Source organism: Phalacrocorax aristotelis, chromosome 1, assembly GCF_949628215.1.
Source record: "Phalacrocorax aristotelis chromosome 1, bGulAri2.1, whole genome shotgun sequence".
Lineage (NCBI taxonomy): Eukaryota > Metazoa > Chordata > Aves > Suliformes > Phalacrocoracidae > Phalacrocorax > Phalacrocorax aristotelis.
Window position 1 is genome coordinate 203,816,604 of NC_134276.1, and position 60,905 is coordinate 203,877,508.

At 40.7% G+C, this 60,905-nt stretch overlaps 3 protein-coding genes across 7 annotated transcripts; 1 reads left to right on the top strand and 2 right to left on the bottom strand.

The window, feature by feature from the left end:
• Window positions 1-4,502: 4,502 nt before the first annotated feature.
• Window positions 4,503-6,212, top strand: EFCAB10 (EF-hand calcium binding domain 10). The gene is made up of 4 exons (XM_075081395.1): window positions 4,503-4,671; window positions 4,814-4,978; window positions 5,229-5,313; window positions 5,816-6,212. The coding sequence occupies exons 1-4, from the start codon at window positions 4,572-4,574 to the stop codon at window positions 5,850-5,852; spliced, it is 387 nt and encodes a 128-aa protein (XP_074937496.1). The 5' UTR covers window positions 4,503-4,571; the 3' UTR covers window positions 5,853-6,212.
• Window positions 6,213-6,365: 153 nt separating this feature from the next.
• RINT1 (RAD50 interactor 1) lies at window positions 6,366-18,655 on the bottom strand. Of its 2 annotated transcripts, none has more exons than XR_012658646.1 (14): window positions 18,324-18,655; window positions 17,011-17,206; window positions 16,608-16,849; window positions 16,270-16,443; window positions 16,038-16,187; window positions 14,397-14,553; window positions 12,927-13,037; window positions 12,540-12,765; window positions 11,809-11,946; window positions 10,873-11,072; window positions 9,423-9,637; window positions 8,577-8,757; window positions 8,369-8,512; window positions 6,366-7,155 (listed from the first exon to the last, which is right to left on the bottom strand). XR_012658646.1 is itself a non-coding variant. In XM_075081390.1 (14 exons), exons 2-14 carry the CDS (start codon window positions 17,185-17,187, stop codon window positions 6,942-6,944), a joined length of 2,304 nt encoding a protein of 767 aa, XP_074937491.1. In that variant the 5' UTR covers window positions 17,188-17,206; window positions 18,324-18,655; the 3' UTR covers window positions 6,366-6,941. The 2 variants fall into 2 exon arrangements, 1 of the variants encoding a protein (XP_074937491.1); XM_075081390.1 differs by having other exon boundaries at window positions 8,369-8,487.
• Window positions 18,656-19,077: 422 nt separating this feature from the next.
• On the bottom strand, window positions 19,078-43,012 carry PUS7 (pseudouridine synthase 7). 4 transcript variants are annotated; one of them, XM_075081391.1, is made up of 18 exons: window positions 42,883-43,012; window positions 41,591-41,752; window positions 39,938-40,016; window positions 38,887-39,365; window positions 36,910-37,006; window positions 36,700-36,801; window positions 35,693-35,837; window positions 31,247-31,358; window positions 29,849-29,926; window positions 28,039-28,167; window positions 27,685-27,810; window positions 27,288-27,349; window positions 26,703-26,863; window positions 25,766-25,892; window positions 24,922-25,023; window positions 21,713-21,842; window positions 20,517-20,608; window positions 19,078-19,839 (listed from the first exon to the last, which is right to left on the bottom strand). In XM_075081391.1, exons 4-18 carry the CDS (start codon window positions 39,249-39,251, stop codon window positions 19,703-19,705), a joined length of 1,965 nt encoding a protein of 654 aa, XP_074937492.1. In that variant the 5' UTR covers window positions 39,252-39,365; window positions 39,938-40,016; window positions 41,591-41,752; window positions 42,883-43,012; the 3' UTR covers window positions 19,078-19,702. The 4 variants fall into 4 exon arrangements, with proteins under 4 accessions (XP_074937492.1, XP_074937495.1, XP_074937494.1 ...); XM_075081394.1 differs by having other exon boundaries at window positions 36,922-37,006; window positions 38,887-39,280; window positions 42,883-42,986; XM_075081393.1 differs by having other exon boundaries at window positions 36,922-37,006; window positions 42,883-42,984.
• Between the last annotated feature and the right edge of the window lie 17,893 nt (window positions 43,013-60,905).

Sequence of the window (60,905 nt, forward strand, 5' to 3'; positions counted from 1 at the left end):
GGCTATGCCAGACATGCTACTCGCACATAAGGAAGGGCTGGCTGGGAACATTGACATTGGTGGCAGCCTTGGCAGCAGCGACTATGAGACAGCAAAGCTTAAGATTCCGAGGGAAGTGAGGAAGATAAATAGTTGAACTGCAACCCTGGAATTCAGGAGAGCAGACTTCGTCTCCTGCAGACATTTTGTTGGCAGAATCCCACAGAATACAGCCCTGAAGGGCCCAGGGGAGCTAACTGAGGCACAACAGTCCATTCTGACATGCAGGAAGTAGAGCAGACATGGGAGAAGGCCAGAGTGGCTGAATGGGGGACTCCTGACCTGGAGGAATACAGAAACACTGCCTAGGCATGCTGAAGCAGAACTAGGCAAGCCAAAGCTCAGCTGGAGTTGGAATTAGTGAGAGATGTGAAGGGCCCTTTTTGTATATTAACTTGGAAGGAAGGCTAAGGAAAGTGTGGGGTGGGTAACTCATGACAAAGGACATGGAAATGGCTGAAGTATGCTCGGTGCTGTCTTTGCTTAACTGCAGAACTCTGTGCTCAGATCTTTGGGCAGAGTCTGGGGAGTGAGGTACTACCTACATAAGGGGAAGCCTGAGTTAAGGACTACTTATGCTGGATCCATACCAGTCTTTGGGGAAAGCTGGGCAGGATTCAAGGATGCAGGTTGATATCATTACAAGGCTGTCATCATCCTTGAAATAGAACAGTGAACAGGGTACTGGGTTTCTAAGGACTGGAAAAAGACAAATGCAATGCCCATACTCAAGAAAGACCTAGGGAACTACAGGCTGCTCAGCTCAACCTTCATCCCAGGCAGATTATGAACAAACACTCCTGGAAGCCAGACACCATGGATTTACCAAAGGGCAACCATGCCTGACCAACCTGCTTGCCTTCTGTGAGGAAATAACTGCCTCCAGGTACTGATCAGAGAGCAGAGTGTTGTTTACTTTGACCTTAGTAAGGTTTTTGACACCATCTGCTTTTATATTCTTACAATAAATTGGAGACATGGATTTAAGGAGTGGAGTGTGAGGTGGGTGGAAAGCATCTCAACAGCAGGGCTCAGAGGGCTGAGGTCAGCCATTTGAAGTCCGGTTGGTTGGTTGTTACTAGTAACTGCCTTGGGGGTTAATACTGAGCCAAATAATGCTGAAGGGTCTCAGGACCATCCTGGATATTGGGATGGGTTGCAAATTCATGGATAACAACAAACTGGTCCTAGGGAGGCGATTGATACAGTAGGGGCAGGGCTGTCCTTCAGAGGGACCTCAACAGGCTAGAAAATTGGGCTGACAGGAACCCCTTTAGTTTCGACAAAGGCAAACACAGAGTCCTACCCCTGGGAGGGAGGCATAACCCCATGTCACTGAACAAGTTGGGTGCTGACTGGCAAGAAGAAAGCAACTTTGCAGGAAAAGGGGCCAGTGGACAATCTGAACGTGAATCAGTGATGGGCCCCTGGGGTGCTGAGAGCCAACCACAGCCTGAGCGGCAGCAGTGAGGTCAGGGAAACTGGTTGGCACTATCTGTTTTGGCACTTGTGAGACTGCTTCTGCAGAACTGTGTCCAGTTTGGGCCTCCACCGTACAAGGCACAGCATGCATACTGAAGTGAGTTCAGTGGAGCAGTACCAAGCTGGTGAGTAGCTGAAGCATATGATGAATAAGGATATGCTAAAAATAAGTTTTGTTCAGTTTTAGGACAAGAAGATTAAGGGGCAGGGAGAGGGGTCTGAGCACTGTCTTCAGCTAGAAGATGGGTGATTGTAGAAAAGATGGAGGCAGACTCTTCCTGATGGTGCACAACAAAATGCAAGAAGCAATAGGCAAGGTACAGTAAGGGGAATTCTGATCAGACACAAGGCAAAAATTCTTTGCAATGTAGTTGAGCACTGGAACAGGGACCAAGCAATTTTGTGGAATCTCCATCTTGGAGATAGTAAAAACTGGACTGGACAAGGCTGTGAATGATCTGATCTCAGCTCTGAAGGGGCGGGGGGGAGGAGATGGGGTGGAGGTGACCACATGATCTCCAGATGTCCATTCCAATCTACAGCGTTCTGCAGTTCTATACAGTAAGGAAAAAAAAAAAAAAAAAAAAAGAGACAGTGTTCTGGCTGTTGAGATAATTAATACCCAGAAGCTTAATAGTTCTGCTGTTAAGCACGTTCCCTTATAGCTGTATAGTGTAAAGTCCCCTGGTGAGGAACTTGCATGTACCTTGGAAGTCCCTGAGGACAAGGGAAGGGTGCAGTGGAGCTCTTCCAAAGCAGCTACAGAAATGGCAGGGCCCAAGCACTACAGCTCCACCCTGCGCTCCCCAACACAGAGTCCTTTCAGATGTCCAGGTTGAGGAGGCGCTGAGGCGGGTAAAGCATTAAAAGACCTGCTACATACAGTAAGAGTATGGCAGACCCAGGCATCTTTCCCAGCCCTTACTGCTCCTGCCTTCCCACAGCCCTTGGCTTCAGTTCTCTACACTCCCATTTGGAAGGAAGTGTCCATCCGCCTGTTTTCGTCAGCAAGACAAATGCTTGTTCTGCAACCAGCTCCATGTCTGACCTGCAGTCCCTGTTCCTCTTCATTACAACCCTTAAGACTCCTGGTAGTTTATTTAGTCCTATGTAATTAGGTAAAAGGCTTACGTTATTAATGATATTCTGCAAAAGGCTCTGCTTCTGTCAAAAGAGGTGTTAAGTCTTCAACCAACTTAAATTTCAAGTAACCAGGACACTTTAAACACATGAAAAATAGATTTGATCCTTTAGTTCTTGATAAAAACTCAATTAGCAGCATCTCTGTAACAGAAGCAGAAAACTTTCAGATGTTGGTCAAATCCTGGTTTTCTCGGTCACCAGTAGTTCAATTTCTCTTACAATAGTCCATGTGAGCTTCTCACAAATTGTCCTAAACTATCATACTTTTAGGACTCATTTATATATATCTGATGTATCATTGTACGAACTGAAGATAAATTCCGTGCATGATGCATTATCAGAGCAATTTTTTCAAGGAAATAAGTTGTGCTTTCTTAAAAGTGAAATGAAATAAATAAAATCCTAGTTGTAAATCAAATTGGGGTTTGCTCTGCTTAGTGATTTTTGAACCATTCCTCAGAGAAACACACTTCAACCTGTAATTCTTGTGTTTATTCTTAAAATTTCAGCCCTCTACAAATGTGTTTCATACCAGTTATCTTTGTTTCCAAGTAAAGGAGAAAATTTCTTTACTAAATGCTGTTTTCCCTGCCCCAAATACTGGCTTACCTACCTTTCTCTCTAGTCTTTCATTTCTCCTTTCTTTCCAGTCAATCTTCCTGCCCTTAGGTTCTCATTTTCACAAAAATATTTCCCATGTCTTTATTTCTCTTCTGCTGGCCAGCTCAGTGTCTTGTTTGTACCTCTCCACACTTGAGTCTACGCTTTCTCCCATCATGCTTCTTTAGGAAAAAAACCCTTTGCTACCACTTCACAAACTCCATTAAAAGACATAGAAAAGTCAAACACAGGAATGGGTTCAGTAACTATGAATTGTATTCCTTAGGAAAAGGAGACTTCCATCACTTCCCGGTAGCAGCAAGGTTACAAACCTACAATTCCTCTAGCCCTCATTAAGACTTAAGGCAGCTAGCATAATCAGTTTAAAATACTAAATAATACAAAGAGAGCATGGCTGTACAATCTCTGCAGTTTTGGATGCTGTCTTTCTCCCCCTCTAAGAAAAAAAACAAAACGTAAATTCTATTAATGTCTTGTGGTTTGGGGTTTTTTTTGGCAAATAGTTTAATATAGATAGTGCTAGACTTTTTACAGGAATACGATTATTTCTTTACTATATGGTCATTTATCATTGTCTATTTTTGTTTGCTGGCAGATGGTTATGTCTTTGTAGATTTGTTTGAATTTTTTTAGTGGGATGCTTTACTTGATTACCTTTCTCCTACTCATATCGGGTAGTACAACAAAAAGGTTCTTTGACGGCTCTTCTCTGCTTGCACAGGCTATGCCGCAAACTTCAGTAACGAATTAAAATGTAACCGTTCTTACTCTTGGTTGCTAATCATTGATTTTGCTTATCATACCTGTACTGAGCACGCGTTACCCCGCTCCACTAGGTGGCATCTGGACATCTTGCTATCCTCCCGCGTTTACTAGGATTAACCAAGACCACGGTTAGCGAGGGAGTCCAGCTAGTGGACAGTGTATGGGAGAAAGCAAAAGGTGTAGACGGCATTACCGCATGTAGCAGGAAACGTGGCTGAAACTGTGAAGACTTGTGTGAATGTTAAAAACAACAGGGTGACATTTGCGTTCCCCGTGAATTAATGCAACTGCGGCACAAACTAGTAACTTGGCTGGAAGCAATGATTCTTCTGTTCTCCTAACGCGATGACATCTAGGCAAACTGATCCTCCTCCTCGGGTTACGACCAGCCCCCCTCCCCTCACATCCTCCAGCCCCCGCCGCTCTCCCCACCTCGCCTCATGGCGGGCCGGTGACGGTTAACGGACGGCGCGCGCGCGTGCTGCGGAGGCGGAGCGCGCGCCGTCTCCCGGCAACGCGGAATGGCGGCGGGCGAGCAGCAAAGCCGCGAGTACCTGCAGCGGCACCGGCTCCCCGAGCTGCTACACCGCCTCGGCGCCCTGCTGCTCTACCACCGCCCCGGTGCGGCACCGCGCCCCGGCGGGCTCTGGGCGGGACCCCGCGCCCCCCGGAAAGCGGGGTGGGGGGGAGAAGGGGGGGGTGCGCGGCCAGCGGTCAACCAGCTGAGTGTCCTGTGTCTGTGGGCGCCTTTACTTCGTTGCAGAAAAACCACGCGAGTTCCTGATCCAGGCGCTGGAAAGGGTGAAGGCTGGAAAGCGCGCCGAGGGGGAGTACCCTTACCTCATGGACGAGGCCAACCTGGCCGCCATGTTCGAGCTGCTGGACGTGGTAGGCCAAGGCCACATAACGCCGGCGCAGTGCAGGGAAGGTGCGGCTCACCTGGGCAGCGGGCCAGGCTGAAGTGCTTGTATTTGTTTACACAGAATTATTAAAACCGTTTCAAAGCTACGCATATGTGCACTTTGAAAGTATCCGCACATCTGCCAGTACACAATCTGGAAAGTTAAAGGCGTTGACTTAAAGATTTAAGTTATGTGTGTTTACCTTTTATTATGTCTAGGCCGCTTTAAGATGTTACTCCAGGACTTGCATAGAAAATTCTCTTCCCTTAACTTTAGCTCTTAAAACCTTGGGACTGAGCACTGAAGATCTGCAGTTTGGAGCTGACACAAAGATCACACAGGATGTATTCAAGGAAGAAGTGTAAGTTTAACTGGAAGGGTTGGGGGGGGCAGGATATGCACAGGAGATATTTTACTGAGATTTATTTTTTTATTTACAAAACTATATAAATTAAAGGACTTGCTGGTTTAAGCTTAACCCCTTTACCCTGCACTGCAAGATTTACAAAGGCCAGTTACTGCCCGCTCTTGCTTGGCTTGCTGTAACCTGAACCAAACTGGGCGTTTTCCTCCACCATCCTCCCAAAGCAGACCTCGGGATCATCTGCCCCTCAGATCAGACAGACCAGGTAGCCCAGGGGTCCGAACACTGATCTAAAAACGTGAAATAGCGAAGCAGTGGGGTTTTCTTTGCCAGAGGTGGTAACGCAGCTGTAGCTGAAACAAGCTCAGAGTTATACTTTCTCATGGTTGCGGTATGGTTCTAGGGACAATTTTTTGGTAACTGTTGCAGTCACTGCAGGGTAACTGGAGCTAATTATCCTCATTGTTACCTAACTTTAATTCTTTTTTTTCTGTCTTAGGAAGAAAAAGATGCTGGAGAGCTGGGCTGTGTATTAAGTTTGAGCACTGGTTGCTATATATATTAAAAATAGGCACCATGCTCAATTCCTCTTGTTTTGTTAGCTGTGGAGAGCTGATTTTAAGCAGTACTCTCTTCTCGTTCTCCCCAGCCCCGTTTGAGCAATCAGCTGAAAAGCACCAATGCCAAGAACATGTTAATGCTTAACAGCACTGGAGGGGTATCGTCCAAGAATTGCTTTTCGTAATACAATTAGATGGTTAAAAAAAAAGGTAGAGATCTCTTTTACACAGTTAAAATAGTGTTTTGGAGTTTCCTCCTTCATTTTGGAGCTTAGAGTAAGGGGTTGTTTGTTGTTGGCTCATTACCAGTGAATAAAATTAACTTTAGGAGTTGGATTGTTTCTTAAGTTGTGTTTTAGGCTTGTGTGGTATTGGTTTGGGTTGTGTTTTTTTTTTAAGGAAAGACCATTTTCAGCAAGTCATGACAACCATCCACAGTTAAAGAAAAGTATCACTTCCAAGTGCTATTTTCAAATGTAAAACACAGTATTTATGCAACTTTTAAGGAGAATCTTTTATTAAAAAAAAAACAAACCTCTTGTACTGCAAAGAAAATAGTTTTAGTCATATTACTAAAAGAGAACAAAGTGACATACTCCTTCATTCCTTCTGTGTTCTGTGTACACACGTTCTAATACAGAACATCAATACCTGGGATTTACAGATATTTTTACATCATCTGTGTTACGTGAAGGCAGATCAGTGCATAAGGAAGAGCTGTCCATGCTGTACGCAGGTGTATTTACACTGTAAATGCTCTGTGTTCCTTAGACTGGTGTTACAGCACAGACAAGGCAGGCATAGGCATTAGAGATGAAAGCAGTTTTAGCTTCTAACTGCGATGGCCAGGCAGCTGTGGGAAGGAAGACTGGCGCAGTTTGAAAGCAAGGCAGTAGCGTTTTGAAATTTTTAAAACTGTATACAATAAGGTGTAAGATTAGATTAAACCAGTTTTTCCACATACAGCATTGAAAAAAAAATAACCCAAGTATATTACGACATACTTGCTTTGCTTTGTTTGAAATGAGCAATCTAGACCAAGTTATTAACCATTTCTGAAGTCTTTTATTTTCCTGTACTGGGCCAACTAGCTCTCAAATTGAGAAGTATCTCAACATCCTTTTGAGCTAATTTATAAACTCCAAGTTCATTTAGTGCTGCTGTTGCAGATGGCTGGTTTGGCTTTAATGTTTCATTTTCTGAAGCCGACTGTAGCACATCCTTCAGAAGCAAGGCAGAGCCAATATTCAGGTTCAGGATAATGCAGGCTTCTTTTATGCTAGAAGAAAAAATTATATGGATTAATATGAGAAGCACCCATCAGAGACGCTTAATTTTGTGCACACAGTGACTAACAAAAAACCTTCATGGACTTCTGGAAAGGCTCAGATGTACTGAACTGCTTAGATCAAGGCAAATGGTATACTTGTTTACTGCCTAAGCCTTTTCCATTGTGTGCGTGCATTTCATAAGCATCAATATTTTGCCTCCCAGTGCTTGGCATGGCTTTTGCTTCTTTTTCCACCAGTATTAAAAATACAGAATAGAATTTACCACTTTTTCTAGCTTTAACTACATTTTCCCCCAAAATAATTAGAAACTTCTTATTCTTATTTTAAGAGCAGTTTAACAAACAGAATCTGAACTGATTACAAGAATCTGAACATTTTCCCTAATTAATATCATTAGGGAGCAAACAGGTACCCTGTCTTTGTCACATTTTTTCTACTCTAAGTATGACAGATAGCCATGTACTTATTATGCATTATTTTTTATGGTTCCTTTGTGTGCCTATGTCCCCTTATGCTGGTAATAATATGTATGTATCAGTTACTTTTATGAAGGTGACGTGCTCAAAAAAAAACCCTTAAACCTGAAGATGTTACATGAATATTCCAATTTAAAAAATGTTAATATATAATCTTTGTCTTCAAGTGTTCACAACTGAATGCCATGCTCCATAATGATTCAAAAATATTAAGATTTCTGCCCCAATGAGCCTAGTTTAGCACTGGACTCTTTAAATAGCCCCCAGTCTTCTAAAAAAGATGAGCCACAAAGAATGTAGCTTCTTCTCATCAATGAAAGCAACTAGATTGCTACACAAGGCAATCCTGAGCAGGAACATAGTTTAAAGTAGTCTTTCTTCTAACAATAAAGGAAGGTTATTGTGTTGTAACTGTATCTTTGAGTGGTTTCTTTGGCCCCAGTTTTGGAAGTCTGTGCTACTTATTTTCCTTCCATAAGTTAAATTCTTCTAGAAATCCTGAGTGCACAAAATACTCCAGAACACACACCACAGTCTGTTGCTGTCTGCCACAGGCTGCAGAATCAAAACCTTCCTAGTTGTAAACACTGGAAGCACAAATGATCCACATACTTTGAGCAGGCATCAAAACTGACTGAAAACATCTTGGTGATATGTGAATCACGTGTATTCATCTGGACATTCCCTTTGGAAATACCAATAGATCAGAGGTTTGCCTACTTACTGCTTAAAGTAGTTTTCTGGCCTCTTGCAGTAGTGTGAAAATAAAGGGAAGAGATTTCTACTCATGTCAAACTGGAGTTGTGCTGCTCCTCCTTCATTGAAATGATTTGCCATAATTATCTACAAACATAAAGAGGTGCATCCACTATTCAGGTCAGTCAGTGAACACCTACCCTGAACTGCAGAGGTCACATCTGGCTGATACCTACTTCCTGGTATATGTATATATCCACTTTCTCTGCAAGCATTTGCCAGAAAATTTTGAACAGTGAGTGACAGAGCTGCTGTTCTAGTTGTAGCAAGCGGTCTCGCAGGGTCAACAACATTGGGCAAGCTGTGCTCGATAAAGACATTACTGCTTGCTCTGCTTGAGATGGTAAAGATAACCACCTGAAAGAAATTATTGCACTTAAGTAATTATAATGAAATTATTCATATTAAAACAACTGAAGTTAAAATTGTCCTTTAAAAAAAAAATCTTACTCATTTCCAATGGTTTAGAGAGAGTTCTCCTTTCCCATTTCAAATCTAAAAGTAATCGCAGTCTAATATTAAATGAAATTTAAATATAGCATTAAACTCATGCTTTAGTTATAAATCTCTGAATGTGCCATTCAAAGAAACTCCATCTAATCTAAAAAAATTCATGGAGGAGTTGTATTACTTTCATGAAGTACTTCAGAAATTCTACTAAGCAGCAAACATTCAAGAAGCCCTATGAGTCTGTGAAGACAGCACAGTCATTACAGGCCATTTCGTAGTAACCCTTTAAAATTACTATAAAGAAAATAATTCTTGCCCAAACTAGAGTGACCCAGAATTCTTCCTAGGGTTTTTAACATAATGTGCCCAGTAATTGTGGAACTACTTTAGAAAGCACAGCATTAAAACAGTCTTGAAGTGAGTGTTAAGAATTTTCCAAAACTTGCTGTCCTGCACCATTCCTACTCAGGAAAATAATTTTGCCTATGAGCTATTCCTGCCTTTGTTTACCTCAATATTTTTAACAGGAAATAATACTGTAATATGGGAGGAGGCTAAACACACAGAATCACCTCTCCTTTTTGTACAGCTTTGCAGCATCTTTGACCTCTCTGAAGACATGATCTACTTGGCGAGTCAGCATGTCGTGTTTCAGGCGTTCCAGGAGGTTGATCATTTCATCGAAGACAGAACTCTCCATCGAAGCCAGCTGCCCCAGCTGTAGTTTACTGACAGCATTACTTTCTGCACGAACCTCCAGTTCAGCCTGCTGTAGCTGCAGGAAGAACTAGAGAAACAAAACCAGATATGAAGACTACAAAAAATAATCTTAACATCTGAACTTTCTGTTGGTACTTTAATAGGCACTGTTCTAGAAAACACACTCCTAATACATTTATAAACTTAAAATTTTAATATTTTAAAATTACTTTATCTTTCCCCATGGTCCTAATTTAGTGAAAAAAAAACCCAAAATTTGGTGGTTTAATCCTAGCGACGGAACTGATATGGTTTCAGATACAACAGCAAGCGGGAAGAGATCTAAATAAATACTAAAAAGATATTTTCAGATTGACAGCAGAATGCTTAAAAAAGCCCAATTTTGACCTTTTTAATGTTTGCAAAACTAAACTACAATCTTTAATTCTAATTTGTTTTAGAAATAATAATTCATTAAATCATAAATTTGCTGGGCTGACAACAGCAAGAAAACGGATTGAGTTTAATGTGACATAGTGGTAACAACTTGTTGGTTTTGCTTTCAAGCAGATGAAGACACTTAGGTAGACGCAGCCGTACAACACGAAGGCCGCTGTCCTATTGAGTCAAGATTATCCTCTGCTAGAGCCACAGTTTCCTGTGAAGACAAAAAGAGTTTGGGGGCTGCCTATCTTACACAAAATACCTATTATTTCTACATACTTTACATTTAACAGTTTTTTTGACCTTTTGTACCAATAACCATAGAAAAGCTGAAATGCTACAGAACAGCCGTGCTGCCACCAGGCTATTTTATAGCAAAATAATTAATTCCCAATTCCCAGTTATCAACGAGAGGTTTTCTAAGCAACACCTAAACCGCATTGCAACGCAGATACCCATGCTGAATCCATTTCAGCCAACCCACCATGGGAGTAGTTCGAGCACCGCACGTAGGCTACTGCACACACTTCAACATTAACGCTGTTAATACTTGTTCAGAGAGCTCCACAATCAACAAATTTTTTATAATACAAAGCATGTAAAATGAGACTACTTCTTCTGTCTGTTCAGATTATTCAATTCCCCCAGGCTCTCTTCATTTCCCTAGGAAATTTATCATTAATACAGCTTAGATCTCAAACAATAATCTGCCCTTATTTATAATCTTTTAATAAATCTTAATTTACATCTCATTCTATTTTTTCAGTGATTAGCTCTTCTGAATACACTTAAACAGTGCTGAAAAGAAAATATTTGTTATGAAACGAACATCCAAAGTCTGCTTTTTAATTTCTTTTTTTAAGTAAAATAATTACTTACTACATTGTCAGCCCAGTCTGCCAACACTGTTGCTATATAGTTAACAGCATTAAGGATTGCACAGTATCGGAAGCCTAAGGAAGCTCTAGTCTCCTCCTTCATTACTTGAGTTAATCGTATCCTGAAATCATCAACTAACTCCTTCTGTAGGCCCAGGAACTGTAGTTTTCTGGAAGCTGTTGGAAGATTCTTATACCTATCTGGAAAGTTGTGAATAAAATATTTTTAGGTTTTCGAACACTGAATAAAAGCTTTTCAAAGGGAAACAGTACAGTCATCTTACTACACAACTTTACGCCTGTGAGAACATCATATAGCATTTACAACATCTGACATTTTAACCATTTCAGAGAAACTACTCAACGAAAAAGCTAAACATGTAAAGAAATGACATTCCTCCCCCTCCTGATTCCACTAGCATTTTGTATTCTAATACTTTAAGCAATATGTGATTATACCACACCATCCAGTGTGGCCCTTAAAGCACACTCACAGACAGTAAGATAAAGCCATTGAATATGTGGTTGTCTCCTGACAAGTAACTTGCTTTTACATTCTACTCCAAGAAAGCAGATGTTACTTAACAGCTTCCAAATTGTCACAGTCAAAAGGAATAGTAGGGTATTTTATTACTGCATCATAACAGATTATATTCTCTCAAGTATGAGCAAGTTTTAATATGCTAAATACCAAATTATTTTTTAAATTATTATTTTGTAAACATGTTGCTAGCTCAATATTATTCATGCTTGAGTTAGTGTCCAAGATACAAAATTAATAGGAAAGCTTTTTTAAAACTGCATACATCACAACTTTGCAACATTATTTGGTGACTACTGTTGACACTGGATATTTAGTAAATAAATCCGTTAGCTGAATTTTTTTTTATTTGCTATTCATTACAAACCAGAGAAATGCCCATAGATAAATAATTACCTGTTATAACTAACAACAGAGTCATAAAAGTTTCAGCACAGTCAGGGACTTTCATTTCATCCACATCAGTGATATCTTTGTATTGCGATATCCACGCAGCCTCTGATGAAAGCATAGAGTCCATTTTCTGAAGAGCAACTAAGATGCATGAAACTTGTAAATCACTTAAGTTTTTAATAAAAAAATTCTAACAAAATCACTCCAAAATATATAAATGCAAAAGCCTTATCTCTAGGAAGTTAAATTTTATATTTTCAGGTTATAAAAACTATTGATGTCTGGCTTCATACAAAACCAGCTTTGCTATATCTGCATTTGCAATGCTGTTAACAGCTCTGTCAGAGTTGATTGGGGGCTTGTTTTGCCTTTTTTGTTTAGTTGGCTTGCTCCTTTCCAATATATTTTCTCTTAATTTCTTAAAAGTTAATACATTTCCTTTAAATTTAAAGTTCATCCTTGTCTGCACACATATAAATACAACAGTTGCCTAAAAATAATCCTACTGATTCCAAACAGCTTAGGTGCATGAGTCCTACAAACTAGAGAGGCACCATTAGAGTCTAACCAATTTTTAGTCAAAATAATCGCAGGGTATAAAAATATGTATGTCTCATGTAGCAGCCCCAAACAAGTGACTTATTTTATTTGAGAGGGCTATTCGTGTAAGTAGACACATACTTTCTTTCTGATTGTGCAATATAAAGGCCAACAAAATCCATTGGAAGTCTTACATTTTTTTTCCACTGTTAGCCACCTTTGGAAGCAGGATTCTTCTGACAGAATATGCATGCAACTGGGAAAGCTGCTGAGATACCCATGAACGCTGTATAACTCTCTCTCAAACAGAAGTACCTCATCCACAAGGTGACAGAAGAGTGTATCGTCATACAACAGGCATGGAATATCAGCAGCCAGCTTCTCCAAAATCAGCATCACTAGAGCACGCGAGAATTCAAGCTTTTAAAAGAAAAAAGTGAATAAGATGTCAGAGATAGGAAAACTGCTACTAGACCAAGTTAAGTCTCACCATATACTTAATCAGTGGAAGCGGGCTTGTACAAACATCTATCAGAAGTTGACTTACATATTCATACACACCAAACCATGACAGCACTTACCCCAGCATTCACTGAAGATCCTGCCTTGTCCAGTATTGGCTGAATTTTCTCATCAAGGAACTTTGTGTGATTTCCAATCCACATAAGCACTTGTGTTAAATACCACTCAGGCTTATTTAAAAAGAAATGAAAATATTAAATGCATCCAAACAACATTTATTCAAGTGCTACTAATATTTTAAGACAAACTTCAAAAAATATCACTCTCTTCCCCTGCCTTCTCTTGATCTCAGGTCACACCAGTCTCACTGCATTTTACTTAGCTTTGGTTCTCATTAAAGCAAAATTAGAGAAGTATTTCTGGATTTGAATTGTCTTAAATGCACCAATTGAGCAAAAGCTCAATTTTTTAATCTCCCCCTTCTCTACTGCTTTCTCACCCATAAGGTCCTCTTTTCTGCTTCACATATTTCCTGCTGTTCTCCTGTATGGTCTTTATTTCTTGGTACAGCAAAAAGGATGCACTCCTGAGAAAACTCTTCCCAGCAGCTCCGTTCTTACTGTCATTGTGCCCAGTCTCAACCCACACAGGAACTGGGGAATCTATCACCTTCTCAGTTCACATTATAATGCCTTTAAGCTCTTTCAGTTTCCACACCTAAATATATGGGCTGTAGCTTTTGATGAAATATTCTTTCAATGTTAGTGCAAATGGAAGCAATTCGTGTCCTCATCACTCCCAAGAGCCAAAGAATAGTCTGTTGAACTGCACTCTGATTCTTCACATTTTGTGTCCATTTCTCATTTCTGTATTAATTTTCACTTGTCTACTGGTTTTGGGGGTTTTTTTTGACACTCCCTCCCCAGCTTACCAAGATCATTGTGAACTCTGAGCCTGCCCTCTGAAATACTTGTAATCCCTTCCAGGTTGATGTCTTTAAAATATTTTACATGGGTATTTTCTTTATTCCATTATCCAAGTTATTACAAACCAAACCAAGCCAAAAACCCAATGCAAAATTGAGCAAAGCCCTGTTGGAATACCTTTCTAATCTGACACTGGATTATTATTATATAGCAGTGTCTTTAGACTAATTACATTTTATATACTACCAGCAGAATCCAACATTTTCAGTTACATGATGGCAGCAAAAGACAACGCCAAAAGTCACAGCTTTGTACAGCCTTTGAACTCAAGCAATGAGGAACATTGCGAAGCCATTTGCAAAGGGACAGAGGAAATGAATCAAAGTTTCTGAAATGATGGCAGTCAGTCTAAGATTGTAGTAACACTTTCTAAAGGATTGGGCAAGGGAGAAATATTGCCTGGCCCAGAGATAATGCCTGTGCCTCTGAAAGGTCTCCAAGCACTATCTTGATATCTGTCCACACTTAGGCAGATACAAGAACTGCACACTTTTGAAGAACCTTAATTTCAGAAGGGAAAATGTTAAAGCTATACAATTTAAATAAAGCAATCTATCTGTTGCTTAAAGAAAAAAAAAAAAATCAAACTGCTTTCTCCCATACCTTGTTTAAAACATTGGTTTGTTTATTTCCAGTGAAATGATACTTGAATCTTTTTTGAAGAGGATTCAGCATTATCTGTATTGGAAGGATAATGGGCGGTGATGGGGGTAAAGAGTACTTTTCTGGAAATTGTTTAGGTTTGGTTAACAGTGCATCTCTAAGTTTGACAGTCAAGGACGATTCTGAGTTGAATTCTTCTGATGACTTAATTTGAAAAAAATGGGTTTATAAAAATGAAAACTTCATAGTTCTACCTCAGTGGTTGAAGGCAGTATTATGCAATCAATACAATCCCTCAAATATGAAGGATAGTCAAAATACTTCAGTTGATATAATATTTAATACAAATCAGGTTGCTAAGGATTATTTATTCAATAGCAATACAAGTCACTTAAGTCAGTTTGATTTAGAAAACTCACATTATTAAAAAAAAAAGAACACAGAAAACCACCATTATCAGTACCAGACACAGGCTGTCCAAGAGACAAGCTTATTTCATCAATACCTATAAATATCTAAAGGGTGGGTGTCAGGATGATGCAACTAGACTCTTTTTAGTGGTGCCTGATGACAGGACAAGGGGCAATGGGCACAAAGTGAAACACGGGAAGTTCCACCTGAACAGGAGGAAAAACTTCTTTCCTGTGCGGGTGCCAGAGCAGTGGCACAGGCTGCCCAGGGAGGTTGTGGAGTCGCCTTCCCTGGAGACATTCAAAACCTACCTGGACGCATTCCTGTGCCCCCGCTCTGGGTGTCCCTGCTCAGGCAGGGGGGGTTGGACAAGATGATCTCCAGAGGTCCCTTCCAACCCCGACCACTCTGTGATTTCTCAAAGCAGGATGAAAGACTCGAGATTAATAAATGCAATACATGATATCCCATTTTCACATAACTGATTTAAGTGACCCAGTCTGCCAGACCAAAACTGTCACCAGCTCAGGGTTGTATAGAATGGCCTTGTATCTTCCCACTCCATGATTGAAGGGATATTTAAAAAAAAAAAAGCAACCACCACCACTCCAGGAAAAATTGCATGGTTGCATTTTAGCTGTGCTTTGTTTAATTCACACACACACACAAAAAAAAACCAGGATGAGCAGCAGTGCCTTCTGATTAATCTCAAAGGCAGACTACTATTGCTGCACGACAAATCCTTCTGCAGCCTCCCTTTTTGCACAGTCTCCTTCTGAGACATGTATCTTTAGCTTTTCCTCTTTTTTTTTCCAGGATGGGACATATTAAAGTGATTAAAGCTGATTTCAAACAAGGTGTTTTTCAAAGGACAAGCATTAACTGTGTAAAATAAAATACACATCACCTTTTTTTTCATTAACATGGGTAATCTTGCTGAAGCATATAAAGCCTGATCCTCCTGAGCTGTCAGTTACCATGAGATCACTAGCTGGGATGACTTGGAGTTACAATGTTGCTACTGCCAAAAAGGACAACTCTGACACCCGGCTTTGGCGCCGTTTGTTTTCTAAACAAAAAACCCTACATTCTAATGTTAATACAAAGTAACATAAACTAAAATTATCTTCTGTCTTTAGGGAGGACAAAATTTTAAACAATTCTCAAGAATGTGCATCTCTGACATTTATTGTTTTTACTAAAATACACCACTACTATTTAAAAGGATACGAGGTCTGCAGTTTCAGAAGCTGACAAAACAACATCTCCAAATTGTTGTATACGTCAGGAGCACTGGCTGGTGCAGCAAGGCCAAATGCCTGAGACTGTGGTGGCCCCACAAATGGCCAGCGGAGCTGGGTTAGCACCTCCTCAAAGTCACTGCAAGGCAAAACGAGCACTTCAACATGAACCTTTGCATTTGTACAATGCAAAGATGAGGGAGTGACAGTACATCTGTTACCTTGACAACTTGTCCTTAAGAATTTTATGCCAGAATTTAACAGTGGACCTCACAAAAGCAAGAAGATGAGAACAAGATGACTCCTGAAGTTTAATATCCAGTTCTGCCATGAATGCTAGAGTACTTGCTGCCTCTGGAACGTTGTTGGTCATCAAATATTGCTGAATGCTATCACTACAAAATACAAGAAAATTCAAGACCAAAAATTCATTAAAGATAACAGAAAGGAACCATTTGTGTATTGAAAAATTAAGATTAAACTTTCTCAAATCTAAAACATTCTAATAATGGGACATACTAGGTTACCATAGAACATACACACAGTACTCAAACTTTACCTTAACTCTTCTATTCGTGAAATCCATTTCAGATAGGACAGGTATCGTTCAATCTCTTCTACCTGACTAATCAGTATATCAAGATCCTCCATCCATGGCTGAGCTTTTAGTAAGTGGCTATTGATTGAACCGGATAGGATAGTTTCTTCCTCTAGAAGCCGACTCAGAGACTTTTTAGAATCTTCTGCATTCTTTAAGGCATTCTGAATTTTTTTAGGGACTTCTGATGACACTGTAAGAACCTACATTCACAGAGAAGTAGTAAGTCTGACATAAAAACACTGCACTACGTAGAGTAGTACAATTTGAGATATTAATGCATTGCTTTAATTTAGTTAAATATACTTAATCAGTCATACAGCATATTCAGAAGAGGGGGAAAAACAAAAAAAAAGATGCTTACCTGTTCTTCTAACTGCTTCTTATTTTCAGACAGCTTATCGATAAGGTTGTCTAGTTTCCTCAGAGAATCATAGTCATTTCCAACTTCTCTTTCCACAAATTCAGAAACATAGTACGGGATATCACAATGATCTAGATCTCTAGTGACTTCTTTCTTTCTAACAGCAGTGGTTGCCATATTTTCTTTCTCTGCAATACTGATTATATGATTTCTAATTAGTCACCACCAAGACAGCACAACTACCGATCTACTGAGGACACAAAACTCCATGAAAAGATGGACAGTTCAATTTAAACTGAAACTTAAATAAGATATTCAGTAAATGTACTGCTTTAAGTGAGACAGTTTGCTGGCATAAGCCTTAGCTGAGATATGATAAAATCTTGCTTACACATCCAACAGGTGATTTATCATACACTAATTACTGAAGAGAAATATGCCTGTTAATTTCTTCCTTACCCAAAAGCATCAATTTTATTAAAAATAATTCAATATATATGTAGTTTCTAGATATGTAATATGGTGAACTTAATAAAAAATACTAGAAAAATATATCTTTGTAAAATACAAAGGAAGATAACAACATTCTGCTTTATCTTTTCATACTGTTTAGTGTGTTCCAGAGATATCAGCTGATGACTGACATATTACTAGCAAACATCCACTCAGGTCTTGCAATAATTTGTAAAGTAAAAGCATCACTGAAATATTTCTAAGAAAACCCACACAGTATACCAGAAATGGCACTTGCTGATCCATGTGTTTGGCAGCAAGTGGACAAAACCAGACTTGAAATCAAGAGGATAATCGTATACAGTGAAACAAAAAAAGGCAATAATGACGAGTGTTTGGCTAGTTCCATTCTCAATTTTTTAATAGCACTTTCAAAACAGTCTTTAAAAATTAAATTTATACACTTGCGCTTTATCTGCTATAAGCTTTAATTAAGAAAAAAATCTCTATTAACAGACAACAGGAAAGAGTGAGAAAATGGTGCAACTGATGAGCCAAAGTTGGAGAAGCAAGAGAGAGCACCAGGACAAACAAACTGGGAGGCCAAGTGTTGCTGCGGGAGAAGCAGATAAAGAAAACAGGGTAGTAAAAAGCACCGTGCTGTTTCCAGCAATGAAAACAAATAAGACCGCAGAAGACTAGTAGCCAAGTAGCGCTCTTCTCTTACTAGAGGAAAGGAGACCTCTAGCCAAGTAGTGCTCTCTCCTTACTAGAAGGGATCGCGATACAGGAGGGAGGCGCCGGACACCGGGGGCATCCCCCGACTCCCTCCCGGCTCAAGCGCGCCGCTCTGCACCCACCTTCACCAGGGGGCCGCGCCTTCTCCAGGAGCGTTAAGGCGGGTCTGCGGGCCCCGGGGAGGCTCCGGGAGAAGCCCCCCTGCCGCCTGCGGCCCAGGCCAGGCAACCGACCAGCCTCTTCTCCCGCTGCGGGCTCTGCCCCCGCGGCGGCGCCTTCCCTCGGCGGCCGGCCGGCGCCCAGCAGCGGAGCTCGCACAGGCCCGCCGAAGCCAAGGCCGCCCCCCGCCGCGGCCGGCCGGTACCCGCTGCGCCTCCGGCCGCCGGGCCGGGTCCCCTCAGAACCCCGGGACTCCCCCCGCCCCTCCGATAGGACGGCACCCCCCTCGCGCGCCGCAGCCCCGCCCCCGCCGCGTCAGCAGCCTGCGGGCGGCTGGTCACGTGCGCCCAGCTGCAGATGCGGCTACGCGCATGCGCCACACGGGCCGCCCCCAGCGCCGTCCCCGCCCCTCCCAGCGCGGCGGGCTCAGCCGATTTTGTTCCCGCGCGGAAGGCGCAGCCTCGCTCCCTCAGGCGCCTGCAGCGCTCGGCGCTGCCCGAGCCACACCCCTCGCCTGAGGCGCTCCCGGGCGGGAAGGGGCTTCCAGCCGCCACGGCGCGCAGAGGCGGCGACCTTCTTCTATCCACGTGATTATAGCAATACAAGCTTTTTTTTTTTTTTACTTTTGGAAAGGCATTGTCTTCTTAGAACAGTTTTATATTTTTTTCCGAGCAGACGGACGGCTCATCCCCTGCCAGCAATGCACAGACAACACACTTTAACCGAAATGGCTTATTTATTTTCAGGACCTGTTCATTAGTACAGGTATTAATAAAGCTGGAAAATACGCACAAGTATTTTCTCCATTAAAAGATCAACTAATTAAAACAGCTGTACAGCTTTACAGCACACAAAAAGCCTCGCTAACAGAATCCTCTACTGCATCAGCACAAATGGTACCAGCAAGAACTCCTGTGATCCAAGTATTCATCGATACCTTTATTTTGTTGTAACTCATTTTTCTATGCTGTAATTTAATGTATTTGAAGAGAATACGTGTGCTGAACTCTTAAAAACATTCAGTGCTTGCCAAAAAAAAAACAACACAAAAGGCAAGCCAAACATTCTTCCAGAGCTGAAGCTATCTTAAGCCCATTTCTTAAAGATGCACCCATGTTACAGCTCAAGCAACTTATTCATTCATTAAAAAGTACCAGCTGCTACGGTCTGTATTGTATTACAACCACCATCTTGCAAATGACTACTGAAGTTAAACGCTAGCGCTAATAAAAACTTTTAAAAATACAAATCTCTTACTACCAGTCTTTAAAGATTTGTACAGAACATGTAAATAGGAAAACACTTTACGTATGTTAAAAACTAGGTTATTTTTGCAGTTCAATCAGCGTAACCAGGTAGTATTCAGTTGTGTCTGGTTTTTTATGCTTGTGTCCATTTTCAGAACTTCTCGAATCGCCATGGTAGCGTAAGTGGATGGGGGAAGGGAGAACTCCATCTTCAGGGCCCTGAATTTACCATCTATCATAAGGACACAAAGCAAGAAAAAGTTGTTAAGGGCATAAGTAATGCTTGCCCTAGAATGCCACCTAAATTGGCTTAAAATTTTCCATGACCCACCCTCCCAACTCATAAAACAAAACCACAACCACCACCCTCCAGTTTACAATACACAGTGGAATTTCACAAAGCAACCTCTTTTTAATATTATTCTCTCAGCAGGAAGTGATGTTTTGGAGGTTTTCTTCTTTTAAAAGCAAAACAAACTTTTGTTCTTTCAAAACAGAATTCCTAGTCTCTCTTTACTTTTTCTGGAAGGTCATGTCAAACAAACTTGTGTCCAGTTATATAACAAAAATTTCCATTGAGTTCTGTTAAGTATGCTCAAGCGTATAGACAATTTGTGGCTTAATTGCACCTTCATGCATTTCACAGACATTTATTGCTAAGCATTTACTTGACTTTACACGTGTCTGTAAGAAAATGGAACAGTCAATAGAGGCTGGAAGAACTGCTCGCACTCTTGAGGAATAAGGGTCCTTATTTAGACACCTAACTTTGGGTATCTTTTATACCACAGCCTAACAGTCTAGTTAAACAAAAGCTCTTCCTTAGAAGACCTTTCAATAGGTAGCAGTTCAAAGCAACAGCCAGATCAAACTTCTATTTTGCAAACATCAGCAGAAAAATCAACTTACCTGTAGGAAGAACTGGTGATGGTTTTCCTTCCAGCTTATCCAAATCCGTAGTAAATAATGGGATTCTGGGATCATCATATGCAACGACCTCCCTTTATCATATACATAAGATGTTTAATTTATTATTTTGACATTCTTTAGAATGAAATTATGTAATTATATAAATTTATATATTTATAATAGTATTATTTATTATTCACATTTGGAAATTAAAACTGAAAGGGAATTTCTAATAAATAAGGCAAGGTGGCATTTATGGTGCAATAACTGATAAAGCTCTATGTCAAAGACTTGCCTGTATTTGATGAAGATTATAAAAAAAAAATTAGTGAGAAGTTTCTTTGCATAACTCATCTGTTTTCCCTCATGGGCTGTCAGGATTTCCAGCTATGCAAGAAGTATAGTTTACAAAATTATTGAAAGAACGGTGCCAACTCTAAGAATACTTGAGGGGGAGCATTCATCTTTAAAAACGCCATCTAAACTTCTTTGGAAGGGCTTAAATACATATTCTACTCTTTTCTGCCATTCATTTAAAAGAAATTATTCCATACATAATGATGAGGTGGAAAAAAGTAACTGGGAGGTAGATAACCTCTTAAACATCCACTCTAATTAAAATAAAGTGCAAACATTTGTATTTTTTGTCTCCCTCCTAAACCCTCTACATTTTTTCTATGCATCAGTGATCAAGTCTCTCTGCATATTTGTCCAGTCACCTTTTTAAAAGGTTATTTATCCAGTTGCCATGACAACTAGGTTGTATAACAGTGATTTAGTAGGTTTAAGTGATACAAATCTTTCTGACTGACAGATAGGTAATTGAAGACCAACTTTCTCATAGCAAGACTACCAAAAAAAAAAACAAAAACAAACCCACAACCCTGTTTTGACTATCTATCATGGTTTCAGCATAAACAATTACGTATGAAGTGTTCAGGCAAGCCCTTGCAAGGAGCATAACAACTAGGTAGATGTCTTGACGCTCATGCATCACAGAACCAGAGGACTAAGGAAGAAATAAGGCTGTGGTTCAATTTCAACTGCTTAAAAAACCACGAGGGAAATGCAGAGGGATGCCTCCCTACCTATGCTTCATTCTACACATATGTCCCCTGTGTGTTCCTGTACTTAGTCATCCCACATATACCCTATGCTGTCAATTCAAGTGTAACTTGCTTTATCCTCCTACTTACCAACTGACATTCTGAGGTCGAATGATAATCTTTCTGTATGCCCCAGAAAGTGAATAATCTCTGATTTTATGCCTCATGTTGTTGATATCAAGATTGTCAGCTACTAGCATTTCCTTGTAGGCCTCACCAACTGCAAGAGAGGAAAATATTTAGTAGGAGAGAGCAGAGTGTGGCCCATTGAAACAGCCCTTTTTCATGCAGCGTTTCTTCCCTTGTATTTAGTAGTTTTCAGCATATATAGGATAAATGTTGCACAGAAGTTTAAGATTACTTATTGCAAATCTTACTACATACAATGTTTACTTAGTAGAGGCAGTAACTGAGAAAGAGTCTGAGCAAAACAAAATTTCAGCTGAAAACAAAATTTATGAAGTATTTTATTGACATCTCATACATGCTTTCCAATCGAAACTTCGCAAGACTAATCTCAGGTATATGGAGGGAAAAAAACTGGGCCAGACTACCCATTGCTGAAAAAGCAGCAGAGTGAAATAAGTTAAGCGAGCCCTCTGAAGAAATTAGCTGATAGGGACCTTTACGTACACTGCAAACAGGAGGAGTAATTCTATGACGGGCTTGTATCCCTAGGTAAGGGTGTGTGCATGCACATCTGGGGACGACAGGGAAGGTGATGGAAATATGAGAACACACTGCAGCTAAAATGTCATCTGGTGCCTTTGATTTGCAGTGCAATTTCCAGCATTAATTACTTCATATGATTGGGAATTTTAAACAGGGATAAGTTAAGCTTACTGTGGGCAAATCGCAGTATAAATATATTGAATGTAAAAAATTGCAGTTTTTCCTTCCAGTCTTTTAACTCAACATGGTTCAGTGCCGCACCTCATCACAAATGGATCTTTTCCTTCCAAGTGTTTCAGAGATGGGTGATAAATGGGATCCTAGCTCTGGGACTTCTTTTGACAGGCAGAGTCTCAAGAGACCTGACTGGTCTTTTAAGAACAACCAAGTACAAGAACAGTTTAACCAAACGTTGAGGAAAACAAGCATATGTACTGGGAGACTGGTTTGGCCAAGCAGGGAACTCATGACTCTGTTCATATGTAAGGACACATACAGTAGGTGAAAGCTAGGGCCAGCTATGAAGAAGGAATATACAAACATTGTCCAGGCATGTAGGGACGGTGTTAGGAAAGCCAAAGCTCAGCTGGAGTTGAAATCGGCAACAGACTTCAAGAGCAACAAGAGTTACGCTGCGATATCAGGAATTAAAGAATACAACAAGGAAAATGTTGGCCTGCTCCTAAATGGGCCAGGTGGTCTAGTGACAGACATAAGGCTGATGGTCTCAGCACCTCCTTTGCCTTAGTCTTGACTAGCAAGGTCTCCCAGGCCTCGATTCCTAGAGGCAAGGTTCAGGAAAGAGAGGGACTACCAGTAGTGGAAGAAGATACAGGCTGAGAGAGCAGGCTCATGTCAGGTTAAACCTTTTCTCTATCATCTCTGAAAGATCATGGAGATCTGGGGAGGTCCCAGGTGACTGCAGAAAACCAAGTGTTGCACCCATCTTCAGAAAGGGCAAGAAGGATCATCTAGGGAATTGAACCAGTCAGATTCACTTCGGTCCCTGGGAAAAGTAATGGAGCTAATCCTCTTGGAACATGTTCCTGGGCACACAATGAGAATAACAGTGAGCATGGTTTTACCAATGGGGGGAAAAGGAAAACTAAAAACAAAAACCCCACCAACCTTACTGCCTTCTATGATGAAATTATTATATCTGTGGATGAGGGGAGAGCATTGACTGTTGCCTACCTTGCCTTTAGCAAGGCTGTTGACATGTGCCCACAGCATCCTTGTATCCAAGGTTAGAACATTAGAGTGGGTGGACTGCTAGATGGGTAAAGAACTGTCTGGCCATCATCTCAAAGGATAGTCACTACTGGTTTCAGCTCCACCTAGAAGCTCCTCTACAAGCAAAGTTCCTCTAGGAACTGGGATGTGTCCTATTAAATACCTTTATCAGCATACGTGAAGGAGCTGGAATTCACCCCAAGTTTGCAGACAGAAAAATCAAGCTGGGGTGTCAGCCAATACACCCGAGGGCAGGACTGCAATTCAGAGGGACCTAGGCAGGCTAGGGGAATGGACCAAGATGAACCTCATGAAATTCAGCAAGGACAAAAGTCCTACACCTGAGAGCAATTAACTCCTTGCTATGGTACAGGCCAGGGAGCAACTCTGCCAACAGTCACCTGGGACTCCCAGTGGAAAGGAAACTCAGAACGCCCTGGCAGCAATGAAAGCCAATAGCAACAGGAGCTCAGCCAGTAGCTACACCAAGAAAAACAATTACTGCCCTTTACTGGGCACTCACGAGACTGCACTTGGAACAGTGTGTCCAATACAAAGTAGATGCCGATAAAATTTAATGAGTCTGACAGAGAACAACCCCAGTGGCCAGGGGTTGTAGCCATGCCCGTGAGAAGAGTCTAATAGAACTGGGTTTCTTTAGCTTCGAGTCGAGAAGACTTGGAGTATAACTTCGAGACTATTTGCTCTTGAAAGTTTCAGACAAAGCCCTGAGCAAGCTGGCCCAAATACAGCACTAACCATGCTCTGACCAAAAGGCCTCCCAAGGTCCCTTACAACCAAAAGGATTTTACAGCTCTATCCCTTAATAACAACATCATGTTCCATGCAGATAATTATAGATCACTCAACCTATTCCATTAAAAACAATTTAGATCCAATACACTGGATATACAGGAGACAAAAGATATTATTTTTTAATTTTTTTTTTTTTTTTTCAAGATTCATATTGGTTAATATTTAAACGAACAGATCTGGCTCTTTTTCCTAACCTCAAGTGTGTGCTTGTGTTACAAATCCTAGAAGTTTGCTTTGCTTTCTAATTAAAAAAAAAAAAAAAATCACCTTTCAATTAACATGTCACCATTTTTCCCCCCTTGTGCTGAGATAAATAATTTTGCCTCAAAAAATTTCTTTCTTTGGAAAAGCTATAGCTAAAAAGAAACATGAAACAGATTTCTGTTAAATGAAACAAGTTACAATGCAGACTCTTATTATCACAATGGGAAAGGCTGACAGTAATGCATCAGAGGTCTGAAATAGTGTATTGTTTTAATGGTCACCAAGGTTGCCTATATCTTATCTTCTTTTTAAGAAAAATCTTAAAGCTGACTTACATTTTCAGAGTAAGTACATAAGTTAACAGCCAGACTTACTTTTATGCTTTGGATAAATAACATCAAATCCAGGCAATGGCATCACTACATCATGGATAGTGTAGTTATCAATGTCTCCTTCTTCGATATGAACAGCTGTGGCTACAATCAGGACAGGAAAATGCAGAGTTACCAGTATGGATGCCTGTGACAGTTAACACTAGCTAAATTTAGCTGATGAACCACTTGATGGAAACAAGCCTAACCTGAGAGTGATAACTACTGTGTTTTATCTCCACTTAATAGACAACATTTCCAAGGAAAGAAGTAACAGTCTTCAAGGCTGTTACAGTTACCAGCAGAATCGCAGCCTGGTTTCCAGAGACTTTTAAAGTTGAAGGAAATAAGGACTACTAGATGAACAGTCCTCTTCCCAGGCGTCAGGCATGCCTGAGGGAGAAATACTGTGGATATTCTCACTCCAGGGAAATGCCAGAGCAAATCCAAGTGAAGAAAGTTTTAACTGAGTGGAGCCTCTGCTTTTACAAGATACTAATGCAAACAAAAACTTCTGTGGTTAATTCATAACATCCTTCCATGGTTCTCCTCAGCTCAACTAGGTTTGAGTTAACTCTTGAGAACATCAGTCCTTCATAGTCTCTCTTCCCTATTCAGCTATTTGGAAAAACAAGCAAACCAACAGCTCACAGACATGTAATACCTAACTTCTGATTCCTTGCAAAATTTGCCTAAAACTGGCCGATGGATTCAGCAATCACTGGACCAAAATAGGTGAGAGGGAAAAGAAAATATGTAAGCAGTATCACATAAACAGATATGTGCCTTGTTTTCCTAGGAATTTGAACTACACAACATCACTGGCTTTTTGTTTGTCTGATTTTACCTCCTTTAAGCGTGAGATCTCCTGGTACAGCTCTAAGCCCATATTCTTCTATTCTCTTGCTCACCATATTATTCCACACATAACTCTGGTAGCTATGAATATACATTAAACGATTATTTCTTGGTATCTAGAGGTAAAGAAAAAGTGAAACATCAAAGAATGTATTTTTCGTTTTTTTCTCTCAATCATAAGCAAAAAAGCATATGTGTGAAATGTTACCTCCTCCAGCAACAAGACAATTTCTTAGTAAACAGATTTGATTCATTATTTGGGAAAAGGGTATGTGAAGAAATAATGCTTTTATAGATTTGAAATTCACACAAAAAAATCCCTGTGCTTAAATTAAAATAAAAAGTTTAATTTTTGTGTTATTCAACAGTTCAGACACATGGGGCTATTATAAAACACTGAATTCATACTCATCCTCCTGAAATCTTAAGTAAACTCTGCAGATGTGAAAGCAGTGTTATTCTAATTATCATCTTCATAAACAAGAAATTACTCCTCAGCTCCTACTATGGGCACAGTAGTTTGCTGGTGATGAGGTATTTTCTCCAAAGACTTGATCTTGATTACAGCACTGGAAAATGACAGTGAATCTACCACCTCTATGCCAAGCTGATTCTTTAGCACGCTATCAGTCCGATGTATACTTTTAAAGCACCAGAGGAACTCTGATACTGAACTTTGCACAGTTCTCAGGTCTGTGTTATACATGGTTACTAAGTATAACTGTATTCCTTCCAATGTACCAGACAGATTGTTGTATAAATCAGAAAGCTCATTATGCAAACATTAATTACAGATGCTGTCAGTTGCCATGTGGCTAAGTTACACTTAAACTGCTCATCAAGCATCTATGAGACTATTTCAAATTCATGATACCATCAAAAGAGCATTTATTCAAATAAATACCCCACAGCACTTTTACACTCACTATGCCAAATGCAGAGATTATGTTCTTCATTCCATACTTTAAGAGTCCACGTAGAAGCTGTCCTTCCACGCACCTTTTTACAGGTAGTTTCTTGAGGGCTGCTGCTGGATCTTTAGTCTTTGCCCATTCTTCCCTGCATTTTACTAAGTATCCCTTTTCAGCTAGAATGAGGATGTAAAATAAAAATATTTTAACTACACACAAAAAGCATCCATTTCACCTTTGATTAAAATAGTTGAAAAATTAAAGCTTCAGTCACGGTAATTAGACAGGTTAACAGAATCACAGAATAGTTGAGGTTGGAAGGCTTCATGTGGAGTATGAGCAGACTCTGGGTATAAGTATTCAGGTCCCTTTTCACCCCCCACTGCAAGAAACTGCACAGCAAGGAAAGAGAAGCAGAAAGGCAGAGAGTCTGAGATTACTTCTCCATTGCTAAACTGGCTGAAGTTTAGCATGTGGAAAGCTGTCCTCACAAATGTCCTTTCAAATTAAAAGAACCAAAATCTAAAAGCGTTTTTCCTGAACATACAATTCTTGGAGGAGGAGAGGCAGAAACAACTCGTATCGTTTTTCAGTTCTTACCTCCTGGTCGTGGTTTTAATATCAAATCCATTACTTCATTCCAATTGTTCTGTAGAATAGCTCTAAGATTCAAACAGTAAAGTTCATTAAGAACTGACTAAATAGATTTTAAGGAGATTTAGCCAACTTATCAAAAAAAAAAAAAAAAAAAAGAAGTAGCAGCGTTTAGATTTATGCCATATTAAAAGAAGTGGTATTATGCAAGATCCTGCTGAAGCAAGTTCAGAAACAAGTTCTTTCTTGAATCTAAGATTAAAACTGGCACATGCAATATGCCAGAAAAACATTCCCAAAAAATAGATTAGCAGTTACACAGGGATAGAAATAAGGGGGGGGGGGGAAGGGGAAGGGGAAAAGGGGGTGTGTGTGGAATGAAAACAACACATACCACACATACCTGCCAATTTGATATGTAGGAACAGCTGTGGTTCCAAATCTTTGCATTCCATAGTAATTAATGAATCCAATTTCCCTGAGAGAGTGCATTGCTTGCTCTATCTGCTCATCAGTTCCTGTTATGTTTCTAGCATTTAAAAGAAAAGTTCGAGATTATTAAGGGCTTACACTGTTCTGTGATCCCCATAATATTAAGCTCAACATCAGCATTATATAGCTTTTATCAAGGTCAACAGACTCCTGCCAGTAGAAGGACTTCTCTTTTTTTGTAACACAAGACACACTGATATCCCTCACCTATTTAAAGAAAAACAAAATTCCAACAGAACAGTCTACATACATCCTAACATATTACCTGAGAACAACAGTGAAATGGTTCCCTTGCAGTTCTCCTAATTTCAGTGGATAGTTCTTGTAACTGAAATTTCCTAATTTGAAGTTCATCAAACATTTATTCAAATGAGCAAGTCTTTGTGCAGTGATTCTAAAAGCAAACAGACAACAGTGACCAACCTATGCTTAGAAAAGCAGGCAGTTAAATAACTATAGAAATGCCAGCATTTCAAAACAAAAAGCAGTGAGTCCAGTTTCCCCAATTTTCTATTGTTGCCTTTCCGATTGTTGCCTTTTGATTACATATCTAAAATAACACATAACTCAAGGCTACTTATACAAAAGAAAAGGTATACCATGACAAAGACTGTTAGAACTGTCTTTTCACATATTACAGTATGTGCTCAACAAGAGGTATGTTGCAATATTGATGTAGACTGTACCCCACAAGCTGAACTCTGCTTAAGTATTTGAGTAACTACACCATGAATACACTCCAGTTAGCACAGTCATAAACACAGAGTTAAGTAATTAGCCACTGTGTAAGCCTAGCACAGATGAAGGAGTATGAAATCCAATCTGTCACTGAGATCTGTCATTTCTGTTTCTAGTACTTTCGGAAACATACCCTGTTCTTTGCACCACCCAGCTGCTCTTTGACACTTCTGCTAAAACTTATACGGATAGACAAATCTGCCAATTAGCATGGCCAGCGTACTGAGCTCAGAGTGGGCTGATAAACAGTAATGTCTCCTCTCCTGTGCCATCCTCCTCCAAGGCTGCGCAGGAGAGTTGGGTACTGTGGCACCACCAGACACCACCAACCAGTACGCTCCCCCTCCCCAGTCAATGCTTGCAACACACTGAAGCTCTTGGACACAACATTAAATGTGATCATGTTAAAAGTAAATGGAACAGCACCTGAGGTGGCTACACCGCAAGTTTGATTATTTGTCATCACTTTGCAAACTTGCCTTGCAGCAATGAGAATCTGGGGCTTCTCACAATTCACAAATAAATAATTCCTTTTACATGTGCTAACATGTGCACATGGAAACCACTGGGAGAAAAATATGAACAATTAAGTAGTGGTGAATGCCCTGTTTTAGCAAGGTTTTTATCAAATTTCTCTCAAACCTTGGAACTCCTCACTTGAGGAGTGTGGTTTTCAGAGAGTTGTAAGTAGTAGTCCAGACAGAACATTCCAGGTAGCTAAACAGATATTGTAATATATGACTGCAAGGTATCCATCATTCTCAGTTACAGATGTAACACTAATTTTAAGTGCCCAGAAACCATATAATTATCTTGGAATATGACAAATTTTATTTTAGCTTAGTAGTTGACTTATAGGAGTAGGTTAAGGCAGGAAAAATTCCTCATCATTTTCTGCCCCTTCTGGCTACTCGCAGATGAGCAAAGGCAGTGGTTAGCCTTCTTTGGAGCTGTTTAGAGAGTTCAGTGAGGAAGAAAATAGGATTCCAGATGAAGGAAGGGGGAAACAGAAGTCAGGAAGGAAACGGGACATAATTTTCACTGTATCATTTCTGCTGTTGCACAGAAGCCACACAGTGTAAGAGCAGGTAGGCAATTTGGCCCACTGCTTCAGCCAAATACATGTATCCAGCCTATGACTCGGAGCACCACTGACTGAAAATACTAGCAATCACCATGGAATAAGGATTATAGCACCTTCATTAATACATGTGCTTTACAACATCAGGACTGAATCTGCCATTTGTGTCACATAAATACTCAGTCTACAAGGTATTTAGCAAGATATTCAAGTTATCACAGTAGGAATGCAAGTACTCCAATACATTTTCACTTACCTAAGAACAGCGATCTCTTGAACTGTTATAGCCCTTTTATCTTTAGTTCCCATGTAGGAAAATATGTTTGGCTTCACTCTTAAAAGCAACAATAACAGACACTACGTATGTTAAAATAGGCACAGATCAAACAATTTTCAGCATAATTACTTAGAATTATTAATCTTCTATATTAAAAAGAAAATACACATCTGTTCCCCAGAACTAGGCTACAATTTGACACCCCTAAATATGCGTGACATTTTCTAATCTCATCGGTAAGTACATAAAACACAGAGAAACTTCTGTTTTAATATATGTAGACAGATTCACTTATACCCCAACTGTGCTTTCAGAATATGAGCTTTGACGTACTTGACATACATCCACTCAATGCACAAATGCACAGCCACCGATTTCCCTAAAAAAACTTTCATGTCTATTTCTTCCTTAAACTTCAAACAACACATCTCTTTGAATACCATGCATGCACAGTATGTGAGAATACGAGACGTTCATTTTAAATTTAATCTGTTCCTTCCTTGAGAGGAAAATTTCCTTTCCTTTCCACTTCGTACTTTATAGCCTGTGTTACACAAGGAGCGTTTCCAGTTATTCCAGCTACGGGCACCAGGGGGTAGCAAGATCGCCATTCACACGTTCTTCCACCGAACGATGCTCCCACCATTCTGTTCTCAAATACAAATACTAGTAGCATACTGTATAAAGTCTAGATTACAAACGTTTATTTTTGGACAGGAAGGGTGATGGAAAAGAAGTGGGGAAGTCTCCCTGCAAGCAGATCATTGAATCGACCCAATTTTAAAATAGTCCTTCCTCAGCAATTCACTGTATTCACATCACACCTCTGGCAATCTTTTTGTTGCTGTACTTGTGGGGTGAAAGGACTAAAACTGTGTTACCATGGGGAAATTAATACGTAGAACAATAGTTTATCAGCTGTAACTGCTTAGGAAATGATCTGCATATTATCACAATTATCACAACTGTATGTGACAGCTTCATAACATACTTGCATATATTCATGCACTGGGGGAAAAAAAAAAAATAAAAAATCGGCTTTTAAGTCAGGTTCTGCACATTGAGGCTTTGAGCTGCTGAGCCTTTCTCAGATTAGCCAGTTTCAATTGCGGACCCTTCTTCATTGAAGCAGTAGGGTACAGTCTCCTAAACTTCTTGGGATCATTTTGTTCCCTTCTCACCTCCTTCTAAAACTTACAAGTTTCAAATTTGAAATTCTAAATTAACTTTTTTTTTTTTTTTTTAAACACTGGCTACAAATTAGGCAACACTTGTGTGTTGCTCTTACATAATTCTGAAGCATAACATTTACAGTAATGTGAAACATGCCAGGGGAGGACTGCACGCTAGCCAGGCTGGCAGAAACAACAGCCTTACCGTAAAAATTTGGATAGGACATTAATGGCATCCATAGTATCCTTGTTCTCCTTGTACAGTACGAAGTGGCAGTAGCTTCCCCTAGATTTCGGCCAAGAGTGTTTCCTTGGATCTTTAAAAACAAAAGGTTAGAATTTGTAAAGTGTTGTTTTTTTGAATTTAATTAATATCTTTGCATTGCAGCTACATTTAAAACAAATAGCAAGAGAATTTCTTCTGCCTTTTTTTTTTTAAAGAAAAAGTGATTTACTGACAGCAAAAGCTGCAAAGCACATTGAAGTGACAGTCTCCCCTTCCACTGGGCTGTAAACTTCTCTTTAATCTATTCTGTTACCTCGAAAACCTTGAATGAAAAGCTGACAGTTCCTTTGTCATGAAATTGTCTAAAAATATACACTGGTCATTTAACTGCCATATTGCCTGATTAAATGTCTCAAAAACATTATCATTACACTGACTTTCAGCAATAAAAGCCACTCTACATTTCATCTTGTGCCTTCCGTAATTAATAGATGAGGTCACTGGAGCCCTGTTTATGGGAAGACTACAATTATTATTTCTAGTACTGACATATTCTTTATTTCCATAGTATTTTTTCTGTATGTCATAGAAAAGCATGGGTCATATCTCTACAAAAGGCTAAAAAAGTATACTCAAAAACTTTAAAGTGAATTTTCTTTAAAAGTCCTGTGGGAGAGAGAAATTTGGCACAATAGAGACATTAACAAATAATTCAGTCCAGGTACTGTGCCCTGTTTAGAGAGAGACAGAGGGAGAGATAACTTCAGCTCCTGCAGACTAACAACTGGTTTGCAATTCTGCACAATTATTTGGTGTTTTCTGGAGAGGGAAGAAAACTGTCAATGTATTTGTCAAGCTTTTGTTGCACATAAAAGCCTCCAGAGATAAAACCTTCCTTTTACAATCATCCACTGTTAACGGCATTACTGGGAAGGGGGATTGATTCTACACAGGTTTAGCAAACAATTTTGAGGTGCTTTGTTTATAAATTCTTTGTTTTGTAAGAACAAAACTAAGGATTTGTTTTGTTTTAAATAAGAAGTCCCTTATCTCTTGGTAGCCACCAAGCAGACATTCCTCTTTTTGTACAAAAAGGGCTTAAGCATCTTTTATAACAGCAAAAGCTAACTGGAAAAGTCAGTCCTATTCCAGTATATGAACACCAATGCAGGAAGGAAGTTCTTAGGAAATTTTGCTCTCTTTGTTCACGTTAGTTTAGTAAAGCCCAGATATCTCCCACATACAGTGAATATGTTTCATTTTCATGACACTTTCTGGTAAAAGATATATCTTCTTGTCTGAGAAGCTGGCATTCATACACACACTTCTGCAAAAACAATTTCATATACTACAGTATAAAATACTATACACATTTTTAATCACTGAAAAATAATTGCAATGCTTGCCTTGTACCATCAGTTTCTAAGTGACCCTCCCACTATGGAGTTTCCTAGGACCTGAACTCAGCAGTACGGTCCAAAGCCTGTTAAGAGGCCTCATGCTCCTGATGGTTTCCCTTCTGAGCCACCGTTCCTATGCACAGTCAAGGAAACACTGCATTCATCTTGAAGAGTAAGATCCTTCATGAAGAATTCAGTAATTAGAAGGGAAGAGAGGAAGACAGAGCTTGATTCACAAGGAAAGTCTTCTCCAGCTGGAATTATTCTTTAAGTTTAACTAATCCACCTTGCACACAGTCATTTCAACACCCTTCAAGAAGGGAGCCCTAATCTGGGCTAGACTAAGAGGACTCTATAGATACTATATATACCAATAGGCTCCTCATGCTTTGGGCATGACAGCCACCTACCTATTCCAAAACACTGCCCAGCAGTGCTGTGTACTGGGAGGCTGCAGCTACAGTCCCAATATTTAACCATTCCTCACCCAATACTTCAAAGTATTCAACTGAATAGATGGACCAGAGGGACAGTCTGCAGTCCTTATTGCTATGTTTCAGAGCCATGTTACATTTTTGACAGTAAAATTGTATTTCCAAGCCCTTTTTGCAAACCTTTTACTGCAACTCGAGGGCTGGAAGCTTTTTTTTAAACATTGGGATGTATGACATACACTTTAAAAGTTGTATATATACAGACAGTGGTGTCTGAAATACAAGGCTGAAGGGCAAAGGCTTGTCTTAATGAAATTCATGAAAAATTCACCATAGATGTTAAACAGTATCGCCAAAACTGGTAATTCACATCACTCATTACTGGCAGACTTTCTCTGCACTGAGTGACTACTGCCTATACTGCACTAGGAAAAAGAGGTAGCACAAGCCCAATTCTCGGCTGTTTCAGGGAATTTTAAGCATTACTTATGTGTTGGGTTTTTTAATTGTTACTAGTTTGGCCAGTCTTGTCGTTATTTAGGTCGTAATGGTTGGCATTTCATTTTGGTAGTATGAAATGTCAACATCTCTTACCTGTTGCAGTTCTGACCTCTGTCCCAATGCATAGCATAAAGAGCACAAAAGAGTAGCATTTAATTTTTAGACTCTCAAAGGGTTTTTAGAGGTGAACATGCAGGTTTATGGTTATGGGATTGTTTATGCTTTAGAGAGCATCCAACAGTTAGGTGGCGGATAACAGCAATTTAGACAGTTATGCAATGGAATCGTGCAGAGGCAAACAGTGAACATATGGAAAGCTTCAATCGGAGATGCAACAAACTTCATTTGTGGACAATGATGAAACAGCAGTTTACTGACTATTTAGTATGGCAGTATTTTAAGTATTTTGGGAGTAAACTTACTATAGACAAAACAGCTTCTCATTTTAAATTTTAGGAAAGCTTGTTTGGTAATCTTTGACATTATCAACAAAAGTAATCAGATATCTCAGATAACATCTGAATATTCTACACTTCTGAAGTGTTTCTTGCCTAGGGAACCCACTCAGGACTAAGACATGTTAGTGGCTATATAAACACAAAACAGAAATATGACTGACTAAAAAGAGCTTGCAGCCTGAAATCCTACATTCATAAGCATTTACACACACTGAAACTGCACACATCTCCACCAATATGCACAGGTGTTTGTAGCATTACAACTTAGGAATCCAAGTTTAAATAGATGATGCTCCTCTGCATCACAAGACGGTGCTCCAGATAATATCCTAGACACATATCACTAAATCATTTTCAGTCTGTATTAAATACTTAATTTCTGTTATACCCTATCTCTTAAATAAGACTGGGCAGCCTAATAACAACCACATGACTGGTTAAAGGATAGAAGCAGCAGAAGGAAAAGGTGGAGGTAAAACCATTACAAACCAACAGAGAACAAAACTGGCTGACAAGAGTTTTGTGCTGGTAAGTGTACATACTCGTACTCCATGCATAAATCATGCAAACATACATATTTTCTAAACATGGTAAAACAAGATACATAAACACATTATAATTGTACCAATAAAAGTACAGCATTCCCACATTTGCTTGCAACAAGCCTTAAAAAATAATAATTGAGTGTGGAGATGGTATTATTTCCACTTTTAAGGTATCTTATCTCCTTACCCTTTCACCATCTCCCTCATCTTTAAAATAAAAGGACTAGGTTTACATACTATCATTTGTAGTAGTTTGAAGTGACATAGGAATGCAATCAGTTTAAACCAAACCTTAATACCTTTCGTTAAATGTACAACATTCTGCACGTAGACAATCCTCTCAACTCATAGTAGCAACAAATTTGTAACAACATTAAAAGATGTAGAACTCATGAATTTATCCCCAGTAACCAGAACAGTATTTGGCAAGATTAAGGTGGACGACATTTCATTTTGAAAATCCTTCATTACTTTGATTATTCCAAAACAGTAACTGCAATTTGTAATGAATAAAGACAATTTTCTGCAAACATAATTAGCCTTGGAAGCAGAAGTAGCCTTAAAGATCAGGGTAAATATATTATGTTTATATAAAACTCTAACTCCAAGAAAACAAATAGGTGCTTGTCTCTATTGAAGTCATTGAGAATTCTGTCACAAATTTTCAAGACAGTCAAGACTATACTGACTGCCAGCATTAACATACATATTTCAACTACAGCCTCTTCCACAATGCACACTTACACACCCAAGTAAGTTCATGAAAGCTAAGTACAAACAATACTGAAAACAAAGCCCCTGTTTTGCCTATTCCCACTGAAATAGCAAAAGATCCTCTCATTTCTAATATAGCTGTATCTGATGAACAATTTGGAAAGAAAAACAAGCAGAAATTTAAACACGAGACATTCTTTGTGTTGCTAATAATTTTAGATGCACAGCATCAGTTGCAAAGAGGAAAAAGCAAAGCGAGACTACATTAGGAGGCACAATCTACTTGAAGGACTTACTCATGATTTTTTTTTTTTGGAAGGGGGGGATATTTTTAGTATTTATTTCACCCAACTGCTGAGAGACTGAAACTCACTTGCCAGTGCTTTTTTCCCAGCAGCATGATAAGCAATAATGTATTTTTTTCCATCTCGATCTTCTGTTTTAGTCTCCAGGCCAGGAAACAAGGACTTCACAGCTTGATGGATAACTGTTCTCTTTTCTTTGGTGTCTTCAATTACCTGTGTTAATACACATGCATGCAGAAACCAAATAAAGCAATACAAAAAGGGGAAAGATTCTCTCACAAGTTTTGCATGCGTAAAGAAAACCTACCTAATCACACTAAAGTACTAATAGGTATACTTTTAAAAGTCTAGCCTTTTTATTAAAATTTATTCTTTTTCAAACTAATAACTCTGCTACAAACCCCAGCCTCAACACTCACAAATGAAAATTCTCAAGATTTATTCCCCTCTTCTGTGTTTAATAAAATCCCCTCTTCTAATGAAAACCATGACTAGATAAGTTTATTTAATGTATGACTGCTTATTTTAAATTACCAGATTTATTCCCATCTCTCAGTCCCAAATTCAGCTCAACAGTTATTCATCAACTAGACAGAATATTTGGGTGTTTTAAAATACCAAGTTTTAATTTCATTTTGTGCCTTCTTATTTGTCTTGTTGCAGAAGAGCATATTTATCTTCTTTCCTATTAAATCACTAAACACTGACCTTGAAAATAGTCTTTCATCAGGATAGATGTTTTATTTAATCCTTCTTACATAATTATTGTATAACCTTCTACTAGACAGAAAATCAAAATACTGCATGAAAATTTTACCACCACAGAAATTAAGACATATACCTGAGTTCATGTGCACAGTCCCACCAAAATCAAAATGACAACTCATGCATGAATTTAAGTATATTTGTACGGCTTTGCAGAATTGAACCCCAAACTAGAAACATTTCAGTATTACTTGTTGCATCATGTTCAAACTGCTCTCTACACCTTATATACACTAGAAAGCACGTACCTTCCACTCACTCCCTCATCCTTCTCCCTCACCCCAAACTTCATATCGTTTATTAATTTTACCTCTATGGCAACACTAGTTTCCTTATTCTTAAGAAGCTGGAGCTCCTCTAAACGCTGCTTGTCTTCCTCTGACAAAACTGTGAATGTTTCTTCTGATGGATCCTAATACATATTTGGGGGGGGAAAGCAAACATCCAGTAACCCTCATGGAACAACTTGCCGCCTTTTAATGTTTTTGCTTAAGCAGCATAGGCATTTCTGAATCTTTACCTCAAAATTTACCTCATCATCCACTGGAACAGAAAAGTCATCTAAATGGCTCACACGTCCATCTTTGCCTATTTCATGGACAACAAAGTCTGAGTATCTGATAGGAAGAAACACGCATTAAAATTGTAACTAAAAAAAATCTCACATCACAAAGTCCTTTCTCAAGAAGGTGTTAGCAGAATTCAATAATTCTGAATTCACACAATTCAATTAATGTAAAAGAAACTTCAACCATGAGAATGCTGTACCTGCTCTCACCCCTCAGAAGGACACCACGAGAACACAGAAGGAAGTCTGGCGTATCTAAACACAGCAGACTTCTTTGCAGATAACTGAACACCTGCTATAGGTATTCTGAGTCATTTCATTACTAGCTTGCAGAGATCAGCAATGCACATCCTCAGTCCCAATCATTACTGACAATTAAGACTCTACTGCATTGCTACAATGTGAATTCAAATCCATTAACTCTGTCACTTCAAATAACCTACAGAATAAAGTGCACGTGAGCCACTCTAAGGCAAGCAGGACAAATTAAGCTTTGTTACATACATTCAATTACTGAAAATAGCTTTCAAATAAACAGTCACTCTGCATACTCTATGACAGCAACAAGGTATTTGACTGTGACATTTTTGACTAAGTCACTATGTCCAATAATAAAAACATCCCAACTTTAACAGAGCAGACAGTCTATGCTGCAATTGCTAAATCATTTAAGTAGCATCTGCCTGTAAAGGGAAAGAAAAAAAAAAGAAAAAAAATTATTCATCTATGAATGCTTGAAGATGAACAAGTCTTCACCATGGGAGTGTTCCTACCATGCCTCCTCCAAGCCTCTGTGCAGCCATACATCATACAGGTAGATTTCCTTCCTGAGGAGTGTTGTGTGTCCTCTCTCTTATGACCTGTAGCTGCCTAGACATGCTAGTGACTGGTACCACAAAAATGCCAGGACTAAATTAATGATAGCTGTTATAAACTCAGATCAAAGAAAAGCCATGAGCCCATGAACGTTCACGAAAAACCATGAATGTTTCCATCACCCAGCTACCTTTGGCCACCTTGGCTCAAAACTGGAAGATTTCCCAGAAGGAGGTTCAACACAGACTGTGTTCCCTAGTAAAGGATTATGCTAGCTGCTTAATGCTGCATATAAAGATTAAATACATACATAATATGTACATATCACTTTGTTATGTACAATGATCCGTATATGAAGCTAATATTTAAAAAACAGGGACTTCTTGGGGTGTAAACAAAGCATCCTTAACTGCTTTGTTAAGTCAGGGCAACAACGATTCTCACTTCAATGGGTATTTGTATTTGCATTCTGTTTTATTCAAAAATGTTATATAATTCTAAAAATCTGGAAGTTTAATTAATAAAAGCTACTAAAACCCAAACATCTTATTAAATATATAATGTAAAATTCCATACCCTGAGTTATAATCTTCTCTTTTATGTTTTGTAAACAACATTACAACTGTTCAGACAATAATTTAAGCCTAATTGACCATTTGACAATATATTTCTTTAAAGGCATTAGCTCAAAAAAGTCAGGCAAAAGCAAAGAACCACCGAAGAGGAGCAGTATCAATATGGTTCTCCGGTGCATCTCATATCAGCACTGAAGAGTGGCACAAAAGGTGGGCATACTGCATAAGGTTTTATGCTGTATGCTCCTGCCAGAGAGCAAAAAAACCAGCAAAGGTCAGTGTAATCAGGTATTTCTACCCATACACAGCTTCTTTCTTCAGAGCTCCATTTGACAGAAGAAAAAAAAACCCAGAAAAACAATCTAAAAAAGCCACAAATTAAACCTTTCTTTCAGTCTCAGCACTTGGAAAAGAAAGTGATGAGCCTCCCAGGTGGCCGCATATAATCCAGTTGCATCCTGCGAGTTAGAAAAGGAAAATGGAGAACAACAGCTGCTTAACACAAGGAATTAACATACATAACAAAACAAAGAGTTACCTCTCTTTTAAGATTCCAGAAAACCCTTTATGAGAGCTAACAAATTTAGTTATGCCAACATCACTTTCTGTCAGTCCATGCTTCATCATGTCTGCAAAGCTCTCTGGATCTCCATCTTCATCACTGTCCTCTAGTTCCTCATCTTCCTGCTCCTCGCTTTCCTCATTGGGGATTGTTTCATTTTTTGCATCCTCAAGCAGAGATTTGTCAGGTTGTTCTGTTACAGCCTCAACACTCTGCCCAGAGTCGTTCCCCATCTTAGACTTCTCTGAGATCTTCTGTCTTTTAATTTCGTCTGCATTAGCCACATCATCCTCAGAGCGAGGACGTTTCAGGGATACATTGTTCATTTCTACAGTTTCCATGTTTAAGGCACAGTGTAGGGTAGAAAGCCCTTAGGAGCAAGAAGAATGGCTTATTTCCTCTCTGTTTAAGAGCAATATCAATAAACAGTCTCTTCACTTCAAGTACTCTGCACCCTGCAACAGTCCAGGAAAAACGACATAACTTTCTGCATTTTTGAGTTAAATATGAAGGAAAGATTTTGTACAGCTAGAAACAATACGTACTCAGGAAGAAAGAAGGGAGATGATAAGGCGACTTAACACCCACCCAAGGCAGCATGGATGTTAGGCTACAGGCGAGCAGGATTCAGTACTACACTATTTACCACCACCATCACTCTTGCCAATTCTTACCACAGCTGCATCCAGCCCTGCATACACAGGCTCTACTGTTGATAGCAATTTAGTGCCTAAGAAACCTTTTGTTCCCAAGCCTTCTGTTAAACATGACTACTCTTGATTATTCCTTGTTCTAACAAGATTTCATCTTGCAAGGACTGAGAGAGGATGGCTCAATTCCCCCAAACCTGAAATCTCATCTCTTCCTTTTCTGTGTTCACCTCTAACACACACAATCCCACAGGGAACTCAAGGTGGCAGCAATTCAGATCAAAAGATAAGAGGGATGAGATAAAATCGTTGAACAAGTGGTACAAACCAACCAAAAAGGAAGTAAAATGATCTCTGAGAAGAACATGACTACTTACACTGGTGGAGCAGAGCTCTGACTCTTCCCTGGCAATGTGAGCTGCCACCTTTTTCTCTGCAGAACTAGTACCTTCAAATCTGAAAAAGAGAGGCAAACTAACTCTTTGAGAAAGTTTTAGCAAAAAAAACCCAACTATGAAAACACGTATGAATGTGATCATTACAGAAACTGGCCACTTCTGAACCCAGGTATCAGAAGTTACACAGGAGCAGGCAGTACTCAGACACACAAGTTAATAACAAATACAATTGTAAAAGTGTTACCAAGCTAGTGACCTAACACAATATTGCCATTTAGCAAGCTACAGCAGAGAGTTTGGTTTTATTTCTATGTTTATGAAAGGTGACTGAAGTTCCTGTAATCAGCTGGCGACAGGACCTTTCTCCCATCATCACCCAACTGGCACACTGGTGTGTTGGGGATGAACAGCAGGTTTTGGTAGCTGAGGGCTGCATGGGAGGAGGCCATCAACTGCCCTGTGCTGGTCATGGGCCAGTGCCAGCTGGCTCCATAACGGACCATACCCACTGCCTGCCGAAACTCCAATCATCAGGTGAGCACATGGTGCCTCTGCTACAGCTTGTTTAGGAAAGGGAGGAGCTGCAGTGGCAGAAAGCGAAATGGGAAACACAGCGGGAAGCATGTGACAGCATGCTAAAACAAAGATATGGGGGGAGGATCGGGAAGGGGACATTGTTGGGGACACAGCTGAAGGTGCACGCTTGGAAGGAGGCTCTCCATACCAGAGCAGGGACACCCCTAAAGGGGCTGCAGCCTCTGAAGGTGCCCATGCTGGGGCAAGGACACCCCTGAGGGGCCCGTGAGCAGAAGAAAGGAGACAGAGCAGCAGAAAAAATCCTCTATTCACCAACCCCAAGCTCCTGCACCACTGGAGCATAACCTGTGGGGACTGACAGGGGAGGGCAGGTGTCTGAAGTGAACTTGAGCCTGGGGAAGGGGTAGGAAAGTTTTCCCCCAAGCATTTGTTTAACTGGTTGTCTTCTTTGTATCTCACTAGCCAAATCAGTAATTAAAAGTTTATGTTAACTGGCAATAAATTAAGTTCCCCAAAGCCAGGTTTGCCCACAACAACAGGCAAGTTTATAAATTAATAGGATTCAACTGTTACTAAGAAATTAATCTAGGCACAGAGCAGTATTTTAGAGCTATACACGTCATCATGTATTATTTCTCCAGTCACTAGATAGCATATTCTATTTAGTTTTAAAGGGTGTATTTTTAAGGGAAAACTCACTACTAACTCGATAATCACCAAATGCTGGTTGTTAACTGTTACCAGTTAGCTGCTAGACACTGCTGATTTCATTGCTTGGACTTCCCGTTGCAGAGGTCACAAACTTAGGGTAAAGAGGCAGGAACAATTGTTTTAGAAACACCTGAAAGGTTTTGTTCAAATGAAGAACTGAAAATGGACACTAGAAAAAGGAACGGACAAAAGGAAAATAAGCAGATACTTATAAAAAAGTGTATGTGATACCTGATGACAGCAGTGACAAAACACACGCAGAAGAGAGCAGAACAATTATCAAATCAATGTACCTTCAAGCAGAAAGCAGAATTTCAGTTTGTCCTAAATTAAAGACAAAGTACATAAAATCCTTCTTTAAAAATAATAAGAAAAAAATCATACCCAAGAGAAGCAAATCACCAGCATTTCCAGATTCTTCTCCTATGTTCCCAAATTTAAGGAGCCCGGGTTATAAAGCACTGATGTGGAAAAGGCTTCTAGACAGCTTGTAAATATCTTTGCATGGTGAAGAAAACACCACTTGACAGTGAAATCCTGAGACACCTGCCAAAGGAGGTAACAAGACAAATCTCATGTTTCTAAAGTAAACTTATAATACCTAGTTACTGAATGACACAAACTGTTCGAAGAATTTAACGTTGGCCACAGACACTCCAAAGTTGTCAGATACGGCCCATACTTAGAGTGACGGAATGACTCACGTACAACAGAGTGCTATCCTGTGCCAAATGGTGGCCAAAATCTGGGAATACTTCTGCAGGATAATTACTTGAAGGAGCAAGCGGGGCACACATCGTCTCACCTGTACGGATTGCTAGTGCCTATTACTCTGTCAGCTGCTCAAACGTCTCAACGCCTCAGTTCTTCTCCTAGCAAACAGGTGTTTCCATAACAGCCAGAATCTGCATAAACAGCAACCCCGCAGCAATTTCAACGGAGACCATGTTTTAGCAAAGACTGATTTACTACTACAAATAAAGGGCTTGATTCTCCCCCAGCAAAAAATGCTGAGCGACCGCTTCTGGTGCGGTACCTGTCGGGCGGACGCGGACACGCACACGCTGCCGGGGACTACGGGGTACTTCCCACTTGAAACAATAAACAGGAGCGGCAGCGCGGGGTACGAAGCCCTTTGCTCGCGAGCGGAGGCACGCGGGCTCAGACGGCGGCGGATGAGGGCACGATGATACGGCAGCGCCCAGCAGCCACCCCCGGAGGCGGCGCCTGGTGCGAGGGGCGTCCCCAGCCCTGCGGGGGCGAGCAGCGCTCCGGGAGGGCCGGCTGGGCGGCGGCGGGTCCCGCGAGGCCGAGGCCACCGGGGCAGGGCGAGAGGAAGCGAGGGGGCGGGGCGGGCGGGAGCGGAGGAGGCAGCGGGAGCGCAGGGCTGCCCCTGGGCTGCCAGCGCCATGCGGCTGCCCGCCGCGGGAACGCCCGGCGCGAGCGGGGGGGAAAGTTGGGAGGTTGAGCCTCCCCCCAGCCGCCCCCGCCGCCATGGCCCCGCGCCCGGGCTGGCAGCAGGAGCCGGGAGTCGGCCCCGACGCGGAGGCCGCGGCTCCAGCCCGCTTACTCGCCCGCCCGCCGGGGAGCCTCGGGCGGCCGCGTCTGGCGGGGTAAGGCGCGGCTCCGCCCGCCGTCAGGCAGGAGCCGGGGAGGGGGGCGGCGGTACCACTTACCCGCACGCCGGCACGGGAGGACGGGCCAGGCGCCAGCGCCGCGGGGAAGGAGGCGGCGGCGGCGGCGGGAGCGAGCGGCGCGGGCCCGCCCCGGCTCCGCGTGTGCGGAGGCGGCCTCCTGCCTGCGCCCGCCCCCGGCCGGCCCCGCCGCCGCAGCGGTGCCGCGCGGCCCGGAGCGCTCCCGCCCGCCGCCATTTGCCGGCGGCAGCGCCCCGCAGAGTCCCCGCTTCGCGGTGCGGCGCCCGGCCGCGCCGCCCGGAGGGAAAGCAGGTCCCAGGGCGGCAGGAGAGGGGCACCGTCAGCACGGCGCCTTGCGTGAGCGTAATCGTGGCTCATTGACGAGTTCCCAGGGCGGGCCGCCGCTCCCGCCCCACCCGGGCGGCGGCCCTGGCCGCCCCTAGGGAGGGCGAGGTGGGGCGGCCGCTCGCGGACCCTGCCGTCTGCTGCAGCTTGCTTCGGCAGTAAAGAAACAGTTCGAAGCACCTGGGGGAAGCAGACAAGAAATTACAGAAGAACAGCAACTCTACAGGAAAAGTTTAATTTCCAAAGCACAGCTACAGCCAAAGCAGGGAGCAGTGTGCAGGGGGTGGTAGCCTTCCGGAGCCCCCCAACAGCTGCAGCAGGCTGCGCTAACTGAACCTTAGTGCCAGGACACTGGCATGTTCGAGTACCCTTTGAAAACCTACACCAGATCGATGCAAGTGATGCTACCATTTTAAAACTAAATGAAACCAGGCTGGTTCTGCACTATGAGTCTTTTCCAACATTGTCAGAATGTCATCTACCCTCCTTTCTATTTTAAGCAGTGGTGCAAAGAATGTCTTCTCATTAACTTCAACATGTATGATTTGTCTTTACTTTCAAGACCCTTCATGTCATATCGTAATCCTAGCCAGCCTCAGACTTCCTCTTTGCCAGGGTATTAGCACCACTCTTTAGTTTCTCGTACTTTTGATCCTCCAGTTGTATTCTATTCATCACACTCATATGTGATGAGACTTAAAATTGCTGTGCATGTATGGGTGACTTATTTTCTCATCCCTTGTACTTACTTTCTTATTCTGTTCCAAGGGGGGAGATAACACGACGGAGAACTTTGGTCTGGATTTAAAAAATCCGAGGTATGCATGCATTGCTCTACGACTCACTTATGAAAGACCACATCAAGGAAATGCATGTTGCAGTTAGAAAGGAAGGATCAAAGATTTGTGGCTATCCTTAATTCCAAGAGGACATGGATCCATACAGATTTATTTTATCAAGTACTAGGGGATCACAGCTGTGTCCTTATCACAGAGCTTTAGTTTACCCTCACAATTGGAATTTAAATAACCTACTAGAAACCAGTACAGGTATCAGGAATGGGCTTAATGTCCTCCTGTGAACAGGTCAACTGTGGACTGGAAACAGTGATAGGCATTAGTGACTGCCAAGGCAGAGTATGGTACTTCTGAAGACTGTAGCATCACTGAGGAATCCGGAGCTAGGACTACTATTGCCAGCTCACAGGCTGTCTCGTGGTAGGGGCAGTACAAAAAGAGCTATGCGTCATTTGAGCATTGCTTCATCTGACCAATTACTATAGCCGTGGTATGTAGACGTTGAAAGGTAGTTCCTTCACCTCTCTCAGGCAAAGACATACTATCTGGCTGAAAATATCCAGCTGGGGGGATCCGTTAGCAAGACTTCTGCCATGCATCAGTCCAAATTTTTCTCATGTAACTCTGCTTCTTTCCTCTTGCACAGGAGAATTTCCGTAAAATTTTTATTTTTTCCTCCTCCAAATTCCTACACTGAGTACCTCCCTGTCTACAAAATCCTTGTCAGTAATTAAGTAGCTTGTATGTTACAAGCTGTGCTTGGTATGATAATTACCCTACTGTTAGTTCTCCCTGTTGACTATGTTCATCTATCATCCATTACCATCAGCTTGGACTGAATCGAATTTGGAGTGGTATGAAGTGCCTCATACAGTGAAAAGCCAGCATTTTGAAGGACCTGCAGGTGCTACCAGAAGGTGAATAGCTAATAATATCATTACTATGCATTTCTCAAGTTTTCTAATATATTCATCGAAGTTTATTCCTCAATACCAGTAAGCAACCTCTGACATATTAAAGAACTATTTGCCTATGTCTGAGGATCTACAGACAAAATCCCTGAGACCATCCTTCCTATGGTCTAGGGGCTGGAAGGAAGGAATTTCTAGTTCTGCTTCTGAGATAAAACTGAGCTCTTCTGGCAAGTGGGGACCATCAATACTTAAAAGATGGCATGCTCAGTCACCTTCTGTTACGGCCTACCCCTAACATGGCTTCCAAGCGTGTGCTGGCAAAGGGCACGCAGTCATCACCACTTTCTCCTTCCATTGGTAAAGTGCTCCTTTTATGTACAGAAGTATGGTGTAAAATATAATAAGAAAATAATGATATGGCTGCCACTTCAGCTTTTTTTTTCCTCTGGTTGGTTTAAAAATTAAAAATACTCTATTATAAGTGGTTTCATATACCCGTCAGATGGTATCATTAAAATATTTCTTTAATCTCAATTAAAATGTGAATATCAGTATGTTCCCGTAGAAACTTTATTTAATGCAACTAAAGAAAGTTTGTTTTGTGGAAAAAAATTATGACTGACCATAGTTATGGCCTATAATAAGTTTATAATGTGTTCCACTCTCAGGCTTCCCAGGAAGGGAAATCAGGATAGCATATATCAGCAGATGGGATCATAAATCTGTCTAGGAAGAGAGCACAAGTGAGAAGCAGATGGAGTCAGTCTCCTCCAAAGATGCTCCTCAAAAACCCAAAGGTATGAAGTTCCCACTCCGTAGTAAAAACTAATAAAATAGAACAGCAAGAACTGCACTCATTCTTCAGTTTGATGCCTCCCAGGGGCATGGGCAATCAGGCAGATAAGTTGTAAATTTACACCTCTGTCATGGTTTAACCCCAGTCAGCAACAAAGCACCACACAGCTGCTCACTCACTCCCCTGCAGTGGGATGGGGGAGAGAATAAGGGAAAAAAATTAAAACCCATGGGTTGAGGTAAAGAAAGTTTAATAGGGGAACAGAGGAAGAAAAAATAGTAATAATAATAGTAATGATAAAAAAATATACAAAACAAGTGATGCACAATGTAATTGCTCACTACCCACGGACTGATGCCTGCCCTGGCCCCAGACAGCAACCACTGCCCTGGCCAACTCCCCACAGTTTATATGCTGGGCATATTATATGGCATGGGATATCCCTTGGGTCAGTTGGGGTCAGCTGTCCCAGCTGTGCCCCATCCCAGCTCCTTGTGTACCCCAGCCCACTCACTGGTGGGGTGAGAAGCAGAAAAGGTCTTGACTCTGTGTAAGCCCTGCTCAGCAGTAACTAACACATCTCTGTGCTATCAACACTGTTTTCAGCACAAATCAAAAACAGTCCCATACTAGCTACTCTGAAGAAAATTAACTCTGCCCCAGCCAAAACCAGCACATTCTCCACCCCTTATTTCTTACCATTTATGTCATGCTCTGGTCCCACACTATCTAATACATCCTCATTAACCACCACCTCCCTTCCCATACTTCGATATAATATACAGATATCACTGCCTTTGTCTGTGCACCACCCCTATAAAATGTCTTTAAAATGTCCAAAAATGTCTTTAAAATATCCATTGAGTTCATTTAGTCCATGATTTTGGGCTCCGTCTGTTCTGGTGGTCACTCAGAGCAGGAGAGGTGGTGTGTTGCATGGAGTTACTGGGCACCAAAGTCAGCCTAGGTCGGCTTTTGGTCGGTGCAATTGCACCGCTTCTTGTAAGGCTTGTCCTCCACTTGTTCAGGTGGTTCATGCTACAGTAATTCCTGTAACATGCAACTCAAATCATGGGTTACAACAATTTAAAGGTATTTCCATTACAATCTCCACCCCTGGTCCCTTTGGGTCAGGTTATAGGGTTTAACATTGCAATGAACTCCTCCCCTTGCCCCTGCTATGGATTGGACTTATCCACAGACTACCGTCTCTTAGGGGTGTCCCTGCTGCAAGTGGAGCCTTATCTATGTGCCGCAGTCTCTCCAGGGGTATACCTGCTGTGGTACAAACTTATCCACAGCCAAAGTCACTTTGAGGTGCACCTGTTCCAGCGTGGCCTTCTCCATGGGCCACAATGCCTTCAGAGACAGACCTGCTCCAGTGTGGCCTCACCCACAGCCACAGTCCCTTCAGGAGTGAACCTCCTCCAACATGGCCTTGCCCATGGCTGTAGTCCCTACAGGGTTGTACCTGCTCTGTCATGGGCTTATCCATGGCCACACGCTTTGGGGTGCTCCAGCATGACCTCATGTACAGCCACTGATGCTTCAACGTGTACCTGCTGCAGCATGGACTTATCTTTGGGCCACCATCCGTTCAGAGGTACACCTGCTGTGGCACAGACATAACCATGGCCACAGACACTTCAAGATGCACCTGCCCTGGCATGGACTTATTCATGGCCACGGACACTTCAGGGTGTCCTGCTCCCACATGGACTCATCTACCAGTCACAGTCCCTTCGACTCATGTTCACACTGGAGTTCTAGCCTGTCCAGTACAACAGCACAGAAACAGCAGCGATGCCCTGGCTATCTGCCAGCCCAGGCACATGGCCATTGCTGTTACCAAAATGCTCACGAGCACAGGAGAGTAAGATGATCATCAGTAAAGCAAGCAGCAAGAGCAAAAAGCAGCCATCAAGGAGCATGAGACTCCAATATACAGTAAGGCAAGCAAGCCCCATGGCAAGCACAGGAACCAGCTGATTAATAGCTAAACAGCAACAACAGCTATAAATTCACTCTAGCACATTCCAATTAAACCTGTTGTTATCTTGAACCCTTTGAGCCCCACATTGGGTGCTGAAAAGGACTGTTGTGGTTTAACCCCAGCCAGCAACTCAGCCCCACACAGCTGCTCACTCATCCTCCCCTCAACCCCCAGGTGAAATGGGGGAGAGAATTGGGAAAAAAAAGTAAAACCTATGGGTTGAGATAGAGACAGTTGAATAGGACAGCAAAGGGAGAGAAAATAATAAGGAAGCCTTGCATGAAGTGAAAGTGGAGGTGATAATCCATTACCGTGCAAAATCTATTATGAAAAAAATGGGGTTGTTTGGAGATAGAGAACTTAATGCATAAGGTAAGTCATTTCAGTGACATTCTTTGAAGAATGTTGAAAACAGTCCAAAAGCAATCATACAGATTTCTAAAATAACAACAAAAAATGGTTTTCAGAGAACATAAATTATCAAGGTTTATAGCACTTTAATAGGACAATACCTTTAAGTTGATTCTTCCCCTTTTCCCTTCCCCCATTCTTCTCCTAAAATGAAAAGCTGCTTATTTTTCAAATTCATCTCTCCAAATCCCTTGGTCAATTTGGAAAAGCATCTTATCTAGACAATGAGAATTTTAGGCAGAGAGGACTGGGTTTTTTTTGACCAAGTTTGTTTGTCTCTGAAAGATTAATGATATATCGGTAGCTGTAAACAAATCGTCAGCTACTGTGCTGTACAGGGTAATTTAAAATTAAGACTGTATGTGACTATAAAAGATTAAGTAAAACCTTAACCATAGGACTGGGAGGTAACTGTGAAATATATTTTCTTTTTGTACCTTTGTTTCCCTGTTAGAAGTTTGATTTAGAGATATTGTAAAGCTTTGCAGCGGTGTAGACAAAACAGGATGTTATCGCCCACAGATCAAGTATCTTTGAGTGGCAGCGTTCAATTTTTGCAAAGACAGTAAAGAGCAAGTCTTACAACAAATAGGAATTTGAGCTGGGGGAACAATTATTTATTTCTGCACCCTCCCACAATTATTGCAGAAGGCTTTTCACCTCCAAGGTCTGAAAGACCTTTCTGTGTATTTGGGCTAGTGCCATCTGCACGGGCAAAGGAAAACAGCTGAGACAGGACTAAGAGCCTGAAGTATGAGCTGCCAGCAGGGCTGGCTGCTCCCGCTGCTCTCACAAGGGCAGCAAAAGAGCCAGGATGCAAAGCTGCTGCCTCATGCACAGGAGGAAAAGCAGAAGGCTGCAAAGGTGGAGGGAGAAAATGAGCTATCCTGGCAGCTCATGCTGCTCAAGCACTGGCTTGCAGGGTAGCAGAGTGTGCTCTTTGTATGCCTGCCTGCCTTGCCTGTGCCTGCTGTTGCACTGGGTTTTCCATTAATTTTTTTGGCTGCCTTTGATCACTGTTATTGGTGTGAAATTTTGTCCCCTATTGAGCTCCTGGTAAAATGCCTGTTGTCCTCAGTATGACTGGATCTGGTCACTAAAAACACTTTAAAAGCCACAGCATTCATGTCAAAGATTGACAGGCATGAAACTAAAATGGGTTATGGCAATACTTTTGGTATTTTTTTATTCATAGCTGTGAATGACTTAAAATCTCATTCCCCATCATCCATACAGAAAATCCTGATGCCTGCATTTGGTTAACTTCCAGGCTGTAGCCACATTGTAATATTCCCTCTTTATGTGCCTAATTCTTCACATAGTTTGTGAATGATAAAATCTAGAATACAGGCAATCCTCTGCCTTTCTATCACCCTTCTCTTTCCTGTTGCCTGGAGATACCATTGATACTTCATTCACTTACGGAGTTGTCCAAACTGATCAGCACCGCCAGAAGTAATCCCTGGGTCCTCCTGGCTACTTGACAAAAGGAGCACCACTGACTTCAGGCTACCATCTAGAAGGAGTACAGTAAACACCCATGATTTCAAATAGGAAATAGGTAATAGGAATCTATTCCACCATGGTGTCATTTCACAACAGCTTGTTTAGCTGGGCACTCGCTGGGCCAGTGCATTGGTACTGGGAGCACACAAATAAGCTCTCCTGTGCAGCTGAGGATGAGGACCAGAGTCCTGAAAATATCCCAGCAAAATTTGCCCATTATATGGAGTGAGGGGTATTTGCCAATTTGTAATCATTGAGCTTAGTTACTGGCATGACAACATTTTTCTGACAGGGAAATTATGCACAGGAGGTTGGAAGGTCTGTAAGGAGGTCAGAAGGCTGGCTCAGTGGCAATCTTGGAGTACACCTTTCAGTGAACCTGGTGCCCCAGGTACTGGCTTGGTGGTCAGCTGGGAACATGGAGTATGTCCTAAGAGCAACTACCTTCACTGTATTTTTCAGTGTCCAAAATTACCTTGTAAGTATGGAATAAGTGTAATCTTAGGGAGGAGTCTAAGCTTGGCTGTGGGGCATGATGCAAGCCATACAGTGGGCTGATACAGTGGTTTGCTTGATTCTGTTTTTGTGCCGGACACTTGCCAATGTTGCTGATGAATAGTAGGAGGGAAGGAAATCTGAAAAAGCCCTAAACCAGGTGATAAAATAGAATATTAGTTTTGTATTTCTGCTGCCAGATAGTCAAGCAACGCGTGGAGTTACTACACAAGGTTTAAAATGTTGAGAGAGGCATTCCAATTATCATTTTTAGTATCCAGATAATCTCTGAATTTAAACTGTAATAAAGCTTTTCACCAAAATGAGATGTTAATTAGTCAATGCTATATGCAGACTCTTTTGTTAAAAAAACATTTACTTCTGCGAAAAGGTGCCAAACCCTGTACTATTTGTGATACTCTGTTTCTGTGGAAACTGTGTATTGGAGTGGAATAGGAAAAACAGAGGGGAGAGAAGGAGAGGCGAAGTGGTTTTGGCTGAAGTCCCGTTGGCCAGTCACAGTTTCAGCGGGGGTAACTCAGACAAGCAAGGCCTCAATGCTAAAGTCCAGACAGTTCTCTTCCCTCCTCCCCTTAACTCGTGGCAAGGGAGGAGTCTGGCTCAACAGACCCCATTCAAAAAGTGGTTGCTTAAGCAATTTATCTGGCTTTTTTTCCCTGATTTTTACTCATATTAAAGAGGTGATATTTACAGATTTTTATTACGCAAGAAGAATTTTAGTCAGTCAGTAATGCTAGTCAATAGCTGCCTAAAGTGGTAGAGCAAGGTTTGCTCTAAAATAAGCCTTGTGTTGACAGACATGTTACAGAGTCACTGGTCTGAAAAGCACCATTGTGTCCTTGAAAGGACACCCTAGTCTTCCAAGAGTGAAAAGACACCTTTTTATCATTCTGTGTCTTCCAAAATATGCATGGTTTTGATGAATTGCTATGAAAGACAGACAGCTTTGGCTAATAAACTCAGCTCTTTATTTTCTGTTCCCTGATAATTGTTTCACTGATAGTCATATTGCTTTCTTTTAGAGTAAGACACCTTTCTTAAAAATAATATCCAAATTAACACACTAATATATTGTGATTTTTTTCTGCTGTTAATCAATATTTGCCTGCTACCTATGGGTGTGGGTCAGGGTAAAGATTCTAACATGATACAGTTGTTTATTGATGGCCTTATGCCGCCAAAGTAGAAGGTGGTGATGGGGTCTGTTTCCACCACATACACACAAAAACTGACCAGACTGGCATTGCGGTCTGAGGCTCCAGGTTGGAGATTCTGGGCATTTTCCTGTCTAGCCTCAGTATGCACATGCTGCCACAGATGACCAAATGGAAATGTGCGGCACATGGAAATGTCCAAATGTCATGGCTTAACCCCAGCCGGCAACTCAGCCCCACACAGCTGCTCTCTCACTCCCCCTTGGTGGAATGGGGGAGAGAATCAGAAGAGTAAAAGTGAGAAAACTTGTGGGTTGAGATAAGAACAGCTTAATAATTGAAATAAAGTTAAATAATAGTAGTAGTAATAATAATATGAATAATAATACCAAAGCAAATGATGCACGATGCAATTGCTGACCACCCACTCACCAATGCCTAGCCAGTTCCCAAGCAGTGATCACATCCCCCCCACCAACTCCCCCCAGTTTATATACTGAGCATGTCATATGGTATGCAATATCCCTTTGGCCATTTGGGGTCACCTGTCCCAGCTGTGCCACGTCCCAGCTTCTTGTGCACCTGGCAGATCATGGGAAGCTGAAAAGTCCTTGACTTAGTGTAAGCACTGCTCAACAACAAAAACATCAGTGTATTATCAACATTATTCTCATACTAAATCCAAAACCCAGCACTGTACCAGCTACTATGAAGAAAATTAACTCTATCCCAGCTGAAACCAGGACACCAAAGTTCAGCAGAGAATTCTGAATTACTGCAGGAAAAGAGGAACAACCAGGAAAAACAACTTGCAAAAGTGGAGATTACAGGGGGAAAGTGACTAAGGAAACAACATTATCTTTTCAAATTCAGGTGTAAGTGTGTGCAGACCCAAGAACTTCAGAAGAATTTCTTACAGGTAGAAGCTAAAGGGAAGAGCCAAACTCACAGGGACAGTAGCTGTGCATGTTCAGGCATCTGCATGGAGCAATGAACGCCTACTTCTTGCTCTGCAGCTAGTTCAGCTTCTCAGTAAGACATTAAAATCTCTGCAAGTCTCTCTCTAATCTCTATGCATGGGAGTTAGTAGTCAAACATGAAAACAGCTAACTGGAACAATTCAGGGAACCCTGCAGCCCTTTCCCTTTGCATGCTTGTAGTGTGTTGCACTGTGCATGAAAGAAGCAGGAAGGGAAAAGAGAAAAAGGAAAAGCAGGCAGTTGGTATCAGGCACTGGTGCCACCTTCATTCTTTTGTGTATTAATGTTTTCATAAACTACAGCTGAGTTGCAGTTCAACTTAACTTTTTAGTTTTATTTGATTTGTAAGCCATTCTACATTTTAGAAAAGTGTTTATTGTTTACAGTTGTCAGGTCTGATTGCACTTCTCCTTAGGTTATTCAGGCTTTGAGTTTGTTGTTGAAGTGCTTATTGCTGTTCACCCATTTGTAATGAATAGGAAGTTCAGGCCACACAAAGACATTATTGATACAGTCAGAACATGCCAGAAACACAATATGTTAAAGCAACACTCCATTAACCCAAGTTAGGTAGTGCAGAAAAGTGATCACTTTTATATCAATATATGCTTTAGGCAAAAAATTAGCTTTTTATTCACTGTAATCCATAAAATTCATCAGGCACAAAAGAGAAGGCATTAATCAGCAGCTATTTGGCTCTACGCTCCTTCCTACAAGAAGGTCTGGAGTGGCCCTTTACAAACAGAAAGTATGAAAAGCTCTCTCCAGTGCAGTATGAAAGTCCCATTTGAAAATCACGATAGCCATGCTAAGTAAACAACCTTCACAGAAACACTGTGGCTCACTGTTGCACTGCGACATCACGCAGCAGCCACAGGGGGCCAGTTTATATACACGGACTTTCCTATGCACAACACACTCCTCTGTGGATAGACGGTTCTTTGCATAGGTCCATTACGTTTTCGTGCGACTGTTAGTCATCACTGGTCTACAAATACTAGTTCCATTCATCTTCTTGGTGTTAGTTTTCCTGCTACAAAAAACCAGTTGAGGATAGAGTGGCAATTATAACATGGATTATCTTGTACAAATGCATTGTTTTTCTAATGCTTTCTCTCTTGTTGACAACCATATAGTCTAATAAACCACAGAAGCTTCTCCCTGCATCTTGAAGCATCCATCTGTGCAGCTGTTCAATCCCATACTCACTTGGGATACAATCAGAAGAGATCCTTTAAAAAAGAACCCGTAGTAAGTGTGTATTTCTATGAAATGCATTTATGTGGTGTGTGGGCAGCAGCTGCATCCTCTAGCAGTGTACAGTATTTGCCATTTATATGATACTGAGAAAAAATACCCTACAACACACTGCAGACAGACTTTTAGAATGGTTCTGCTCCAGGTAGGTTGAAGAAAACTGAATTGGCTCCAGGTAGTTCAAGATAACCAGCTCATAGTGCTCTATCCAAGTTAAAAGAGTTTAGGTTCAGGATTTTTCATAACTTTTACAGAAACTGCAGACACGACAAGGGCAAGTCGTGTGAATACTACCCTGCTCAATAACTGCTTCTTGATAAAGGCATGATCAGTTTTTCTCAGCAAGACCTGCCATATAAATACATACTCAACAAGCAGGCAGCTTGACTGCATGGCTGCAGTTGAAATGCTACACCTTAAGCAAAGTTGCAGCTCAGACAAACAAAGCCGTGATTTGCTTTAAAAAATGCCAAATTCTAATTTTCTGTTGTAAGACTAGACAGTTCACATAACTGACATAGAGACAGTTCTATTTTCCGAGCTAAGAATACCCACAAAATATCTGTATTTATTTACTTCGAATATATGTGAGACACACTGGTAAAAATGTGAACGGAATTTAGACATTGGGAAGAATGCAGTTGAATTAGTCCATGAAAGAATAAATGAGAAGATCTGAATTTAGTGCAAATGAGAAGGTAATATCTTAGAATCATAACCCTGCAATTTCTCTTGCATCTCTCAATCAGAATCAAGGTGTAAGCTTCAATGCCCATTTTAAAATGTCTCCTACTTATAAATCACAATATGTTCATTAGCTGAAAATAAACATGATGACAATTGAATGAATTTCTGATCACTCAACTTATCAAATTTGTATAGCCAGAAATCTCCGATTTGCAAATCGTGTTTTCTCAAGTTTGAAAAAGCTATGGAAACCCCAAGACAGTGTCCAAATTACACAGTCATTTATACCAATCTCTTCTAATTTTAAATACTGATTCAAGTTCAGACTGGCAAAGGTTTACACTGAGAGGGTGGTCGGTCACTGGAACAGGCTCCCCAGGGAAGTGGTCATGGCACCAACCCTGTCAGAGTTCAAGGAGCATCTGGATGATGCTCTTATTCATACGGCTCAGTTTTAGGTAGTCCTGTGAGGAGCAGAGAGTTGGACTCAAAGATCCTTATGGGTCCCTTCCAACTTGAGATATTCTATGATTCTAAGTTCATCAGGTACACTTTAAAGAAAAGATGTATAAACCCCAGCCAGAAGTTCCATTCTCAAACAACTTTAGCAATTAAGATGCAGAAAAGTTCCATTAAAAAGTACTAAGAAGATGCTGGTCTATGAAACCACTACTTTGTTTCTTGAGTAGTAAAACCAATGAAGGTTGATTCTGATAAATTTTTATCCTCCGTTCCCTACATCTTCCCACCATGATTCCATCAAAATATTCTCCCAGTCTTTCTCTTTGCCTCCTGCACATCCATCCAATACTGTCAGCTCCCTTCTCTATCTCAGATGCCTTCCCCTCACCTTGTAATATTTCTAGTTCATTTGTACATCACTCTAGATGCCATCTTTGCCCTCTGCTAGCCCAATTCCGGCTTGTTGCCTGGACCACAGCAGGAGAATGGGTTGCTCACTGGTGAGGATGCAGCAACTCCTGCCATACAGAGCAGAAGGCTCCTGAGTTCTCCTTCCCTTACTGTCAATGAACACATGAATTGTGTCTATCCTTAGTATCGTCATAGTAAGTTTGAGATGTCTAACCTTCTGCCAGCTTCATTTGGAACTGGACAATGAATTAAAAAAATAGCAGATGGGGACCAACCCTTCATACAAACATTGTTTCCTTAGAAAATATGCTAAGAAAATATTAATACAAATCCTATAAAAAAATTAACACAGGAGTAAAACAGCAATTAAAATAGCTTTAGGGGTGATTCACTTAGATATTTTAATTAGAGTATTAGATTGCTTGCACTCAGTAGAAATAAATAATCTTCCACTTCAGAAAAAAAAAGTTTATAATTTAGAAAGAGGTTAAATGAGTTATAAGATGAATAAGTTATCTAGAGTTAAAACTTTAAGAACCTAACTAAAAAATTCTGTCATTTGCAAATGTTCTGGTGCTAGCATTTCTTGGCATTTTAAAATTACTCTGTTGCAAGCTGTAGTACTTACGCAGGGGAGAGCCATTTGACATATATTCTGTTTAGATTCAACACTTTTGGCCCTACAAAAGGATTATTTTCTAATTTGATTAAATACTGCTTGAATAAAAAAACTATGTCTGTGGTTAACCGAGTGTCTGGTCTTCATTAATAGATGTCTGTTTTATTGCTTAGAAAACAAACAGAAAAGCAGCATGATAACAAACATGGAACTTTTGAGATAGCTGTTTTGCAAAGTTTTCAGATATTGCAAACAGAAGTTGAGAGTTAGGGTACTGTGACCTCATTAATTAAATTACACCTTCCTTAAAGGATGTATGTAGTAAAAATAGAGATGTTTTTAAATTCTAAATGCCTAAATATATGGGGTGAATTGTTACTATATACAAGCAGGGATTATTCCTTTAGCCAGAGGTCAAGTGTACAACGCCCCCACAAACCCCAGGAAACTAATGATATGCTACTTTAAGAAAAACGGGAAGAATCTGAAATATCTATGCTCTTCTACTGTCTGCTGGGGAGTCATGATTAAGCAGCAATTAAATTAAGAGAAAAAGCATTTTTATACACACAGTATTCAACAAACTGATTATTAATCTAAAATGGTCTAAACTTTCTCAAGTCCTGTCTAAACTGCAGAAGTGTTGTGCTGCATAGCTTACCCTAACCCTGGTCCCTTAGTTCCTCTGGACTGGAGACCAGACCAGAGCACAGGGCAGCTGCTTTCTGGCCTCATGCCCAGTTCTTATTCCACCCATCAAAACCAGGTGATGAAGAAGGATGACTGTGGCTGGATTTCATTTCAATGTAAGGCTGAGAAATAGCTGGGGATTCTGGGTCCTGACAGCAAAAAAAAGTAAAATTACTAGGATATGATGACAAGCTGAACCGTTTCTTCTCAGAGAGGGAAAAGTTAAGTTTCAGAAGGCACCTTCCATAAGCAGGTCTGTGTTAGCCTTAACTGAGCCAGCCTGGGTACTATAGCAACAGCCTGTATTGGTGACCTGTGGTTACTCTGTGCTAAATTGTTGAATTAATGAATTAGTAACCTAGAAAATTTGCAGGCTAAACTGCTGGGTAAATGCAAGCCAACTAGTTAAAGTTAGCTTAAATTTGTTAATACAAGCTGTAATTACACAGCATCTCCTGCTATAGGACCCAGGCTGGCTCAGTTAAGGCTAACACAGACCTGCTTGTGGAAGTTGTACATGTATCTTTGTCTGCAGTGGGCATTTAAAAAAATTTCAGGAACACATGTTTGATCCTGACAGCAAAAAAAGTAAAATTACTAGGCTACAGTGAAAAGCTGAACTATTTCTTCTCAGAGAGAGGAAAAGTTAAGAGTTACACAAGGCCACTGATGTACAAAAATGTGTCAGGAGAGGAAACAGCTTATACTTTCATATCTTGTGATCTCTTCCTGAAAAAGCCATCTTAGGAAATGTTCTTGAAGTCCTCTGAGTCTAGTCTTATGTGCATCGCTAAGGGAATAAATTAAAGTCATGTTTTGCTTACTTGGTATCCATCCCACCTGTTTTGCAGTGCGAACATGAATTACAGCATGTGCACTTTGATGTTATTCTGGGGGCCTGCACAATTCAATACAACTTCCGATTTTGTCTGTCTACTTATTAATTTTCCATTTACCTCCTGAGTACGAGGGACCATACAGCAGTTTAAGACCCTGTTTTCACATGACTTTCTACAGCTGTTTCATTCGAGCAATGCAAAAAGAGACTCTCTGGGACAGCTGTGTTCCAGCATGCTGTGAGCTGGCTGGAGACTCGCACAACCTTCTAGCAGTCCTCTGGGGTGAGCACAGCAAAGAATATAATTCTGGATGGCACACTCTTAAAGAGGGTTACTTTTTGTAAGTTTGAGGAGGGAAGGATGAAGCAGGGAGTAATTCAATGCTGGAAAACAAAAATAAAATGCGTCTACTGGCACAATCATACCGGACAGCTTTTGAGACAGAACAGTTTGCCTCAGATTTTAGATTCACTGCCTGCAGCAGAGGTAGTGAATTGCTAACCTAGAGCAGACCTCAAAAACAACCAAATAGACAGAGACTGTGGATCTATCGAAGGACGGACTCATATAGAAACAGAACTGATGACAGAACCACCACGTGAAAGGTCTGTTCTTTGCTCTGGATAGAATTACACATCACCACAGTATAACCTATGCAGGTGTTAGTGTGGGGGACAGCAGATGGCATAGTATGACCCTTCCTTTGGTCAGAGACAGAAGTTGCACCACTCCCCTGACCTTGTCCCCATTGGGCCCCTTATTCTAGTGGGTATGTGCACATATGATCCAATATACATTCCAACTGAGGAAAATTTACCTATGCAATTAACAATCTACTCTAGCCATGGTTTAACTGGTAACTATTAAATGTATTCAAAGCTGGGATTAGAGGTTAGCAGGAACGAAGTGCCTACCTTTTCATCTATACCTACTGAATTCTGTGAGTGTTATACTGATACTAGCATTAAAGCACTGTTCCCAGGAGTCTCCATGGCAAGTCCCATTTGCATTAAGTGAAGAAATAATTTTGTGCTTGCAGAGTTTGGTCTCCTGTCACTTTTAGTTCACAGTATGCTTTCCTGGCAAAAAGATAAGAATAATTTATTTTTAGCTAGCCTGGGCACCCTAATTCAGTATCCTTTTAATGTTCAACTGTGTATTTTCCCTGTTCCTGCTGGCTGAGTCTTACAAATGATTGAAATATGAGAAAATCACAGTGGTTAGTGAAATTGCTGGAGACAGCTGTATCTGTTCTACAGTTTATTGGCTCTCTCCATTCAGTGGTTTGCTAATTGGTCACCAGATTATAACAGTCTTCTATCAGATGCTGGGAAAAATTGTTTCTTCTTCCAATATGGGACCTCCAACTGATTAATATATTCTCCTGGCACTGCTGTGTGAAATTGTAACTGGTAAACATCCCTTTTATCTCATAGTCCCAGTCCCTCAGCAAGGGCCTCCTAACCATCACAATTTCTGTGTAAGAATGTATAAATATGAAATACCATAGGCTCTGTAGACTGGCAGCATGGGGTAACACTGTTTCTGAACAGAAGAGAGATATGAAATGAAAGTTCTGGATACTAAGCACATAAAATATTAATTTAAGGGATAGTATGATACAAAGTGTTACAGGGATGATACTTCTTTTCTTCTCTCTGCGGGTGAAATCAGATACGTATTTGGTGAAAAGGACCCTGATCCAGCAAAGATTAAAAAACCCCAACAAAACCAAAACAAAAACAATGAAGATTTGCAGATAACCTGCTGCAAATAAGCCTTGGAGACAGGCCTATCTTGGGTTCTACTGAAAAAGGAGCTGGGAAGAAGGAAGAAGTGGTTGCCAATAATTTAAAGAACAAATGGAAAGTTAGAATACACAAAGTTACAAAACCAAGTATAGTTTCCTGAGTTGCTTTTTCCCCTCATGTCCAACAAGCTGCAGGCCCCACATCTTCATCAGGCTGTGTGTGATTTACAGGAGACACATATTTCACATCATCAGGTTCTTCAGCTGTTTAAGCAGTTACAGATTTTAAAGGGTGACAGCCAACCATAAACTCCTGAAATGGAAGACCCCCTGGACAGATGTACTACTTTTACATGAGGACCAGGCTGGCTCTAGAGAAAAGGAGAATAGTAGGCTGGCAATGCAGATTTCCATTACAATTGAGATTACTGTTTATTTCACTGCAAATAGACTTTCGCATATTTTTCTTATTTGCAGGTATATTCCCAGTACTATTTCATACAGTACTTTAGTTTGTAACAGAATTCTTGATTTTGAACTATGTATTATTTTGAGGAAAGAAAGAAGAGACAGAGCTTTATTCAAAGTTTTGAACAGGGCAGACAAAGATGCTCTAACCACAACTGTATTAGATAAATCGGTATGTGGACAAAAACATCGACAACATCACATTTCCACATGGATTTCAACTACAATTCAAAGGGAGAAACATGAAAGGCACACTCTGTTCTCCTGGATTTTCAGTGATAAGAGGCACACTCTGAGTGTATGAGCTGAATTTAGCAGTGTTTTGAGTGCACAGTGTCATTTCTTGCCTCTGAAACGCTACAGTGCATTCAGAAATGGTACAGTGTGTTGTTCCATTGAATGCAAACAGCACTGAGTATATTGGTAAACAAATAGATTTGGATGTATCCTACCATCAACTAATCAGATGTGCATTCTGTTACCATTTTGCAATTGTTTCTTGCCATGCTGCTTTTTCTGCTCTTTTCTGCAATTGTGTTCTTACTTTAAAAATAATGCATAAGTTAGGACAGAGGAGGAGATTTTAGGAAATGGACTTATATGGCTATTGTAACTAGTGTTTGAAAGGAATAAAAGCCCTTATTTTCAAAACGGGTTGAAGTCAGGTATCTGGACAACGAAGAAGTAATTTCTTCTGAGGATTTCTTCCTCACTAGGAATTGAAAATAGCCATAATCCTTTAGTTTTGCGCTAGTCCCTCTCTATATCAGGGCAGCCCAGCTAGTAAAGTACTGAGTGCTCTGGAAGGTGAGTAAAAATCCTGATGCTTAGAAGTTACTGTAAATAGATGGACATATTGTGTGCATGCGGTTTTACATTGTAGTGATTTTTAAAGGCCTGGCTGGAGTAACTAGTGCAATGAAGACATACTTTTTGGTGACAAGATTTACATTCTTAATGTTTATTATAATATTTTGCAGCTCTGAAGACAAAAGCATATGAATATGTCCTACCACAGTCATCTGTGTTACTACAATGAATGGCAAAGTGGGTGTAAAACATGATTAAATTAAACCCGAAAAATCAAGCCCACTGAATTAATTTCTAAGAAACAATGCACAAGGCCAATTTGCTATGAATTAGTTTGCTGTTCTTTGAATGAACATATCTGACTTTATAATATTTCCACTGTTATTTGATGCTACACATCTTATAGCAGGAGCACAGGGAACTTCATGTGCCGAGAGGTGGATAATCAGTCTTTATGCTGTTCTTTAGAACAAACAAGTTCATTTATGAGTGTTGTTTGTGAAGACTGGAAAGAAATACCGGTTGGCTAATAAGACAAGCCAGTTCTACTTTTATTTGAATGTTTAGCTGTAACACTTCTGCTTTTAAAAAATTCATTTTGCTGTTTTACGTGGTATAGATATGATATAGACATATCCAGATAGAATGAAACTGAATGGC

What these genes read in the sequence shown, in the direction of transcription:
- EFCAB10 (XM_075081395.1), top strand. Translation starts at nt 4,572, where the DNA reads ATGGCGGCGGGCGAGCAGCAAAGCCGCGAGTACCTGCAGCGGCACCGG. An exon ending in GCTGCTCTACCACCGCCCCG is followed by an intron (nt 4,672 to 4,813) that starts GTGCGGCACCGC and finishes ACTTCGTTGCAG; the next exon opens with AAAAACCACGCGAGTTCCTG. An exon ending in GCCGGCGCAGTGCAGGGAAG is followed by an intron (nt 4,979 to 5,228) that starts GTGCGGCTCACC and finishes CCTTAACTTTAG; the next exon opens with CTCTTAAAACCTTGGGACTG.
- PUS7 (XM_075081391.1), bottom strand. Translation starts at nt 39,251, where the DNA reads ATGGAAACTGTAGAAATGAACAATGTATCCCTGAAACGTCCTCGCTCT. An exon ending in TCTGGAATCTTAAAAGAGAG is followed by an intron (nt 37,007 to 38,886) that starts GTAACTCTTTGT and finishes TCTTCCTATCAG; the next exon opens with ATACTCAGACTTTGTTGTCC. An exon ending in CAAGAGATCGCTGTTCTTAG is followed by an intron (nt 28,168 to 29,848) that starts GTAAGTGAAAAT and finishes GTTTGCTTTTAG; the next exon opens with AATCACTGCACAAAGACTTG.
- RINT1 (XM_075081390.1), bottom strand. Translation starts at nt 17,187, where the DNA reads ATGGCAACCACTGCTGTTAGAAAGAAAGAAGTCACTAGAGATCTAGAT. An exon ending in TCACGAATAGAAGAGTTAAG is followed by an intron (nt 16,444 to 16,607) that starts GTAAAGTTTGAG and finishes TGTATTTTGTAG; the next exon opens with TGATAGCATTCAGCAATATT. An exon ending in CAGACTGGGCTGACAATGTA is followed by an intron (nt 9,638 to 10,872) that starts GTAAGTAATTAT and finishes TTGTTTCTCTAG; the next exon opens with TTCTTCCTGCAGCTACAGCA.